Source organism: Oryza sativa, chromosome 8, assembly GCF_034140825.1.
Source record: "Oryza sativa Japonica Group chromosome 8, ASM3414082v1".
Taxonomy (NCBI): Eukaryota; Viridiplantae; Streptophyta; class Magnoliopsida; order Poales; family Poaceae; genus Oryza; species Oryza sativa.
In genome coordinates, this window is record NC_089042.1 from 7,633,944 (window position 1) to 7,692,120 (window position 58,177).

Consider the following 58,177-nt stretch of genomic DNA (forward strand, 5'->3'; position numbering starts at 1 on the left):
GGGGAGTGTTGGGAACTTGCTCTTGCAAACACAGCCTAAGGCTTCATCCTTTCTTTTTCCTTTTCATATATATAGTTTTATACTAGTAACAGACCCACATTACAATTAGGGATGAGCTAGAGGGTGATTGAAGATAAAGCATTGGATCATCACGCGATGGGAGGAGGAGATGGAAGGAGGCGACTGAGCTTTTACCATAGTAGAGATATCATGCCAAACTCCTTTGTATGATTGTGTGATCTCTGCGGCTCTGCCACACGTTGCTCCACTGTGGATACAACTTCATCTCCTCTTAGAGCAAGTATAATAGTAGGCTATAAGCCGGCTAAATACTGAGGTGGAGGAGAGAAGAAAGGAGAGAGAGGAGAAGCCGGCTGTAAACTTACAGTCGGCTTGGACACAAGAACCAAGAAGCTCTGTGAGAGAGACAAGTGGACCATGTATTAATTGTAAAGAGCTAACTATTATATGGGTAGCCTAAGGGCACCCACAATGGTTATCTATAGGCTCTCTACAAGAGATCCATGTCAGCATATTTTCCTACTTGGAATGTATTAAATGAAGAGAGAGAGCAAAGCTATCTACTAACTTAGAGATAGTCTATAGAGAAAAACGAGGCAATGCATGAGAGAGCTATAGATACCAATGTAGACATACTATTAAGGTGGTTTACTATTAATCGAGTCTATTGCTGAGATGTACATGTTTTATAGATAGCACCTTACTTTACCATTGCGGGTGCTCTAAGAGAAGGCTACTAATAACCTTACCAACAGGTCGGTTGTATTATTAGCCTTGCTCTTAAGCTATCCATACTTCCATAGCCTTTTTTTTTTGTTTTGTTTCTCCTACACCTGGCAAGCCTCTCCTCCTGGAAATGCTGGTGATGAGTCAACTGTCCATTACTTATTGCTGTGATCTTCCTGTAGGTTACTACTACCTACTAACCTGGCACTCACCTGATCTCAACCTAGGGCATGTAAGTACACCCCTGCTGTTCATCTCTGCAATTTTTAATACTAGTAGTCACCTGGTTTCCCCCTTTTTTGAGGATTCTTGCTTGCAGCACAACCTCCACTTGTGGTGACCTATTAATGCCTCCTCCTCCTCCTGTCCCTGTCATGTCATGCTCTTGTTCCTGTGAGGCTGTGATCAGTGCAGACAGCTTCTTCTGCTACCCCCCACAAGCTTCCTCAAAGAAGAGATCGGCCACCATTTTGTGGTCTCATTTCTGAGCTCCCTTTTTGTTTCCTGATTGCTGGTGTTTGATTCCTGTTTTTTTTTGGCACAAGGAAATTTTCTCTGAATTTCAGTTAGTTTGAGGTCTCTGAATTTGCCTGCTGATTGCTGTGTATTTTCCTCACTTCTCTTGTTCCATTTCAGCTGTTCTTGGTACACTTGGCACTTGGCTGTGTACCAAGAACAAATCAGATTCCACATATATATAAGTTCTTTCTTGATCGATCAATCTTTCCTCTAACCTTTTGGTGTGTCACAAGGTTTGAGGCTGTTGATGATCATCTCCAAGAATCAAACATACCCACTCTCCCAGCCTTTTCTGACCGATTCCTGATCCAAGATTAACACCACACACAATCCACAAAATCCCCAAAAGTATCCCAAGAAACACCTCATTTCTTGATCAGAACTACACTCTGCAGAAGCAAAATGGCGCCGGCGCCGCTCGCCGGCGGCAGGCTGGTGCTGGTGGTGGTGGTGGCGGCGGCGTGCATGGCGCGGTGGTCGGAGGGGATCGGCGTGAACTGGGGCACGCAGCTGAGCCACCCGCTGCCGGCGAGCACGGTGGTGCAGCTGCTCAAGGACAACGGGTTCGACAGGGTGAAGCTGTTCGACGCCGAGGACGGCATCCTGGCGGCGCTCAAGGGGTCGGGCATACAGGTGATGGTCGGCATCCCCAACGACATGCTCGCCGACCTCGCCGCCGGCGCCAAGGCCGCCGACGACTGGGTCGCCACGAACGTCTCCAACCACGTCAACAACGGCGTCGACATCAGGTCAGACACTCGATCAGTACCCCAGCTCGCCAAAAAAATATATATATATATATATCTCGTTTTCGTGATGCCAATTGCAAGGTGTTTCGATGAAACGCTTGGCCGTTGGATTGGAAACGGACGCTCCAGATGGCTTCTACGAACAGTAAAGATAGGCTCTTAGGCTGTGTTCCTTCGGGTTGGGAACCCAACTCCTCCTCACGAAAAACGGAGCAGTTCATTAGCGTGTGATTAATTAAGTATTAATATTTTTTTTAAAAAATAGATTAATTTAATTTTTAAGCAACTTTTGTATAGAAAATTTTTGCAAAAAAACGGACCATTTAGCAGCTTGAAAAACGTGCGATGTGAGTTGGGAAAGTGGGGGAAATAACTCGGCCTAGTTTGTATCCGAAAATATAGCAACCTATAGCGTTCAAAATCTATCTCGAAATATAACAATTTCCCTATAAACTCACTTATCTGAACCAATAACACCATACATATTTTCTCATTTTAACCAATCATAACGAACTTTTATTTAGTTTAACCTATTTTTTTAATACCCAAGTAGAACTACATAAATCTTTGTATTTTTTTGGAAGGAGAGATTATCATTTTTTTAGACAACATATTTTCTAAGAGTATCATATATATTGTGGTGCAAACATATTTTTGGTGGAATCTTGGTGTTTGTTGTAGAAGTTAAAAAAACAAAGGTTAACTAATTTGAGAAACTGAACACTACAAATAAAAACTTTAACATCACATTTAGGCTAAGGCATTAGTACTTTACTTCACTCTCAAGACACTGCAAGCCTGCAATAGCAACTAGCAAAGTGTTACTGTCACACTGTAGAGTTCCTGAAACCAAAACCAAAATGAGCATGTCTTCTTTGACATCACTGGTGTAGAAGCTTCACAGGACATCTAGCAGTCACAAAAAGTTAAGGTTCCCTTCTCTTTATTGGCAAGACCATAGCCACAAGCAACTGAAAATTCTTTCTGTTGTTCCAACAGTTCAATTGCAATAATCCTGCATGGCATATCAAAATCAAAGTCAGGGATGCATGCCTTTTTTTGTTTTTTTTTTCCTTTTTGCTCTTTCTCTTTTGCTCAGTGCTACTGCACACACACATCACACATAGCTTTGAGAAAACCATTATCTCTGGTGTTCATGATTTGCCACTTCTGTGATTGGGACATGTATGGGCAGTGATGAAATCAGATTCAGGGGAAAAAGGCTAAAGCTCAAGAAACCGAAGGACACAGCAACTATTTTGAGAGGTTTTGACACGTTTTGGTTTAGGAATAGTCTCTCACAAATCACAATCTCTCTTGTGCCTTTCTAGACCATCTTGTCCAGCCATCCAGAAAGATCATGCAGCTGCTGCCAGTAGCCACATCTGCATTAATCTTGTCTTGAAATTTCATCCACACTGTTTCTTATTACTGAAAGTAATCTCTTTTCACCTTATCTTTAAAAAAATATATTTTATAGCCCTGAAATTTTGGGTTGCTTGGAACCTAGAAGCCTCTAAATTCTGACCAATTCCAACAAAAGAATTTCATAGGTTATTAAAACCTGATATGTTTCAATCATTCAACTTTATTACTAGAGCCAATTTGTTTGAAGATTTAACAAAATTATTGTGGGGCTATAATTAATTGTGATGGTCACAAGAACTTGGGACCATGCCACAATTTTTCTCGTTCTAGCGTCATGAATTTCAGTGGAAAATGCCTGGCACAGAGGCATTCATATGGTATATGGAGATTTTCAGTTCTTCGCAGCATGGTCATGCTTCCCTGTCTGATGCAGATGTCTAACCGTGCTGAAGTGATCCTTGCCTCAAATAATCTTCCACCTCTTCATCTTAAAATCTCTTTTAGTTCTCTGAAAATTTAACTGTGTATATCCATGAATAGATATAGAAACCGGATTTCTATCAATTACCTTCAAAAAAAATTCTCTGAAAATATTCTGCTGTAATAATGTTTTTTTTGTTTGATGAAAATGAATACGATACTAGTAAAAAGCTTTACTAGAATCTTTAAAAAAATTGAACTTTTATAGCTACCAGCTAATTAAATTCAACGCTTGAGATCTTGTTCGTAAGAGTAGAATTTTAAGTACTTACGGTAGTGTTTGGATGTCCTAAAGATGAAGATGAAAATAAAGATTAAGTGTTTCACGCAAAACGAGGTTGTAATAACGTGTGATTAATTGAGTTTTAATTATTACAAATTTGAAAAATGGATTAATATGATATTTTAGAACAACTTTCATGTAGTTTTTGCACAAAACGCACCGTTTAGCAGTTTGAAAAGCGTTTCACGAGTATCCAAAATTTAATCTAAGTTTTGTTGGAGAAAAGAATAGGGCCATATATAGAGAGAATTTACTCGATGAAAAAATGATGCTTTTTTTTTAATTTTCCTGACGGATTGTGGTTGGCAGGTACGTAGCCGTCGGGAACGAGCCGTTCCTGGAGACGTTCAACGGGACGTACCTGAACACGACGTTCCCGGCGATGCAGAGCGTGCAGGCAGCGCTGAAGAAGGCCGGGCTCGCCGACAAGGTGAAGGTGACGGTGCCGCTCAACGCCGACGTGTACCAGTCGCCGACGGGGAAGCCCTCCGACGGCGACTTCCGCGCCGACATCCACGGCCTGATGCTCACCATCGTCCAGTTCCTCGCCGACACCGGCGCGCCGTTCGTCGCCAACGTGTACCCGTTCATCAGCCTCTACAAGGACCCCAACTTCCCGCTCGACTACGCCTTCTTTCAGGTAGGGGTGAAAATAGTATGAAAATTTTTCGATCGTACTAACGTTAGCATTCTTAAAATATAGTTTTTTCAGTATCGATTTGACGTTGATACACTAAATAGTTAAATTCATAAATATAGTAATTATTCTTATCATTTTCAAGAAAAAACTAATAGAAATTTGATATAGTTCTTTTAAGAACTAATAGAAAAATGGTACCGTTTCCGACCATTTCTGAACCGTTTTCATCCCTACTTTGATTCAGGGCTCGTCGGCGCCGGTGGTGGATGGTGGCGTGACGTACCAGAACACGTTCGACGCCAACCACGACACGCTGGTGGCGGCGCTGCGGCGGAACGGGTACCCGAACGTGTCCATCATCGTCGGCGAGGTCGGGTGGCCGACCGACGGCGACGCCAACGCGAACCCGCAGTACGCACGACAGTTCAACCAGGGGTTCCTCACCCACATCGCCTCCGGCCAGGGCACGCCACTCCGGCCTGGCCCCGTCGACGCCTACCTCTTCAGCCTCATCGACGAGGACCAGAAGAGCATCGAGCCGGGCAACTTCGAGCGCCACTGGGGCGTCTTCTACTACGACGGCCAGCCCAAGTACCCTCTCAGCCTTCGCGGCGGCGGCAACGGCAATGGCAATGGCAGCACGCTGATGCCGGCGAAGGGTGTGACCTACCTGCAGCGGCGGTGGTGCGTGATGAAGCCGTCGGCGAGCCTCGTCGACCAGAAGGTCGGCGACGGCGTGAGCTACGCGTGCGGGCTCGCCGACTGCACAAGCCTCGGGTACAAGACGTCGTGCGGCGGCCTCGACGCCAAGGGGAACGTGTCGTACGCGTTCAACAGCTACTACCAGGTGAACGACCAGGACGACCGTGCCTGCGACTTCAAGGGCATCGCCACCACCACCACTGTCGACCCCTCTGCCGGGTCATGCCGCTTCATCATCGAGATTGCGCCCACCGCCAACGGCGTCGCCATGGCGGCAACAGTTAGGGTCGCCGGCGTCATGGCTGCCATCCTCGCCGTGTTCATACACTTGGTGGTGCCCGTGTTCTGAATGGCTCCAACATCCTTAGCTTATCCTCTTAATCATCATGTATTTATCTCTTGTTTAATTTAATTTAAACACGAAAAATAGTTGTTTTTGTTTATCTTGTTTATCGCCTCGCATCCTGCATTCAAATATTATCGGACGTGCTCCCCGCGTACCAATCACAGTAGTTAGATTTGTTTTAAAATTTTTACAAGTGAGGAAGAAAAAAAATCACAGCACATGTACATGAGAGAGGATTCGGTCCTATGACTTTTTTTTTTACCTGGAGTCCCATGATCTCTTTTTATGAAAATAGCATGTTGCATTGAGATTTTTGAAAAGTTACAACAAGTTGTAGTTACGTGCAAGTTATAAAATAATTATATTATGATTGTATTATAATTATATTTGTTAAATTTCCGAAGGTAAATTTATCAACAAGGGACTAGATAACAGCCGGCTGAAAAAAAAATTATCTCAGCCAAATTTTCTGGTCGTCCGATGAACCACACGTTGCCATCTCATGCCTGGACTCCGTGCGCGCCTCCCACGCATGTTGCACGCACAAATAACGAAATGAGGATTTTTAATTAAAATGCCATTATCATGACAAATGAAATTGGCTCTGCCCTTTCCTCTAATTATCATGATAGGTTATCGTTTTTCCCATTCAAATCATTCATGATAATTAATTTTATAACTAAGTGGGAGAAGAAATAGAAAGCAATTAATTCATATACTTCTAGTATGCACTCAATTCCTAATTTACATATACTAGTATACAATCGTGTGGCCAATACCCCCTAATAGTGTCCTCCTGGTACTTCGAAAGACCACTCCGGGTTGCCGAGTTCTTTACAACAACCTGTTATGGTCGTCCAACCGGGGCTGAAAACGGAGTACTCTTGACGGTCCTTAAATCATAATATTTGACCGTCAATACCTGCATATAATGAAATAAAACATGATATCCATTATTTAATTACTTAGTCTGAGTAAGATAGATTTCCATCTTTGTGGGTTCATTATTTAGTATTTCGTACTAAGTGCTATAGGACTAGGACTCTGAATAAAGAAGGAAGTTCCTGCGCAAGTATTAGAGTAATAATTAATAACTTAGACGTGGTGCCTAGGTTAGAGACTACATTTGTTTGTTGTGTATCCCATAGATTTGTCAAATGTAGGCGGCAGGTGGTGATAGCCCTGAATCCCGTCCTAGTAATCCTCCACGTTGGCTTTAGACTTTTCGACTTATAAATTGGCTTATAAGTCTAAACAAAGAGCGCCTAAAGGAATAAGTTCACTTTGACTCCCTTAAAAGTGACCCAAATCTAATTCATGACCCTGAACTGCAAAACCAGATATCTTGACCCCTAAACTGTTAAAACCGGTGCAATTTGACTCCCTCAACGGTTTTGCTGACGTGGCGCCTACGTGGCGATATTGACCGAGTCTTCGTTCCATGTGGCGTTGACGTGGCACTTACGTGGCATTAGAATTAAAAATTATGCGTGGGATCCATTAGTCATTCACACAAAAAGAAATGTGGGCCCACTGCCATGTGGGGCTCACATGTTAGTCCTCCCTGTCTCATTCCTTCTTCCTCCATGTCTCCCTTCTCTCTCTCTCTTTCCCCTTCTTCTTTCTCTTCGGCCGGTGGCGGCGGTGGTAGAGGAAGCGGCGGCATCAAGCAGCGAGTGGGGAAGGAGGTGGGTGGCGCGGCTCACCGCGAGGAGCAGGGTGGGCGACATCAGGGTGGTGCCGGCAGAGCGATGTGGTTGTGGCGGGGGGATCCTGGCGAACCGCAACAACCTTGCGCGCATTGCGGGGATCTGACCGATAAGTGCTTCGAGTTTTTCCCCTCGCCGGAGTTCATTTCTCGCCGCCGCGGCCGCATCCCGAAGCCTCCGTCGGTTTCACGGCCGCGAAGGCGAAGCCGCGGAGGGCGGGAGGAGAGCGGGAGGAGGAAGAACAGTCGGCCTGGCTTGCGGTTCCGCTTCCGCTGGGAGTCACCAATCCAATCCCTAATCCCGCGCTTCTTACTCTCCGCCATCTCCATGCTACGCTCGCTATGTTCCAAGTGATTGTCGATGGGGCTATCTATGATTTTTGGGTGGTTGGGAACAGAAGCCTCAAGTATAGTTCCCTATGTATTTCAGTTGGATTCATGTTGCAAGTTACAGATAAATTTTTGGCCTGTACTAGTTTTACTTGTTTGTTAATCTGTATGTTACTTGTTCGGCTGTGATATCCATCTCTTTTGCAAATTATACCGCTATATCATGTAACGCTTAATCACATTCGTGAGCTAACTTACACCTCACGGTGGTAATATGGATTGTGCATCTCCTCATATAAATTGTTCTTCTACTCATTGAGCTTGCTTCTTCCACTTCAGGTGTGTAGAGAAGGGGCAAGCAACATCTGCACAAAATCTGCTGGAGGCATCGTCTATGATTGCTGATTCCTCATCCTCTTCTCAGCCAAAGGCAGTAGCGGTAGCTCACGATACCATTGAGTTCTCCGAACCATCAGGGCACTGCGCCACTGCCTTTCTTTGTCTCCTGTCTCACGCATTTGGTCCCGACTGATGCGTCAATGGGGATGGCGGCGGGCAGGAGCAGGCCGACGTCGGCATCAAGTAGCGAGCGGGGGAGGAGGTGGTCGGCGCGGCTCACTGCGAGGAGCAGGGTGGGCGACATCAGGGCGGCGCCGGCAGAACGATGTGGTCGCGGCGGCAAGGATCCTGGTGAGCCGCCACGCCCTTGCGCATGTCCGGCTTGGAAGGGGAGAGAGAGAAGGGAGAGAAGGAGGAGGAAGGAAGGAGACACGGAGGACTGACATGTGGGCCCGCATGTCAGTGGGCCCACATTTCTTTGTGTGAATGACTAATGGGTCCCACGCATATTTTTTAATTCTAATGCCACGTCAACACCACGTGAAACGAATACTCGGTCAATGTCGCCACTTAGGCGCCACAGCAGCAAAATCGTCCTCCAAAACCGTTGAGGGAGTCAAATTGCACCGGTTTTAACAGTTTAGGGGGTTAAGATATCTGGTTTTGGGGTTCAGGGCCATGAATTAGATTCGGGTCACTTTTGAGGGAGTCAAAGTGAACTTATTCTGCGCCTAAATGCACGGGTGAAAACGGTAGGGCATTGGGCCTTTGGTTTTGCTCTGGACAATGGGCCGAGGCCTGAGTACGAACAGTACTCCACCAAATACGGAGTGCATCGTATCCGTATACGTATCCGGGTGCCAATTCAATCATTGGTTTTCCCGATCCAAAAAAAAATCGGAGAAATACGCCCTACTCGGATTTCACCATTGAGCCCCTCCAAAACCTGCTATATTTACATCTCCGCCCCTCCCATCGAAGGCGAGAGCTCTTCTTCTTCCCCTCCTCCAAGCAAAAGGCAAAAAAAGCCGAAGCAGCGCCGACGAGACGAGCATCCAAATCGTCGAATCCAGCGGCGGCGGAGGCGGGAGATGGCGGCGGCGGCGGTGATGGTGAGCTCGGCGAGCGGGCTGCTGGCGATGCTGCAGGAGCCGGCGGCGGAGCTCAAGCTGCACGCGCTCGCCAACCTCAACTCCCTCGTCCACGTCTTCTGGCCCGAGATCTCCACCAGCGTCCCCGCCATGTGAGTTGCTCCACCCCCACCCACCTTCAGCTGTAGTTTTCCCTCCCCGCCGGCCCGCTGCGCCCGATGCGGCGTTTCGCGCGATTCGGTTCGATTCGTGGAGTGGGGGGTTGGGGTTTGGTGCTCTATGTATGTGATGATGATGATTTGGATGAGAGGTGGGGTTCGGCTAGGAAGGTGCCGTGTGGAGGGAGGATTCATGCGATTAGTGTCGTTTGGCCTGGTTAGATTCGATCTGGCGATTTTTTTGGATGAACCCTAGGTTGGTTTGATCTGTTAGGCTGGAGATTTCGGGAGGGGATTATAATGGGCGGTTAGTTTCACTGGTACTAGAAAACCTAGGCTTTGTGTATGGATTATAGATAACTCAAACTTCCCTAACTGTTGTGGTTCATTCATGTATTATTCTTCGAGGAGTTGCTGTGGTCGAGAAAAAATATTAATTTTTTAAAAATAATTTGCGTTTAGGCTCGGATTGCCAAGGCTTTTGTTTGAAGGGTTCTAATGAAGCATAATTTTAATCTGAAAACGAGCAGGTGGAGCCTAGGTTGAGACTTCTTTTTTTCTGTTTATTATGGTTGGTTTGAGGAATATGCATAATCCTTGACTTTGAAGTGTCTGAATTGCAAGACTATACGCAGGAACATTTTGTTTGATCTTTAGCGCTTGTCCTGTCAAGTAAAAACATTGAGCTAAGACATGTGTCGTCTCGTTTCTTGTTTATGATTTGTTCATGGGATTTAATGGGAGCTAGATACATTGGAAGAGGCATGTCCATTAAATGTTTTGGCAGTTGCAATTTGGTATTATAGTTTCTGGAAATTATGTTCTTTATTCATTGTCACTTAATAACTTGGTAGAACTTAATATTTTCAAGGACTTCTCTATTAAGCATGAAGTGTTTCTGGTTACTTATTTTATAATGTTATATACTTGTTACAGTGAGAGCTTATATGAAGATGAGGAATTCGACCAGAGGCAGTTGGCAGCATTGGTTGTTTCCAAGGTGTTTTACTACCTTGGTGAATTAGATGATTCTCTGTCTTACGCACTCGGTGCTGGACCACTATTTGATCCCTCCGAGGGTTCAGACTATGCTCAAACACTTTTAGGTGAGGAATTGACTAAATTCATTGCAATCTTCTTATTTTCATGTTCCAAAGAAACAATATTGACATAGTTTTAAAATTTGTTTGTTCCTTTCTTCAGCAAAAGCTTTAGATGAATATGCCAGCATCCGATCGAAGTCCTTGAAAGCAGCAGGTGAAGGGGATGAAAAAATGGACCCAAGATTGGAGGCAATTGTAGAGAGAATGCTGGATAAGTATGATAGAATCCTCTTATATCTTCTAGTAGCTCATCTGTAATTAAATGCAGTTCTCATCTCATTGATGCGGAAACTGTTTCAGGTGTATACTTGATGGAAAATATCAACAGGCCATGGGTATGTCTCTTGAATGCAAGAGACTTGATAAGCTAGAGGAAGCGATATCTCGATCCGATAATCTTAATGGATCTCTTTCTTATTCCATCATTCTATCTCATCAATATGTTAGTCACCGTGAATATCGCTGTGAGGTAAGATTACATCATGGCAGATTTCAATTGTAAAGTCTGTCTCTTAGATTTCTTATTGGTATATACAGCATTCTTCATAAATTTTGGAATGCCATAAAATGACCAAGAACTTATGTTTGATCTATTCAGATTCTCCGATGTCTTGTAAAAATATACCAGACACTGCCAAATCCGGATTACTTAAGCATTTGCCAGTGTCTTATGTTCTTGGGTGAGCCTGAAACTGTTGGAAACATCTTGGGCAAGCTGCTTTCTGGAAGCAAGGTATGCTGGAAATATCTTGTGTTTTTTTTTAGTTGTTTAACTGCTGCTTAGTGTGTTTATTTGTCCTAACATGTGCTTTTGCTCTACAGGATGATGCTCTCCTTGCATTCCAAATTGCTTTTGATCTTGTTGAAAATGAAAACCAGGCCTTCCTCCTGAATGTGAAAAATCACCTTGACACGCTGAGTTTGCAGACTTCTGCCCAGACTTTACCTAGCGATCAAACTGCTGCTACAGAACCATCTGGAGATGCCCAAATGACGGATGATGCTATCACACCAAATGGAAATGCGCACACTGTAGATCCAAATGAAGTAGCGCACGCTGATAGGCTGACCAAAATTAAGGGGATACTGTCAGGGGAGACGTCTATTCAGTTGACATTGCAGTTTTTATACAGTCATAATAGGTACTACCTCTGTCCCAAAATATAGCCATTTCTAGAATAGTACCTTGTCTCAAAATAAAGTTATTTCTCCAACTACCTCCTCTCAACCAATCACACATTTTCTCCATCATTCCCACCTACTTTCTTAATATCCGTGCCAACCTCAAAAATGCTTTACACTTTGGCACGGAGGAAGTAATGTGATAATATCTGACAAAATTATTGCAGCTGGTCATGCATTTAAGTTTTGAATCTTATGTTGATTTTGGTAATTGATTTGACAGGTCTGATCTTCTGATTTTGAAGACTATAAAACAAGCTCTGGAAATGAGGAATAGTGTTTGTCATAGTGCAACTATATGTTCCAATGCAATCATGCATGCAGGAACAACAGTTGATACCTTCCTAAGAGAAAACTTGGTACATTTCATAGTTTACCTATTTGTTAATGCAGTTCTATGCTCATGCATTTTTCTCCCTTTCTGATCTTCATTTGCATATAACCATCTGTTACAGGAATGGCTAAGTAGGGCAACCAACTGGGCTAAGTTCAGTGCAACTGCTGGATTAGGTGTCATTCATAGAGGCCATCTCACACAAGGCAGAGCTTTAATGGCCCCATACCTTCCTCAGAGTGGTGCTGCAAGTGGTGGTAGTCCATATTCTGAAGGTGGTGCCCTTTATGCTCTGGGTCTGATCCATGCAAACCATGGTGAAGGAATCAAACAATTTCTTCGTGAGAGCCTTCGCAACACTAGTTCTGAGGTATTTTTTCAGGGTCATGGTCTCTTATTTTGTTTAGACAGTCCCTATCACTGTCATGAAAAAATATTCTAAACTTTCAAATATTATTGTACAGGTCGTTCAGCATGGTGCTTGTCTGGGACTTGGACTTGCAGCTTTAGGCACAGCCGACGAGGAAATATTTGAGGATGTAAAGAATATTCTTTACACTGACAGTGCTGTGGCTGGTGAGGCTGCTGGCATTGGCATGGGCTTGCTTATGGCTGGAACAGCCAGTGAGAAGGCTGGAGAGATGCTTGCCTATGCACATGATACACAGCATGAGAAAATTATTCGGTAACTATTTTTTAAACTCTTGGCAAGCAAGTTCCCACTGTAATCTAGTACTAGGAATTTGTTTCTCAAGACGGTAAATATGTTCATGTTCTGATACACTGACTCCTCTTTTCTCCAGGGGCTTGTCACTTGGAATTGCATTGACAGTTTATGGCAGGGAAGAGGAAGCTGACACCTTGATTGAACAAATGACTAGAGATCAAGATCCCATACTCCGTTATGGTGGTATGTACGCATTGGCTCTAGCGTACAGGGGAACTGCAAATAACAAAGCTATCCACCAGCTTCTTCATTTTGCGGTGTCAGATGTGAGCGACGATGTCCGGAGGACTGCAGTATTGGCTCTTGGTTTTGTCCTGTACAATGAGCCTGAGCAGGTTAGCTTTACCTTATTGATTCTTTTTATTGTCAAGATTCTTGTTTGATTTGAGTCACTTAATTTGAGCCTGACTTGCCTAGAATTATTTTCAATGCAGACTCCAAGAATTGTGTCTCTGCTCTCTGAATCATATAATCCGCATGTCCGTTATGGTGCCGCTTTAGCTGTTGGAATATCCTGTGCAGGAACAGGATTAAGTGATGCCATCTCCTTGTTGGAGCCTCTTACATCTGATGTTGTTGACTTCGTGCGGCAAGGTGCTCTCATTGCAATGGCAATGGTCATGATCCAAACTAATGAATCATATGACTCTCGTGTTGGAACATTCAGGCGTCAGTTGGAAAAGATCATTCTCGACAAGCATGAGGACACCATGAGCAAAATGGGTGCCATAATGGCTACTGGTATCCTTGATGCTGGTGGTAGGAACGTTACCATCAGGCTTCAGTCCAGGTCAAAGCATGACAAGCTGACTGCTGTTGTTGGCCTTGCCGTCTTCACCCAGTTCTGGTATTGGTACCCGCTGACATATTTCATCAGCCTGGCCTTCTCTCCGACGGCTTTTATTGGCCTCAACTCTGACTTGAAAGTGCCGAAGTTTGAGTTCCTGTCAAACACTAAACCATCGCTCTTTGATTACCCAAAGCCGACAACCCAACAAACCACGACTGCTTCAGTTAAGCTGCCTACGGCCATCCTATCAACATATGCCAAGGCAAAATCTAGGGCAAAGAAGGAAGCCGAAAGCAAAGCTCAGGAGAAAGCAGAAGCACCACCAAGTGAAGATGCTTCTACTTCAATGCAGGTAAGAGCTACAGTGCTAACTACCTACCTTGTTCCTTTTTTGCCACCTTGTTCATGTCTTTGCTACACAATGACATGTTATAGTCTCCAAATTACTCATGCTGGTCTCAATCCATGAATTCAGGTCGATGGTGTGGCGGAGAAGAAAGCCCCTGAGCCCGAACCGACCTTCCAGATCCTGACTAACCCGGCCCGGGTTGTCCCGGCCCAGGAGAAGTTCATAAAATTCCTGGAGGGCGGCAGGTACGAGCCTGTGAAGCTGGCGCCCTCCGGATTTGTCCTCCTACGGGACCTCAAGCCCACCGAGACGGAGGAACTAGTCCTCACCGACGCCCCGGCAACTCAGGCGACGAACGCCGCAGCCGCCACCGCTGGCCAGCAAGGCTCAGGCGCCGCCGCCATGGCCGTCGACGAGGAGCCCCTGCCACCCCAGCCATTTGAGTACACCTCGTGATCCCTTGATGATCCCAGGGCTAAACACTTGTACTGTTTGTTTCTAACTTGGTAGCCATGATGGAATCAAATGTTTCTTTCACAAAGCTTATGAATTGATTCTTTCCATTGATTTACTGGTTTAGTGTGTGGAAAAATTGTTGGTATTAGTCACCAGAGTAAAATATTTCACCTGCAAAAGAGGAGTTCGATCAAGATTTGTATTGGAGTCTGGAATTGGATGCGTGTCATCGCGAATTTTCGTTTCAATTTGGGGGGTCCTTGTCACGCCCAGAAATTTAACCCAAATTTCCAGACTATTTTACGTATTAAATCCCTGTCCAGGACCAGCTAGGGTACACAAAACGACAAGTAATATACAGTTCCAAACGTAAATAAAGCGTAAAATACTTACGGAAGAGGCACTTAGTCCTCACACCGAAACAGAACGACAGCAGCGGAAAAAGGCGATCCTAGCGGGGCTTCAGCTCCACTCCACAGGCAAAACTCAACTGGGGTCTGAGCCTTGGTCTTCCAACTTCGTCTTCAGCTCAGAAGCACTACACTTCTGAAAAGGGGGAATAATAGCAAGGCTGAGTACAACCACCGTACTCAGCAAGCCACACCAATGATGCAGACGTGCAAAGGGATACAAGGACGGTTTGTGGCTATTTGCATAAAGACGGTTGTAAAACATTTTATTTAGCAAACAGTAAAACTGTTGAATAATTAAGAAAAATTAGATCTCCACTGATCAACGCTACACCACGTTGAACAGGCCCAACCAACCCACCTGTACTACAGTGCATTGAGTCGATTTATTAAGGGTGAGACTAATCACGGTGAATCTGGTCGATCGCCCATAACCGCGGGCATGGCTATTCGAATAGTTTTACTCTGGCCAGAGGTGCACAACTGTACCCACAAGACACAACCCACCGACATGTCACCGCGTCATCATGTGCCCATGATGCACACGTCACCATGTCGAGTGATTGTGACAAGACCCTTCGCATAACCCTCCCCTAACCATCCACACCACGCTAAGGTTTCACCCCCACCCCTCAAAAGGCAGTGGGCGGTCCCCTCTTGCGCCGCGGTGAATCCGGCAGCTGGACAACCGGACACCCCGGCCGACCCAACTCCATCACGCCCACCCTCGCCACCGATGCCTAGGAAAGGGTCGAGCTATACTTCAGATCAAGCAGTTACCCACTCCCGCTTGTGGCAAGCGCTGTAAGTCTTCCAGGGTTTCTCGTGAACCGGTCCTTAATTGCCATAGGTGCGACTCACAAAACCATGCACCCACAGCCCACCATTCAGTCGCATTTTAGTTGGATAATTACGACTATGAAACATGGCCAGATGTCTCGAGCACGCAGCTCAACAAGATACTAGAATGTCTAATACTGTAATTATCCCATCGACTGAGCTAGTGGTAATTAAGCATGGCTAAGCATATAGTTCTAGCTAGGTCATCAAAGTAACACAAGCTAAGCGATTTATCACCCATGGTTGACAAAGGACAGATATCAAGTAAACATGGCACAAGCGAGCAGATAGGTAAACCCTGATCCCATGTAATTAGCAAAACATGCATATTTATTTGCAAACGGTAAAACATTTATAAATTGGGAACAACATGCTCAAGGGGAATGTGTGACTTGCCTTGCTTCTTCACTTGGATTTTCTGAACTCTTTTCCTCGCAACCGCGATCTTCCGAAACGACGGATTCTACACGCTGGCACGCAAAACGAGGAAAAACCCTAATAAAAACCAAGCAAACAGTACATAAAAAAGTAAACAAACATGTAGAACTCAATTTTAGATGAATTTTGCAATTTGAATGGCCCAATTCGGAGTTCGAATGAATTAGATATGAATTTTAGAAGTTTTGAGCCATTTAAATGGATTTCTATAATTATTAATGATTTATTGCGCAATTATCAATTATTTTCTCAAAGGAAAAGGCATTCGCTGACGTCAGCAAGGGGCGCCGGCGCCGACACGCAGGCCCCGCACGTCAGCGGCACAAGGGGGCGGGCGCACGGTGGACTCGGTCCACCGCGGCCTGGCGGCACCGTGGACCCGGACCACGGGAGTGGTCCACGGGCGGCGAACAGAGCGGCAAGGGGCGGGCTCGCCGGCCAGCCCGACAAGGCGGCGGCACACGCGCGGACGGCCGCCGGCGATGGCAGCACGACGCGGCGCCGGACAAGGGAGGCAGAAGGGAAAAGAGAGGAAGGAGGCCTCACCGTGCGCCGGGCGGCGAGGGGCGATGAGCGCGGCGGCGAGCTCCTCGGGACGACTGCGGGATGGCGCTCCCGCGGTGACTCCACGGGCGGGAAACGGCGGACGGAGGCCGGGATGACCTCGACGGGAAGGAGAGGACTCCGGCGGTGAATGGCGAGGGCGAAGGGGCGGCACCAGACGGAGAAGCCGATGGAGGCGACAACGCATATTAAGGTGGTCTGGGACGGCAGCAGGAGGCGGCCGGAGGCGGCAAATGCAGCGTCGGCCTCAGGTTAGCGGTGGGGGTGGTTTTTTGGTGGTGGAGGGGATAAACGGATCGGTGGCCGGGCTTGCCCGCGCGGCGGCGAAGCCGGCTGCGGTGGTGGCAGGGCGCGGGAGCGGCTCAGGCGGCGACGACATGCGGCTGGAGGCGGTTTAGGGTGGTGGCGACTCGGCTGCATGGTGGAAGGGGAGTTTCGGCGGAGGTTTGTGCAAATGGAGCGGTGGCCAGTGTGCGGCGAGGCATGGTGAAGCCGGCGGTGTAAGCGGCGCAGCGCGGCGGTGGCTACGGCGACGGCGGCGTGCAGCCGGAGCTCGTCGGAAAGCGGCGGAGCGCGGGCTCGCGCGGGAAACACGGGAGAGGTAACGAGGAGCTTGGGGAGGAGAGGGAAACGGAAGAGGAGAGCACGAGGGTGCTTTTTATAGGCTCGGGGAGGAGAAATCGTGGCCGGACGTGGCGAATTTGAAGCGGCAACGGCCGGCGACGTGGGCGACATCGTGGGCGAAGTGGGGCTCGATTTGGCGCCAAAAATTGGGGAAAAGTGGGGGATTTGGTGGAGGAGGTGGAGGGGAACCGATTTTATGCGGTTTGGGCGCGAGGGCGCGAGCGGGAGGAGTCGGAATCGGCGGCGACGTGGGTGGCAATGGCGGTTTCGGCTCTGGAGGCCGAAGGTAGAGGAAGGACCTGACAGGTGGGGTCGTCGGGCCCACCTGTCGGGGAGGGAGTGAGGGAGGAGAGCCAGGGGGTTATTTAGACTTTGCGCGAGGGGAAATTGATCGGGCCGAGAAGGGAGGGGTCGGCCCGAGAGGGAGAAGGGAAGGAGAGAGGGGCGAGCGGGCCAAGGAGGGGGAAAAGATCTTGGGCCGAAAGCGGCCCAAAGACAAAGAGGGGAAATTTTATTTGTTTTCTTTTTATTTTAATTGATTTAAATGAAATTTGTGCTATTAAAATTATTTCTTGAGCTCCGAAAATTCACGGGAAATTTCAGAGAGTATTTTAGGGCACAAAGAATATTGCAAAATATTCCCGGCCAATGATTTTTAAGGGAAAATTTTAATTCTCCCATTAATTCACTTGAATAAATTGATTTAACTTTTAATATAATTTCTTGAAATGCATTATTAATTGATTTTTAATCCCGAACGAAAATCGGAACGTTACAGTCCCATCATTGCTTTATTTATTCGCTAAGACGCTGCTAACTCGCAGTGTCTCGTGTGCAGCACGTGGGTATCCGTTTGTAATGTTTCGTGTCGCTCTCGAACGCGACCTGATGTGAATGGAATAACAGCAAATTACACGATTTTTGTCACAATTTATAGTTTGTGCCGTACAGTGTCGGGTATCCAAGCCGTCGCAAATAGCAATATTGGCTGATGAGCTGCCCTGATTTTAAATATAAATCCCAGATTAAAACTTTGAACTAGTTTGCGTTTTCTTTTTCACTTTTTATCATTTAACTTGCTTTTCAACCGCAATAAATAGAAGTATGAAAGTTTCACACTAGAACCTTTTTTTTTTCATTTTTGGTCATATGTTCTTTATTTTCATGATGCAGGGCCAAAAAAAAAAAGGCTTTAAAAGGGAGAGCCTAGATCTGTCTTTGCCTTCTCAAGTGCGTTTTATATAGATGTGGAATATAATAAATTTAAAACCGACAAATATATTAGAAAAGTCTATCCAGGCAACACTGATAAGAAAGATTTTATAAATGCTTGGCCCGAAAAATCCAGTTGATAATCCAGAATGGGGCTGGTTAGCGTGTGGTTTCATCACGCATGATTTGTTTTGGGTTGTCACAGCCACAAAATGATGCTAGTGCGTCACCTGGGAACCAACTTATATGTCAAAATAAACGAGTTTGTGGGTTAGTTTAGTCTATAAGTGGGTTTTCACGGATAGCCGCTTGAACCCTCAGCCACAAGCATGTAAATCCGGTCTTTACTTAAAGAAACTACAGCCAACATATTTATTTTATACTTTTACATATCTTCGATGTAATAATTATTTTAAAATAAACGATAAAAGAAAAAAATAAACATATTCTAAGATGGAGAGGACAGAACTGAACAACAAATAAGCACGCTAATAAACTAAACGAAAGCCTTTCGAAAAGGAAAGGGTGTTGGGGGAGTATTGGAAAAGATGATCATGCCATCTGCACCACCATGGTTTTGTTTTTTTGTTTTTCTTTTTTTTTTAAAAAAAAACACCATGGCTTTGGTTGGTAGCACTGTTCACTTCACCATCAAGTCATCTGTGAGAATCCTTGGACACTTTCTCCCACATGTGAGTGCGATTCCAAGCAAAATTTGGCTAATAAGGGCACGTACCGAGGCCTGGTTTTGATCAGATGAAGATATAAGATAATTAATCCATTCGGTTGGAAATATTTAGTACTCGTTCCATCCCAAAATATAATACTCCCTCCATCCACAAAAGTTACACATATTTCACATTTGAGTTTTTCTAAATAAGTTGTTCCTATTTGTAGTTTTTGTGTATTCAAGACTTAAATAAAGAGATAAATTAAATGTTTGATTAGAACCAAGAAGTCATCTAAATGCTCATTGGTTGCATGCTTACATTCACTTCTTGATTTTGTACCATCCAAGACGATTTAATTTCTCCTTGACCTTGATGAAAAAAGTAATATGTGTAACTTTTGTGGATGGAGGGAGTAACAACCTTACAGGTTTGTCCCAGAATATACAACTTCTTCACCAACATTCTCTTCTCAACTAATTATAACCTTCCATCATTCAATTTTCTCACATACCTCCACTTCTCAATCAATCACAACATTCTCTCATTTAATTCCACCTACTTTCTGTGAAAGGGCCTGTAGCCTAGTGGTTACGAGAGCCTCGTTAGCACATGAGGTTTTGGGTTCGACTCCCATTGGGAGCAAATTTTCCAGGATTTAACGGCGTTATGCTTTTAGTGGTAGGCGACGTACCCGTCGACAGCGAGGCGCCTGTGGTGTCTTCGTCAATCTCTCTAGAATTTGCCGGCCCAGTCTTCGAAGATGCTCATAGGGGTGAGTGCGCGTGCGTTGTGAGTGTCTGCGTTGTACTGTGTAATTTTCAAAAAAAAAATTCCACCTACTTTCTTAATATATGTGTCCAACACTAAAAATCATTATATTCTAGAATTTGCCGGCCCAGTCTTCGAAGATGCTCATAGGGGTGAGTGCGCGTGCGTTGTGAGTGTCTGCGTTGTACTGTGTAATTTTCAAAAAAAAAATTCCACCTACTTTCTTAATATATGTGTCCAACACTAAAAATCATTATATTCTATTCTGTCATGGAGGAAGTAATACTGACATTTAAGATATGATGATTCGATAAAATCTTTGACCGCATATAATTTCTTAAATTAGTTTTTTCTCGAAGAAAAAGTGTGCCAAATTTGTCTTCAAAAGTATTATCATAAACTTACCGGATTATATAAATTTGTTCTAAAAAAAGTTATATTACGTGTTAAATAAGTTCAGGAGAAGCATATCATTTTTTTTTGTTTTCAAGATAGTTATTACCCCTTTATCTTAAAATATAAAAATTTTGGTTGAATCAGATATATCATAATATTACGAATCTGGACATCGGATGTAGTGCATCGAACCAAAGGCCCCGTTCTTTTCTCCAACAAAAGTTGGAAGAAAATTTGGATATTCGTGGTATGCATTTCAAACTGCTTAACGATGTGTTTCATGCGAAAACTTTTTATATGGAAGTTGCTCTAAAATATTAGATAAATATATTTGCCAAGTTTGCAATAATTAAAAACCCAATTAATCATATGTTAATACCACTTTATTTTACGTAAAACACTTAATTTTTATCTTCAAACACTAGCAAAATATTGTGGATAGGGTATCTATCAACTGCCACTCTATGCGCTGCTAAAAATAATCTAAGGGTCTTATGTTGTCCAAATGCCATAACAGCTTACTAGTGAAAAAAATAGTTTACGTATACAACTTTTATTTATGTGTTCTTGGCAACTTATAAGCTAATAAAAATAAAAACACTGTTGAAAATAAAAAAAGTCAACTGTAAAAATTAAGTTTTTTTTTCTCTTTGACTTATTCTTTTAGTATTCCATCCACAAAAGTTATACATATTACTTTTGTTATCAAGATCAAGGAGAAATTAAATCGTCTTGGATGTTACAAAATCAAGGAGTGAATACAAGCATGCAACCAATGAGCATTTAGATGACTTCTTAGTTCTAATTAAACATTTAATTTATCTCTTTATTTAAGTTTTGAATGTATAAAGACTACGAATAAAAACAACTTATTTAGAAAAACTTAAATGTGAAATAGGTGTAACTTTTGTGGATGGAGTGAGTACAATCGATAAGGATCTAAGGTTCAATTCAGCTACTTCGTACCCACTAAAATCAACTAATTATTAAATTTTCACCAGTGTAAACAAATACAACAACCAGCTGTATCAGGCACGTTTTATTTTTTTCTACGAATTGAATTATACCGTTCCAGAATTCATGACAAATTGACAAGTATACTAGTATAAGTCACAGAACAGTCCTTCACGTACACGTATACTCGTCATCGTCTTCTTTCTTCCTTCGCTGCTAATTAATCTCTCTCATGTTTTCTCACTTTCCATCTCCGGAGAGGAGAGATTATTTATTTATATTTATTTATTTATCACGGTCAAAGCATCGGGGTTGTGGGGCCCACACGCCCTCGTGTCGGCCGCTGCAGCGGGGCCCACGCGGCAGTGGCATGAGGGCCAACGCGACGTGCAGACTGGCAGTGGGCCCTCGCATGCTACGCGCCCCTCGCAAATATCGCTTCGTCTCTCCTGTAAAATTTCGTCCCGTTGCGGATTTGTTTTTTCTTTTTTTTTTGCATCTAGACCCCTGTAATTTGTTGTTATCTCTAATAACTAGCCTACTCTAGTTTAAATACTACTGGCTCGTTTTGGTTGGAAGTCTTTTCTTTTGGTGTTGTGGTAGTAGAGTTCTACGAGACTTGTTAAATCGATATCAGTTATAGCTCAAATTTTTCCATAATTTTTGCTTCGTCTCAGAGACATTTATTCGTACGAAAGAATTAAACGTTTCCGAAAATATTTTGTTAGGACTAGATGTTTATAGAGAGGAAGCTTCACGATACGTAAACCACGAATCTCCACCATAAGCTTATAGGGCTTTAGTCCCCATTTGCTAAATATATTAGTAACTATTAAGGAAGGTATTAAAAAAGGAATCAAATAAAGACTTGATGATTCGAAAGTGTTGGTGTGTTTTGATTGGAATAAAGCGAACAATGTTCAAAGGCAAATTGTTCCATCCGAATTTCATGCAAGATTAATATTCATGACATCCCATCCCTATATAGTATTTTTCTCTTTCCTTGTGCTTTTAGTTCATTATCGAGCTAGAATCATATTGTTCTCCGTTAACCTCACATGTACATCTCAACTCCAAATATGTTGCTCAATCTTGCATTAATCTCATCTTCTATTGAGTTTATGTAGCTGGCTATATGTGAGCTCATACCAGTATTACCACTACAGTCACTCTAAAGTTGAATTCCACTGTCCTTCCAAGTCGATGAGTTAAAAGAGTCAAAGTATCGCGTAACACAAATAATGTGAATTGTAGCTTGGCCACTGACATTTCACTTTGAACCATACTTTTCCTAATCTGTTTTACTTTAGACTAGCTAACTTTACATTTATTGTAGTTTAGACCATCTTACCTTTCTTCTATAGCTATGTCTAGTTTCTATTTGGAAAACATATGGCATGCGCATAGATCGGGGAGTTCGCCCGATGTGCCGAAACCAACTTGCATGAGGTTATTGATTTGCTGAATAAACAATTTTATGGTGATCAAAACTACTACTAGCCCAAAGTAAAAAAAAAAATCAAACAATGATCCGAAGTAAAACATCGGTAATAAAAAGGTATCCTAAACTACAATTCACTTATAAAAATATTACCCCAAATCATTACAATCACTAAAACCAAGCACTTGAAGATGAATACGAAGTAAAACCATGGAAAACCAGAAAAAAAAGACATTAGCACATAACTAATTAAGTTTCAACTATTACAAACTCAAAAAACATATATACTTATATACTTTATATTTTAAAGTAACTTCCGCATACAGAACTTTCGCACGAAAACACATCGTTCAACACTGTTTGTAAGACGCACGTTAACGGAAACCGAGGTAGAATCAGTTTCTGGTATCCTTTCACAAGTTGAGGGACGGAATCGCAAAAAATACATCTCGTGTGTGGGACCCGGAGAAAGCGGTTGGTGGAGAAGTCCAGCCGAGCTCCCCCAAAACGAGGAGAGAGAGAGAGAGGAGAAGAGAAAACGAGGAGAGAGAAGAGAAGAGAAGAGAAGAGAGAAGCGCACGCACGCGCGCGCGGAGAGGAGAGGAGGAGAAGCGCGCGCCCGCCGCCGCCGCCGCCGCCGCCGACGGGAATCTCGCCGGGGCCGTCGTTCCGCCCCGATCTCGGTCCGTCTCTCCATCTTTACCTTCCGTCCTCGTGTGATGTATGTGCTTCGGTTTCGCCGGCGCTTTGCATTGCTCGAACGAGGGAGAATCCGTAATTTATTTATTTATTTATTTTTTTTGGGTTGGGGGAGCGGCGGCGCCTCTCATTGAATCTCGCGCCTTTTGTTCTTGGGAGCACGCGGAATTTGTGCTATTATGAATATATGCCTTTTTTTAAAGAAAAAATGATTTTGATTCTCTTTGATAGATAGTATAGGTTTGGTGGTTGGTTCGCGGGCGGATGGGACGGCGTTTGATGTCTCAATTGTTTGCGGGGATTCCGATGGGGGGAGGGATTTGAAACATGTCTCCCAAAATTTGTGCTTGTTTTGTTTGTTTGGATTGCCAGTTCACTCTTTTAGAATCTGTTTCGTTGTTAAGTTGGTTGCTCATAGTTGACTGGTGTGCAAAAAAAAAAAAAGTTGAGCTTTGGCGTGAGCAATCGGAACCGATTTCTTCTCTCGTTTTGTTAATTTTTTTTACTAGTAACTAGTACTTGTCTAAACTATGCTATGGCATGAAGAACGAAAGATAAATTCGTTTGTCAAGGCTAGTGTTGCCACCTTTGGAATGGTGGATCATGGTTCCGTTTGTCGTCAGATTTCCTTTATTTGGCTTAAAATAATACATGTTCCAGTGGCTATCCTGTTTGATTTGTGATGCCTGGTGATATAGAAGGAACATTTCGCATCGTGCTTTGTATTGTATATTGAAGTTGTTGTTATGAGATGACCTGATGGGGAAAGGTAGAACACGGTTCATGCAATCAGCGTGCATTGTTTGGCTAGCATTGGCTGTCGTTATGTGGCTTCCTGCAAACGCAACATGAGTCTGTTGTGTATTCCTAACATATTTTTCTTCTCGCGCTGTAGCTTGATGAAATATCTGGTGGTTAGGATTTGTCCAGCTTGACTTGGTAGCTAACCACATTAGTAAATGTTAGCTATTTCTTGTGCTTATGCGTCTAATATCTGTCAAACCTTTCGCAATAAATTATTTTTAAAAAAGGCACTTTCCTTCTATCCAATCACTTTCTTTTGTTTATAAAATAATAAAGAAATTAGGATGAATCTTCATTGGTTGGACAACGACACGATTTCCATCTCTGTGTATACCACTATCCTTTCGTGTCACAATTCTGTCAACTGTGGGATCTCATTTTGGTTGTTTATTCTCTGTTTTTTCAGATATAGTACCAAGATAATACACCTGCTTGTCAAATGATGATGGGTTTGCTAGCGTTTGAGAGCAACCAAGGGCTCTGGAATAGTGGATATTATTCCCAGCTGTTTGGGATTGGAGGAGTTATGGTCACTGTTGCCATTCTTTGGTTATCGACAGGCTACTTTGGAGGAATTGGTGCTCCTTTTGCCCCATATTTTTGGCCATATCTAGCACAACTTCCAAAGAAGAAGGAACGGAAAAGGCCTGTGAGAGTGTACATGGATGGATGCTTTGACCTCATGCATTATGGCCATGCAAATGCATTACGGCAGGCCAAGTTGTTGGGAGATCAACTTGTAGTGGGAGTTGTTAGTGATGAGGAGATTGTGGCGAACAAGGGTCCACCTGTGCTTTCAATGGAAGAGAGGTACTGCAGAAAATAGTTCTTGTTTTGTGCAATACGCTATCAATTTCTCCTTAAAATTATGCTGTTGACGTTAGCAATAGGATTGCAAAATTGACTGGGAAAGCTTGTAGAATCACCATCTTATCATTTGATATCCAAAACATTTAAAAGCTAGAGTTCTAGACCTCTTGGAATTGGCAATCATGGAATTACACAATCTTCAATTGTACATTAACTCTAAAATGTAGGTTTCCTTGGCTCTTTGCTAGTATTGTGAGGCATGCTATAAAATATTCTGAATTCATTTTGCTGAAGTACTCTACTATGTTATTGATGATCTTGCATGCCCTTAAACCTTCAGCTTCTATTTTTTAAGGGATCAACTTAAGATATTGTCCTCTCAAGAGATTATAAACTGCCTAGTCCTAGGTTATTTTAATATTTTAATATTAACACAATATTCTGGTTCCCCATTGACTTGCTATTTCTGTATAGGTTGACACTTGTTAGTGGATTGAAGTGGGTGGATGAGGTCATTCCCAACGCGCCCTATGAGATCACGGAAGAATTTATGAATACCCTCTTCAATAAATATAACATTGATTACATTATACATGGAGATGATCCTTGTCTTCTACCTGATGGAACGGATGCTTATGCGTTGGCAAAGAAGGTTGGACGCTACAAGCAAATCAAACGCACTGAAGGTGTCTCAAGCACTGATATAGTCGGTAAGATGACCACATGGTTCAGTATCGGCACTATTCTTTTGGGGATTGTATTCTCTTGGTGGCCATCAATGTCATATATTCCCAGTCTATTGTAATCTTAATGTGGGAACTGTGTTCTTTTTCCACCCAGGGAGGATACTACTGACATTCAAGCAGAAAGAAGCTGGCAGTATGGAAGCTACCACAGATGCAAATGTTGCTGTCAATCAGAACACTGGAGCTGATACATATGATAAAGTGAAAAGTCAGCTATCCAATTTTCTTCCAACATCTCGCCGGATAATGCAGTTTTCAAATGGACAGGTATGAAATTTTAAGGAACTCTGTTTTACTCACTTGTGTTGGGGCTAAGGTTACTCAACATTCTTATGGTTCCATGTGAGTGTTCTTTATTTAGCACGGTTATGGATAAAAAACTAACTCAGCTATTCTGACTGATCACGCACATTAATGATAATACACCCATTTGTATTGTTTCAATCTTGGTCATGAATGATAATGTTGACAGTATAAAGTTGATATTTTTTTTTTTACATATTTCTATGACATGTCACTCTATTGCTTTTATTGAACAATAGCTCATATGCACTCAGGCTCCTTTGCCAGGTGCTCGCGTTGTGTATATAGATGGTGCTTTTGACCTTTTTCATGCCGGCCATGTTGAGGTAATTTTTATGGTTCATTTTATCATATACCAATAATTTTACCATAATTCTCCCAGTGGTTCACACATGTTCCAGAGTCAAGTATATATTGTTTTTGTTTAATGCAGATCCTCAGAAGTGCTAGGCAACTTGGTGACTTCCTTCTTGTTGGTGTCCATGATGACCAGGCAATCAGGTACTTATTTGGTATCAGAAACTAGTTAATCATAAGCGAACGTAAAATACATTTGAGACCAATTCATGTTATGTGATTTCTCTTTTGAAAGTTCATATAAGATGCTTATGCAAATTAAATGTCCAGGGATAGAAGAGGGTATCGTCCTATCATGCACCTCCACGAGCGTACTCTTAGTGTACTTGCATGTCGCTATGTTGATGAAGTTATAATAGGCGCCCCATGGGAGGTTTCAAGGGATATGGTATGTTCACACATGTTTAGCTATGTTTGCATGAATAGGTTTAAAGAACTATTGTAGTGAACACAGTGCAGTGTCATGGCATCTTTTTGACAACCGAATAAGCCCTCACACTCTCTCTTATCAAATGATGCAGATCACTACATTTAACATTTCATTGGTTGTGCATGGGACAGTAACCGAGGGTAGTTCTGTGGTAAGCACTTAATCTGAATCTAATTACTGATTGAAATATTACCATAATGAGTTGCCCAATTTTCCTTGGAACTTAGCGAATCCATGCTGCAGGTCGGTATTGATCCATACGCCGTTCCAAAGAGCATGGGTATCTTCCAAACAATCACAAGCCCCAAACCTATAACAACAGTTTCAGTTGCTACCAGAATAATTGATAACCATGAAGCTTACAAGGTACATTTTCTGTCTCAGGGATTTATTACTTTATGAATAAAAATAATTTGTATTTTGGTCTGCTTGATCAGTAGTGTTTTCTCTACTTTACATTATTGCTGTATTCTTTCTGTAAACAGAAAAGGAACTTGAAAAAGAAGGCAAGCGAAGATAGATACTACACACAAAAGAAATTTGTCTCTGGAGATTAATGGCTAGAAATATTGTGGCACTTATTTTTGCACTAAAACAGAGAGGGGGGACGGCATGCCGCCACATATATTCAAGATAATTCTACAACAGAGATTGCAACAGTTACTCGGCTATAGAAAGGTCATAGTCAGTTATAATTGATGGCCATTCATCATGGGAACCAGCTCAAGGAACTAAATTAACAGCCAGAATTCAAATACATGATTCTTTTTCTTTTCTTTTCTTTTTTTACTTTTGTTGTCCCTGGAGGGGACAATATTCATCGCTGAACAGGTGCTCAGCAAACCACTGTTGTATACTTGTATGTTATTACTTAACAGTGTGTGGAGTGATTAGAGTTGCATACTCCCTAATTGTATCAATCGACACTTCTGAGACAATGAGCTGTGCGATGACCGTGGTCTATTTCATTTATTTCATTTGCCCTGTCCGAGAATTTTATGTTCACTTTGTTTAATCCATCAAATTTCTGATACTAAATCAGGGAATGCTGAAGATGAATTTGAGTTTTGAGATGAAATATCATTGGACACATGACGTTCTGGTTATAGGGCAGTAGACGACTAGGGCTCTCCAGGCTTCTGTCCGTTCAACAGCATCGTTACACTAAACATGGTTTTCTTTGGATATTTTATGTAATTTCTCACAAAATAATCTATACACGAAACTCATCTGGAAGAGAGAATCTGCAGATGAATTTCACATGGCATACTCTTAACCATCAAATCAGCATACATTGATCCGACATAGGCTAGTCTGGATCAGCACATTGTGGCATATGACAACATGGATTGGAATATTGGAAACACTCTATGCTAGTCACATGCTAACATCAACAAGTTTAGAGCAACTTGTAGGAGTTTGTCATTTTTACTCCCCCCAATTCCAGCAGCCTCTTACAGCTCAGAAGAAACCTGCATGGTAGGAACCAATCATTTCAATTAGCCAAAAAATAAAGGAAAATACTTACAAATTGATATTTCACTCGCCAAATATTTCCAATATCCAGCCCACATGTCTTCATCATTACTAACTGAAGAAATAAAAAATCAAAATCAAGAACACCATGGTCATTCAGCTTGATCTACTACTCTACTAAAAAGACGCGAATATTAGGAATGACCTAATATCAAATAATTAGAAGGGGTGAGTCTTCAAACCCAAATCATCTAGCCCACCACTTTGCGGAGCTAGCTGGAAGACCCCCGTGTGTTTCTCGATCTACTACTCTACTTATTACTACCAGAATCCTGATCCCTGAAGGCTATTTTTTTCAAAGGTAAAATCATCACCAACATGGCCTAGTTAGCATCGTCTGCTGTTCACTAACCTGACCAGAAATGAGCCTGCTGACACGGCGGCGCCTGAGGCTGCCGCTGCCGGAGCTGAACCTCGACGTCCATCGGCGCCGCGGCGGCGGCTTGGTCTGCTCTGAGTGGCGGCGTTTCTGAAGATGACATCTCATATGCAGTGTTCATAGTGTCATGGATAGTCTCTTGGCCCTGAGTTGGTAGCATCCATGATAAGGCCATGGTTGGCACAGTAGGATCAGGTTGAACACCTGCTGATGGTTTCTCTTCCTCCATCGTGTTTGGAATCTCACCATCCTGATGACAGCAAGAAGAGATGAAACATTAGAGCTCATGGATTAAATGTTTCAATTGCCCTCAAAACATGAACTGAATTGAATGCCTCAGTTTATGTTCTTGGTTGCCACTGTGAATTGATAATGGTTTTAGGTTTCTGAAAAATTCAAGCAGAATATAGACTGATGAGGTGAGTAAAGTGAATCAACCATGGAATCTTGCCATGTTGATGGTCTCATGCTTTTCTACGATTTAGCCCAAATTCTGCTGGCTTCTAACACGATCTCGTAAAAACAAAATCCTATGTATATGAATTAGTACAGAAGAGAGAGGAGTGGACAGCATTTGCCAATTGCCATTGCCATACCTGTAATTTGAGCCTCTTAGGATCAAGAAAGATGGACAATCCATTGTTGGCCACCTCATCATGTTCTTTCCTCTTCATGTTCATTGCCACAAGATTAGCCATGTTCTAAGCTATGATGACAGCCTCAAGACAACCCAGGACATCTAGTAATTTGGAGTCTATTAATTAACAGAATTCAGCCAACTTATCTCTTGTGAACAGAAGAGTTGACTAGGCAACCAAGATGACTTGGTTCCTCGAAGTTCAGTTGTAATTTAACTACAACCATGGATGTTATTATGGTGTATTTGTGTTGACTAATTCAAGTTGACTTTGCACGTTTACAATGAATAGAGAGTACTTTACCCTTAGCTTTTTTTCCCCCTTTCCTACGGTTGTTTGTAGGCAAAAGAAAGGCCTTTTGTAAAACAGAAAAGGTCAAAGAGGCTGCTGGGTACAAAAGAATAGGAAAAAGACCATCAGTGATGCATTTGACATTTCAACTCTTCATAGAACAAAAGATTGGGAAATTCATGGGAATACTATGAGAAGATTACATGAAAATATTTTGATATTTGCTTGCTGGTGTTTGAGTAGAACGAGTGTTAAATATCACCAGAAATTCAATATAAGCACAACCGAACAAGCACTGTTTATTTCATGAAATTCTTATGGAAGAGATTGTATCATGTATTACAAGTTTACAACAGCAACCACAGCCAGATAGGTAGAATTAAGCGCCTGAACGGAACATATGGCGCCTTGGACATTTGAACTCAATTCACCTAATAGGTAAAATGAAAAGATAGCCTCAAAGCCGTAAGTTCAGTTCAAAACTCAACTCTTCTCAAGCAATGAACCTCATCCCGTTCTAATCAATGATTCTACAAGAGAATCACACAATACTAGGTGCCCTTTGCACTATTCGGTTGCGCTAACCAGGAGGAACTCCCCCTCGCACACTAGGTCACCACCAACGTAAGCTTTTCCTTCCATCTTGGCAAGACCAAATCTTTTCTGATACTTGGTCAGAGTCATTCTCATGATCAAGGTATCCCCTGCAATTACTGGCTTACGGAACCTCACTTTATCAATTCCTGCAAAGAAGAAATTGTCCCGAGATCCGCCAATTTCAGGCTGCAACATCACCAGACCCCCAACCTGGGCCATAGCCTGTGCATAAAGGTAGCCTCACATGAGGGAAGTTCAGATGTTTGTCTACTTGATGATAGAACAATAAGCAATTAAAAAACATCCAGCCATGTCCTCATCTATTTATGGGTTCTAAGTTGCGCCATTGGTTCAGTTTGGATTATGAAAACATAGTTGTTGCAAAACCTTTACCATAAAACTTATTAGTTCTACAAGTCCCACATGAAATCATTGGTCATGGTACCAAATATCCATTACCCACCTAGTGCCTGAATACTTGGATATCAAAACTTTTCATCAGTTTGAAAAGGACAAGAAACTAAACAAATCGATTGACGCAAGTTCCTTATTACTTCATAGTACTTTTCGACAGAGATGAAAAATGCAGTAAAATGGCTTTGAGAAAGTACTACTACTTTTTTCATCAAATTCAACTTTTTTTTTATTTTGTTAAATGAGATTGGTACCCTGAAAATGGATGAATTGAGTATCAATATGCTCAGACTGCAAAAAAAAAAATGATAGAATGAGGTCATAGTAAAATTAAATGAAGAACTAAGTAGCGTAGCATGGACTGGCATTTCTATAGATAATGTACAGAGACCACAATGAGAGATGATCAAACCTCAGGAAACAACAGAGGCCATATATACTAAACAATTTGATCACAGCACATGGATGCCAATATAGTGGAATCATACCTCAACCATGAGAACACCAGGCATTATGGGTCGTTCGGGGAAATGCCCAGGGAAGAAGTTATCATTTATCGTGACATTCTTGATCCCAACTGCATATTCTCCTCCCTTGTACTCAATAACTCTATCAACCAGGAGGAATGGAAACCTAACATTCACATTCAAATGCACAAGTTAGAGAAAATACTAAACAATTACATATTCGTGAATCATCACCAATCATTTCTCTTGCTTGGGCTCATCAGGTGTATATCCACATAGGCGAGCATAAAAATATCCAAGATGCATGTTAGTACTTTCTAGTAAAAAAGACAATGCCTTTCTTCACCAAGTGAGCTCAAAGGAAATGAACATAAAGCTTCCATTAATTCAGAGGGCTATGAAGCATCTTTTTCTTTCATCTATCTATACTGCTTTAATGATGCTAGTGGTAGTGTCCGAGTCTGCCTCCAACGCCACAAGTTGACATGTAGAGCCATAAAATCCCCACACGTGATTGTTTTTGCTTTGGACATGGCATTATATGCCTAATCAACTAACTATGCTATGAAGTTGCAATTTTTACTTTTGTTTTTATCTTTTATAATATCCGTTGCAACGCACGGGCCTTTAGCTAGTACTGAAAATAATAATAAAAAAGAGTATGAGGTTAACTCTAATATCAGGATATTGTTTTTTTTTTGTTTTCAACAGATTGCACGCACAGTTCATATGCCTCTCATCGAACTTCAAAAGGGTATAATTTCGATTTGTATCGAGTAATTCGAATGGTTTCGCATTGCCAACATCTTACAAGCGAAATGAAACACACAAGGTAAGGCAAAGAGCTATCCTGCAGCAGCAGCAGCAGCGGAATGCGGTTAGAGCTCACCTGTGGGGCAGGATCTCGCGGATCTGGTTGATGTCCATGACGCTCGGGAAGGGAGGGAACCCTGCGAGAGGCAAAATAAACGAACATATCTCCCTCAGTTAATGGCGAACACAGGCAACCGATGCCATACGGAGCGAGAGAGAGAGAGAGAGAGAGGAGGGGAACCGGACTTTTCTCGATGGGGAGCGCCTCCTGAGCCTCCACCGCCTGGCCGTCGCCCGCGGCGCGGCGCGCGACGAGGCGCCTTCCCGGGGCGGCCGACAGCGCCGGCGCGCGTCCTGGGCGTGCTGCGGCGGCGACGCGGCTCCGGAAGGGGAGCGCGGATCTCGCGGGCGCTGCGGCGGCGGCGGCGGTGGCCTCCATTGGCGCGGCGAGGTGGGGATGCGAATCGAGGAGGAGGAGGAGGAGGCGATAGGAACGAGGCTGGTCCAAACTGCAAAGAGAGTCGATGGGGGGTTTTGTGGGTTTGGCTTCCGGCTTTGGAACCTCCGCTTCCACCCTGGGCCTTTTCAGCGATTTCAGCTATGCTCTCTTTCCGTCTCTCTCGGTTTTGGAATTTGGAAACCGGTGTTTGTCTGGTTTGGACCTTTGGAACGGCGATTGTTTACAAAATTACTACAAGGGAAAATTTAGTTTCATGCCATTCCAAGTTTTCGAGTTTAGCTTTATACATCAAAAGGAAGAAGTATAGTTTTACTACTACTTTCGTATGGAATATACAATGTTTTCGTGAGTTAAAAGAAAAGTTGTTAGGTTGTGTTCGGGACGGAAAAAGATGTTGCACATTAACGCGTAATTAATTAAGTTTTAGCTAAAAAATTTGAAAAATAGATTAATATGATTTTTAAAGTAACTTTCGTATAGAATTTTCTTTTTCAAATAATTAATGCACCGTTCAGTAAATTGAAAAATGTGTGCACGAAAGATGAGAGAGGTGAGTTGGGAAAGTGATAAAATTGAACTCACCCTTAGGTGGCTCCCAATATATATTTTTTCAATTTTATGTTAGTTTGGTCATAAACTCAACATCATATATACTGAGTTCTTCTATATACTATTCTTTCCAATAACGCAATCTCAAATAGCACTCTTTCAAAGAATTTTGATTATTTGCTACCTAGGTCTACTAAAAATTGTTTTCATTTTTACCATTTTAGCTTAACCAACTCATCAATCTGGATGAGAAACAACCTTCTTGCCCTCTTTTTCTTATCTCAATCTAGTGGAGGGGGTGGAGGACAAGAAGAAGCCATGGAGAATATTTAGAATCGCAGTGAATAAAAATCTGGCTCAACTATCTAGTTATTATCCTTCCTCCGCTGTTTAAATCTTTTATTTCCTAAACTAATTATTCGATCTACGATCCAACCACACTGTTATATTTGTTGTAATTAAATATTTACAACAAGCACAAGATTATATTCTAATAAAATAAAAATATGTGTTTCAAACCGTTTAAACTTAATGTTTTATACATGATAGATACATGTTTCAACGTATCTTTACCGTGTTTCACAACAGACATGCATTTAGTGACATTCAAAACGATTTTTCTCCTAAGCTACTTATCAAATTTACGATCTGATCACACAGTTATATTCATTGTAATTAATCTTTATAACAAGATATCACGTGATTATATTCTGATGAAAAAAAAACATGTTTCAATTCACTAGCACTTAATATTTCATACACGATAGCGACATCTTTCAATGTGTGTCTCCTGTGTTTCCAAAAAAAAATAAATGTTTCAATAGTGTTTCAATGAAATGTATAACTGAAACATTTGACCGTCTAATTTTTTTAAGAAACAATCGGACGTCCAGTTTGAAGTTTCTTCCGTGTTTTTTTGTCTATGTAACATGTGAATATAGAAGCTAAATTTCTATCCATTATCTTAAAAAAGGCAAAGCTTTGAGCCCCAGATATCACAAGTTAGACCTGGAGAATTGTGTTGCATTTTCGCTATTGAATATGCCACAATTTTTGACAATTTGATCCTTTGCAAAAACTATTTTTACAAATGAACCGCCACCAAAACTTATTTCAAAAATGACCCTTTTGTTCAGTACCAAATTGTGTGGTGCTGAATATGCGTTGGCACGCTGACTTAGCCTCCCATCCGCGGTGGCACGGCATTCAGCGCCGGTTGACGTGGCGCTGAGATGTCTAAGTTCAGCGCCAGGTGATTTGGCGCTGAAAAAAAGTGTCATTTCTGAAATAAGTTTTGGCGGCGGTTCATTTGTAATTTTTTTTTTCAAAGGGTCAAATTGTCAAAATTTGTGCGAATATGCATTAGGCTCTCGTGTACAGGAACGAGATCCGTGGGACAGGAAGGCAAAAGAACCACAAATGATATTTTTCTTTTCCACAAAGTTGCTAGCAACAGCATATGATATACAGAGGTGATGCTGCTGTTACAGGACACCATGAACAACTGCAATGCAGAGGTGAGCCGTGAAAGAAGCAACAGATGCTATACATACAGTTCAAGAAGCTATATATTGACCTGCAGAGTCGATCGTACACACAAACTAGCTGATGTACAGAATCATGTTGTATCCTGAGAGCCGCCAAGAGAATCTCTTCCTACGGGAACCCAAGAAGGGAGCTGATCGAAAAGATCAGTGCTTTGTGCAAACATGTAGAGGCAGAAGATGCAGAGCGCTGGTCACAACAAGTTGGGCAATAAATCATTTTAGACAGAGAGAAAGAGAGCACAGAGGTGTTAAGTGATAAATATAAAGTATGCAGGAATAAATCGGATCATAAGTAAGTTAATGAGGTATATTTACCGGCGTAAGCAACTGCGGCGCCTGACACCACCCTCCCCAAAGCTGCTAGAAAATACAGAGTAAAAACCACCTGCAAGGTTGTAGCTTACTGTAAGCTAAACAGTGTGTATATATGCACCTTTTATGTTATAGCTCAGGTATGACAGTTCACTGTAAGCTGAACAATATGTACATAAAGCTTGATGTAATTGGCCGAGTTCAATAAAGCTTCCATTATCTAAAAAAATGACAGTTCACTGTGAGCCGAGCAATATGTACATACACATCTTTTAACAAGTACTAGGAAAGTTCACCGAAAGCCAAGCAATTTCCTTTGTACGAGATGGTTAGATGGTTGTTGCAAATATAGCTATCATGTCAAACAGCTCAGGCTGCATTAAGATGAAACAAGAGAAGATAAAATCAATTTATCCCTTAACAAGGGGTAATTGATCTCTTTCATTCCTTCTGTTTTTTAGCATCCATGGTGATAGAATGATAGGTGCAATCATGTAAATGCACCTGACCCCACATGTCAGGTTGCAATTTCCACAAGAGACTTAAATTATATGTCAACAAGATAGCACTGATAGCTTGCAAACGTCTTAAGAAGATAAGCTTTTCTTTGCTTCAAAAGTTCCTCAAAGAACAAACCTACAGTTAAAGTTTGATAAATACCTTGAAAAAGAGCTTCTTATCATGTCCAGTCGCAGCCACCCTCAATACAGATTCAGCAGCTCCGATTGTGTTAGCCAAGGATGCAACTATACTATTCGCCATCTCTTGAGAAATCTGCCATTCAAGAGGATCCACGGGCACCCTACATGCAAAAAGAGAGAGAGAGAGAGAGAGAGAGAGAGAGAGAGAGAGAGAGAGAGAGAGAGAGAGAGAGAGAGAGCAAAATAAGGATAGTTTACATGAACATTCATATCAAATGATCAAACATAAGTGTATAGCTACTTCTAACACAAAATGAGAACTATGAAAGACGAAATGCACATCAGTAGTCATCATTAACTCATCAATCACATTAATAAGCTGTATAACATAGAAACTAACAAAAACATCCAAAGCAAAGTACCACAGACGCCATTTTTTCATTCAATATTGACAGCATACACCACTTTCTATTTCTCAAATATGGTTACCGTATCTCAGTTACTGCAATAGCAAAAATAATAACTGATACAGTTTCAATGGAATTTGGGGTAGTCTTGCAAGTAGTAGCAAAAGCATGGCGCTTGCAATCTATCAACAGATCCTTCTATAATTTGGTGATAGAGGGATGTCAGCTAGCAGAGCAAAAATGTGTAGAGGAAAAAGGTATGCAAAATATATTCAAAAGCAGATATACGATGATGTGAAAGAGTTTAGATTAGTGACTATTGCTGCTATAATTGTCAGGAATATAATGTTGCTAAGTATTAAGATTACAGTGGAAAGAAAAGAGAAAGGAGACAATACATTTGGGGTTGGAATATGTCAAGACAAAATCCATCGCTATTATTATGTGCTTTTATGGCAGGTTATACCAACAAAATATTAACATTCCTAAAAAATACTAAAAATCTGGGGATCTAAAATTGAATAACTCTTATTTACTTCCTATCTCCTTTGTACTTTTCCTTTTGAGATTAAAATTGAATTTGTTCCAATGTGAACCAGCTCTTAATCCTTATTCCATGGATGATTGATTGCAATCCCATGTTCCACATTCTTTACCAATGCAAGCATCAAGCAACTACTGCCAACATCATTTTCCACTACAAGTCTACCAGACTACCACTATTAGCCTACTACTGTAAAAAATGCATAGCAGCAATCGTAATTCAATCATGAAAATCATTGCCATCATCAATCAAAAAAATAAAATGTACAAGCTAAAAGAAACGCCGAACAAGAGTGCCAGAGACATTATCTTTATCATTCAACACCACCTTTTTTTTGTTCAAAACAAAATAATCGCTTAGATGTATTGCTTATGTGAACAAAATGCCAGGAACAGAAGTGTTTAATTGTTGATACATTTTATGTGTAACTTGTGATAATAAAAACAAAGCGCTTTACAAAGTAAAGAATCGATGAGTATGATAAGGAGGACGTCGAGCATGAATGTTGGAGGGAGAATATGCAAAAATGCAAAACCTATTTAAAACCAGAAATATGATGATGTGGAAGAGCTTACGGACAAGTGACTATTGCTGCTAAAATAAGTTTGAACCTAGCGTCAGTCAGTCACAGCTACCGAACTTACAATCGAAAAGGCCAGTGCAAGTTATGCATTTGGAGTTGGTCCCCAATATGAAGTGGAAAAAAAAAAACACCACCAGTTGTAGCGTTGTACTGTGTGTGTCCTAGCAATGATAACACTAACAATTTCTAAAAATCAGTTAAAACCATTCCATTATACTTCCCTGCATCCTTTCCCCTTTCATGCATGTGAGAGAAGGAACGCTTTATTTCCTAGTGTAATTCAGCAATTAATGCCTACCGCAACGATCAAGAAAGCACCAAATCACAATTTGAAGCCTCCCTCTTTAGCGATGAACGCATCAAACACAAATAAGCGACCGAAATTGATATCATCACAAGGTTGTAGGAATCAGCAACTACTGCTGAAATCCTATGCAGATACAATTAACACTAGCATACTGGAATCAGCAACTAGTGCTGAAATCCTATGCAGATACAACTAATACTAGCCTACTAAAGAGAGAACAAGAACTCTAGCTGTATCATCGAACCAGGAGCATCTGAATCGACACCACCAAGAAACAGCAAGAAACAAGCGCTTGATGGAAGGAGGGAGGGAGGGAGGGTTTACTGACGAGATGTGGAGGTGGCGGAAGAGGAGGCCGAGGATGGAGAGCGAGCAGAGGAGGACGAGGAGCACGTCGGCGGCGAGCGACACCGCGCTGGCCCGCCGCACCGCGCAGTGGTAGTACACCAGCCCGCCGCACACCGCGCCCACCGCCCACCGCGCGGCCCCTCCTCCCCCTTCCCCCCTCCTCCCTTCCGCCGCCGCATCGCCGCCGCCGGTGGCCTCCATCCCGTCGCCGCCGGCCGCGCCGCCGCCTTGGACCGCCTCCCCCTCTCTCTCTGTTTTTGTTCTCCTCTCCCACGTGGGTTCTTTCGAGTGGACCCCACCTGTGTCATTCTCTCTTGGATTAATTTCTTCACAGGAAGGTCCAAATGGGCCTAATGGGCCAATTCGTGTAGATCCGTATTTGGGCCTGGTCATCTAGCTCCGTGCTGTGGGCCTCACTGGCCTGTTCGTGTAGATCCTGGTATGGGCCTAATGGGCCCTGTGATATATCTCCCAGTTTTGGGCATAACGGGCCTTTAGGGCCTGTTTAAATTGATGTCATTTTAAAGGAATAAGTTCATTTGAGGTCCCTTAACTTTACATCGAATCCGATTTTTCGTCCTTGAACCAGATACAACCGCTCCCTGAACTGTCAAAACCGGTGCAAACGAGGTTCCTCGGTGGTTCGGAAGGCGGTTTTAGCTGATGTGGCGCTTATGTGGCTAGTTTTACTAGGTCTTTATCCCACGCGGCATTGACGTGGCGTTTCCCTGGCAATTCGATCCTAGGAAAAAATAATAAAAACTATGAGCCCACATGTCAGCTATACAAACAAAATTAAGAACGCTGGGGCCCATATCTACTAAAGGACCTCCTTGGTATGCTCCAATACGCAATAGCACATCAAATTAACCTATTCGCCTGTGCTCACATCCAACTCTCCTCGTGCAGGTATGGTTCTTTCTGTTCTTGAGCCGTATAGCTTCATATGCTTTTTTTTATTTAAAGCCTTCAGTCACAACTCACAAGATCTGTTTTCTACTTACTCTCAGAGTACTATCTATCTTATTGCGAATGTCATTTTGGTTCCCTCTATTCAGTCAGATACTGAAATCTATTCCAAGATCAAAAGGTATGTACCCAGATAATAAGCCACACCATTATTAGTTCAGTGATGAACTTGATTGAGGTGCATATTAGTTCCTCAGGCTGTCCATCTAATCCTTCTTTATTAAAAAAAATGCTCCTGTTGCACAATCAGGTTTACTTAATTCTTCAGATCTTTCTTTGGATTGGATTATAATGGATGCTCTTCTATCTCGATTGCAGAATAAAGCATTCTATCAAAAAAGGACAAACCATTGGGATATTTATAAGGTTAGTACAACTGTTTATCTTCAGTTGTAAAATGTTTCAGTCCACAATGTAATATTTTGGGATATTAAAAGTACTTTCTTTCTATTGACACACGCTTTAGACCCTAATAAACGACAATATTTCTTTTCAACCAGGGGGAAGAGTTATGAGAGTTATAAGGCCCGAGCTTTATGGAAAAACACACTTTAAGGTGCCTTGTACCTACATAAATTATGTATAGTGTGACATTGGATCTTTGCTTTCATCTATCCCATCTGTTCTGTATGCTTTCCTTTTTGTTACTAAAGCTTCAAGCTTCAAATATTGATATTTTTTTGTGGTTGTGATGGAAGAATCAGATTTGAAAAGATCAGTTTGTGTTTACTTGATTTTCAGTGTGCCTCAACTGGTGAGTGCATTGTCTACTTTGGCTCCATGAAGTTCATTCGCAATAACGTCCACATCAAAAATCAATTGAAGTAGGTGCTTTCCTTTTTATTTAAAGTAGAATATACAGTTTGACTATTACTTCATAGGCTCTGTTTTTTTCTCCAACAAAAGTTGGATGAAGATTAAAATTTTCGTGGCACGCTTTTCAAACTGCTAAACGGTACGTTTTGTGTGAAAACTTTCTATATGAAAGTTGCTCTAAAATATCATATTAATATATTTTTCAAGTTTGTAATAATTAAAACTCAATCAATCATACATTAATGCCATCTCGTTTTACGTAAAACCTTAATCTTCATCTTCATGTTCATTTTCAGGACAAAAGAACACCACCATATTGTCATCTAACTAATTCCATTTAGATTGTTCAAACTGTCGATTGTGCTTTGTGCTTTTAGCATTTCTCTGTTTTTCTCCTACTTAAAACCAGTTAACAACTTCAAATTTATTTAAGTTGTTTACTATAAATTCCCGTTGCAATCATCTAGTAGTAGACATGTCGATGCCGTGCTGTATCGCTAAGCGATTTTCATACGAGCACCATACTTTGTATCGGATACGATACAACTGACGAAAAGGTGAATGAATGAGGGTGAGTACTAAATCATTTTCAATTTTTATAATAGTTATAGGTAAAGATAAAGATAAAAGTTTGACTTGTTCCTGCCACGTCATCTGTTTCCTTTTTGCATTTGGACGCATGCGTTTCGCACTTCATTTCCAATTTTGTTCCATGGGCGACACGGTTCTCTTGCACAACAATGCTACCCCAGTGACCCCACGCTAGTGATCCCGCACAAAGGGCTGCAAGTGGGTTGACCCGTGAACTCGTTTATACGCAAAATTAGTGGGAAACCTGTGGATTGATCCGCAAGTTGCCTACTAATTTGACATATAAGTGGATTTACGGATCGACCCACTTGCATCTCTAGATGTGGCAAGCCGGACCACGATATTAGAACCCGCTGGTTATCACTTATTTGACCTACAAACAAGTTCGAGGGTCGGTCTGCTTGCATCCCTACGCACCACACCTGTCTAGGCGGCGTCTAGCTTGGGATGCAAGCGGGCCACCTGCTTATAGGCAAAATAAGTGGATAACCCGCGGGTTGGCTCGCGGGTTACCTACTAATTTGATATATAAATGGGTTTATAAGTTGATCCACTTACTTCTCTACAACGCGACAAGCCGACTCATTACGCGAAAACTCATGGATTACCCTTTATTTAACATATAAATAGGTTCACAGGTCGACCCGTTTGCATCGCTACGTCCAGACCACCACTCGGCCGAGTGTGCTTCTTAACTGATGGGCCGTTGCCCTACACGTACCGGGCCACATGATTCTTAATAATCCATTAATTACTTGTTGCATTCATTCTATTAAGTCCAGTTCGATTGTTTTCTTTTTCAAAGGAACTCAGTTCGGTGGTTTTATTGATTTAGAAAAGAACAATTACGGTGTTTACCTACTAAGAGCATGCTTTTCCAACTTCGTAATTTTTCACTGGTAACAGAAAAGCATCCATAATATCTCGTTACACATGATTTTTCATTTAAATCCATAATTTTCGTCCATCCATAGTCGACTCGTCGTCCGTCATGAGTCCACCTGCCGAGAACATAGGAGCCTGTGTTAGATTCGCTGTGTCAAACACTACTAGAAAAATATTTTTTGATGGCGTTGGTCTATTATTTTCGCTGGCGGAAAAATGTGAAAACCGCCAGCAAACTCGTAACGAGGGGGTGAGGGGCACCGTCCGCCAGCGAAAATGGCGGCTCGTCTAATGCGGCCGCCAGCGAAAATATGTCTATTTTTGCCCGCGGTCAATTAGGTGCGCCGCCAGCAAAAATTAGGTTGAATTTTTCCTGGCGACCAATAAACAGAACCGCCAGAGAAAACCCAACAAAAAAAATATCCTGTCACATTAAAACACCCACCTACCTCATCCTCATCCTCTTCTTCACATTAAAACACCACACATCTCCCCTTCTTATCCACTCCTCTTCCCTCCTCCCTCTCCTCCTCCCTCCCGGCCTCCCACCGGCGACGGCAGCGGCGGCTCTGGCAGCGACGACCGACGACGGCAGCTCCCCGTGCCGCCCCTGCCTTCCCATCCCCTCCTCTCCCCTCTCCCAAATCTGTCCGAGGGGAGGAGGCCGCCGCCGCCGGCGCAACAGAGGCGGCGGCGGGGAGGACGCGCGGATCTGCCTCGGCAGTGGCGCGGGGAGCACGCGGCGCGGGCGGGGGATGGCGACGACGGCGGTGGCTCGTCCCCGGCGGCGGAGCTGACAACGAGGACCGTGACCGTGGCGACGGTGACGACAATGATGCTGCCGGCTGGGCTCGGCGACCTTGAGCACGCACGACTCTTCTAGAGGAGGCCTACGGCGGGAAGGGGAGGCAACCGGCAGATGACGGCAGTGGCGGCTCGTCCCCGATGGCTTCGGCGGCTAGGGTTCTCTTTGTGTGTTTTTGTGTGTAAGGATGTTTGTTAGGTTAATCTGTGTGTCTGTTCTGTTAATGATGCCAATGTTGTATTTGGATTGATGCCAATATTATGTACGTATTTGTGATGCTCTGTGTTTGGATTATGCTTGAATGATGTTTATCTACATTTTTAAATATGGACTGTTTTGAATTTGGCCGGATGGGGAATTCTGAATTTGGGGTAGGGAATTTTTTACAGGGTGGGTTGATTTTCGCTGGCGGTTCTCTTTAGGCAACTGTCAGAGAAAATTGGTTTCGCAAGCAACCCTCAACAGCCAGCAAAAATCATTATTTTCGCAAGCGGACCGTAACCGCTAGCAAAAATAGATTTTCGCAAGCGGAACGAAACCGCCAGCGAAAACCTTAGATCTTGACTGGCCTTTTTCTCTGTGGAGGCTTCAAATTCTGCCAGCGAAAATCTAAAATAGCCGCCATGAAAGATGGTTTTTGTAGCAGTGAAATGCATGCATGTCACCCGCGACCACCGTCGACTGTTATTGGATGGACAGTTTTTACACATGACTTGCAAAACAAATCTTCTTTTCTGACTTGTGCTTATCTCTCTACAGTGTTTCCTGTCAACAATTCTCGATGCTAACTCATATCTATCTCAGGCCAGTACTTGATCCCATGGAAAAGCTAGCATACTGTGTTATAATGTGTATTTACTATTTCTTTTACCGATATGTTAACTACAATGTCTAATCAATTATATATAGAGGAGATGAATGTTGGAACGAAGCAGTAGGTTGCAAAGGGGACACCGAACACATGTGAGATAGACGTTGAAAGAGGTGAGTGGCAATTCTACGCAAACCATCTTCCCCTACCGTCAAAACTGCACTGGTAGAGAAACCATCTTTCGTCGGTCGGCCGATTTCCACAATAGTCCCGGATGCAATAAAAACCGGGGCTAAAGATGATCTTTAGTCCCGGTTCAAAAGGGTAACGGGCATATTTGATCTTTAGTCCCGGTTTGTGTTACCAACCGGGACTAAAGATCATCTTTAGTCCCGGTTCGAATGCTGTCAGGACCTGTCAGGCCCCCCCGGGATCTTTAGTCCCGGTTGGTAGCACCAACCGGGACTAAAGATCTTAACTTTAGTCCCGGTTGGTAATACCAACCGGGACTAAAGATCCCGGTGTCCCGGTTGGTAATACCAACCGGGACTAAAGATCCCGGTGATCTTTAGCCCCGGTTGGTGCTACCAACCGAGACTAAAGATCTTAACTTTAGTCCCGGTTGGTAATACCAACCGGGACTAATGATCCCGGTGATCTTTAGCCCCGGTTGGTGCTACCAACCGGGACTAAAGTCCCACCCCTATATATATGTCTTCTTCCTCCTCCAGCTGCCCGAGCAAGCTTCAAAATTTCTTCAAAAAAGAGGGGAGGTCATGCCAAAATTTCTATTGAATTTATTTTGGTGATTACATACAAATCGGAGGTGCCTAAAAGGTTTGCAACTTCATCCTCCAATGTTTTTTTTTGTCATACTACATTTGCACCTATGTTTTGCACACTTTTTTTGTCTCCAAAATTTAGTTGTAAGTTGATGAGAGAGAAAATGTGTGTGGGGAAGAAAGAATATATAGAAATTTAGTTCATTTGCTAAACAAGGTTTTATAAAATAGTTGAGAAGGAAAACTCTAGTGAAAGTTAATATTAAATAATAGAAAACAAACTAAAATAAAAATTAAAAGAAGTAAAACACATTAAAATTAGTTTAAAACTTTACAAATAGTTTTTAAGAATTATTTGGTGTAATATTTTATGATTTTTGTATGAATAAAGATATCTTATAATTATTGTATGACTGTCATTATTGTAAGAATAATTATTTGTGTGCGGTTTTTTTGACTCATGTAGATGGATCGGCAATGGATGTACGCTGATCGGCGGTCCAAAGAGTTTATTGACGGCGTGCACTATTTTTTTGAGAGTGGCCGAAGCTAACAGGCAAAGGGGTTTTATTTGTTGTCCATGCAATAAGTGTAAGAATCAGAAGGAGTATTCTGCATCCAGGACTATTCATTTCCACTTGTTTGAGTCGGGGTTCATGCCAAGCTATAATTGTTGGACATCCCACGGAGAGCAAGGTGTTGAAATAGAAGAAGATGAAGTGGAAGACGACAATATTCCGGACTTTGCTCAGTATGTTGGATTTGAAGGAAATCAAACGGGCGAGGAGGAAATAGCTGCTGATGGTAACGACGTTGCGGATGATCTTGGTCAGATGTTGCAGGACTCCAGGGAAGACTGCGAAAGTGAAAAGGAGGCCCATAAATTGGACAAGATGTTGGAGGACCACAGAACTTCGTTGTACCCAGGTTGCGAGCAGGGGCACAAAAAGTTGGATACCACTCTGGAGTTGTTGCAATGGAAGGCAAAAAATGGGGTTAGTGACAAGGCATTTGGCGATTTATTGAAACTCGTCAAGAACATTCTTCCGGGGGGAAACAAATTGCCCGAGACAACGTACGAGGCTAAGAAGATAGTCTGCCCGTTAGGACTGGAAGTTCATAAGATTCACGCATGTCCGAACGATTGTATCCTATATCGCGGTGAGGAGTATGAGAACCTAGAAGCATGCCCTGTTTGCAAAGCACTACGATACAAGATTAGACGGGACGATCTAGGAGAAGTTGACGGGCAGCTAACAAAGAAGAGAATTCCTGCTAAGGTGATGTGGTATTTTCCTATAATACCACGGCTAAGGCGTTTGTTCAGGAACAAGGGGAATGCTAGAATGTTGCGATGGCACGCTGAAGAGCGTCAACAGGACGGGATGCTGAGACACCCCGCCGATGGTTCGCAGTGGCGAAACATCGACAGAAAATTTAAAGAATTTGGAAAGGACGCACGAAACATACGGTTTGGTTTGAGTACGGATGGCATGAATCTTTTTGGAGAGATGAGCAGCGGCCATAGCACTTGGCCCGTTACGATGTGTATCTACAACCTCCCCCCCTGGCTATGCATGAAGAGGAAGTACATAATGATGCCGATTATTATTCAAGGCCCCAAGCAACCTGGTAACGACATCGACGTGTACCTAAGACCACTGGTCGAAGATCTTAAACAGTTGTGGAAGAAGGAAGGTGTCCCCGTGTGGGACGAGGACAAACAGGAGGAGTTTAACCTACGAGCGCTGCTGTTCGTAACCATCAACGATTGGCCTGCACTTAGCAACCTATCCGGACAGTCCAACAAGGGGTACAAGGCTTGCACTCACTGTATGGATGAAACAGAAAGTACGTATCTTAAGCACTGTAGGAAGGTTGTATACATGGGTCATCGTCGATTCCTTGCAGCAAACCACCCGGTACGGAAGAAAGGCAAGCACTTCGAACATAAGGCCGACCACCGTACGAAGCCTAAACATCGCAGCGGGAAAACAGTGTTTGCTATGGTTAAAGATCTTAAAGTAGTGTTCGGAAAGGGGCCTGGAAGCCAGCATATAGAGAGCGAAGATGGTCACGCGGCGATGTGGAAAAAGAACTCTATATTTTGGGAGTTACCATATTGGGAATTCTTGGACGTACGCCACGCAATCGACGTGATGCACCTCACTAAGAACCTTTGCGTAAACCTTCTTGGCTTCCTAGGTGTATACGGAAAGTCGAAAGATACACTGGAAGCACGTAATGATCTGAAGCATATGGAACAACGCGGCGACCTTCACCCGGAACCAAAGGAGAAAGGAAGCCATTATGACTATTCGAATTTTTAAAAGGTTTAAATCATGCATGTGGCATTTACATATGTTAATTAGAGTTTTTAGCATTTAATTTAATATAATTCCTACGCTAAGTACATATGATGATTACAATTTTTATTAATTTTAAATCATGCAGTATGTACATTAATATCTTAATTAGAGTTTTTACCAATATAATAATATCATTCATATATATGCTAAGAATATATATATATATTGGAATTTTTATTAATTATAAGTCATATATTTGCTTATTACGATTTATCCACTTAATTTATTACAGACAAAAATAATTTTTCGAAGTAATTGTCATCAATCTTTGTACTTTAAATAATGTTAATGCATTAACTTCTATTTTATAAACACATATGTAAGTGAAAATCATATGTAGTGCTATAATCTTTAGTCCCGGTTCTTAACCCTAACCGGGTTTAAAAAGAATTTCGAAATAGCGGGAAAAGATATTTACTCCCAGTTGTTGAGAACAACCGGGACTAAAGATCTTTTCTTTACTCCCGGTTGTTCTCAACAACCGGGACTAAAGATATCAAGATATCTTTAGTCCCGGTTGTTCTCAACAACCGGGAGTAAAGATCTTTTCTTTACTCCCGGTTGTTCTCAACAACCGGGACTAAAGATATCTTTAGTCCCGGTTGTTGAGAACAACCGGGAGTAAAGATCCAGGGGTATATATATTCCCGGTGCGCCCTCGTCTTCTTCACCAACACTTAAACGTTTTCGGCCGATCGATCTCTCTCGGCCTCTCTCCTTCGCCGCCACTGCCTAGGGCAAATCCCCGCGCCGACGCCGCCGTATCTCGCCGTCGTCTCGAGCTCGTCATCCTCGCCGCCGCCTCCGCCTCCTCCGCTGCCGCCGCATCTCTGGGGTGAGAGCCGCCGTATCTCCCTTCATGCATCTCGATCTCTCCGATCTCGATCTCTCTCCGTCGCCTTCGACGCCGCCGCCTTCGACGCCCCGCAACGCCGCCGCCGCATGCCAACGCCACGCCGCCGCCGCCGTCGCCACGCCGCCGCCGCCTTCGCCGCCGCGCGCGCAATGCCGCCGCCGCCACGCCACGCCGCCGCCGCCACGCCACGCCACGCCACCGCCGCCACGCCACGCAGCCGCCGCCACGGCCCCACAACGCCACGCCGCCGCCGCCGTCGCCACGCCGCCGCGCCAACCGCCGCCCCGATGCCGCCACACCGCCGTTAACGAACGAGAACGAGAACGATCGAACGAACGAGAGCGAGAACGAACACGTCAACGTACGTTGCCGCGACAACGTGAACGAGAACGAGAACGATCGAACGAACGTGAACGAGCTAGGGAACGTGAACGAGCGAACGAACGAGGACGAACGTTAACGTGAAATGCAATATATATATATATATATATATATATACATGTATATATATATACATGTATATATATACACATGTATATATATATACATGTATATATATATATATATATATATATATATATATATATATATACATGTATATATATATATATATACATGTATATATATATATATATACATGTATATATATATATATATACATGTATATATATATATATATACATGTATATATATATATATATATATATATATATATATATATATATATATATATATATGTTACTTCGCATTTATCCTAAGACATTTTTTTTATCTTGCAGAAAAGACGTGTTGTCGGAGTCGTCCGTCAAGCCTGAGTGGAAGAGCTAGCCCTAGAAGGAATTGGAGCAGGCAAGTGACGTAATAATATAAATGATTGTTATATTTGTAATGCAATTAATTAAGATTATTAGACCTGTAATTAGAGTTATCATATAAGATTGTGTAGTGTTCTAATATTATTTGAGTTTTAATATAAGATTATTTTATTGCAAATTAGACTTAGTATGACATTATTGACTACGGAATTGGTGCGACTCCTAGGAATTGACTATTGTAGTCTTAATTAGACTTAGCATATACGCACGAAACACTTAGCATACATTACTATTTTAGTCTTAGCATGTAATATTATTTGAGTTTTAATATAATATTACTTTATTTGTAATTAGACTTGGTATGTAATTATTGACTACGGAATTGGTGCGACAAGTAGCAATTGACTATTGTAGTCTTAATTAGACTTAGCATATATGCACGAAACACTTAGCATATACATGACTATTTTAGTATTAGCATGTAATATTATTTGAGTTTTAATATAAGATTATTTTATTTGTAATTAGACTTAGTATATAATTATTTACTAGCTAGGGTTGTATAATATACGTCACCTAGACTTAGCTTATATCACGATTTGTAATTAGACTTAGCACGTAAGGTTGTGTAGGGTTCTAATGTACGACATTTACACTTAGCATACATGACTTAGATTGTTAAAACATAAATGTCTCGTGACTTAGCAGATGTTTCTTGTATCAACAGATGGCTGACCGCGATGAGGAACAGATATTGTACGATACAATCGCGGAGGGAAGCAGCCAGTACTGGAATGAAGAAGAGGGGAACGAGGATCCAAACCAGTACTTGAACGAGGAAGGGAACGTGGAGAGGGATGCGGAGGGGAACCAGCAGGGGCACGTGGAAAGGGATGTGGAGGGGAACCAGGAGGAGGAGGCTAGTGGTAGTCAACCCTCCGTTGGACAGAAGAGGGCACGCGGGCAACGAGGTGCAGCGAAGAAGCTTGAGGGTCGGCACATCATAACGGAAGTGGAAGAAGATGGACGTCCTAGTGCCCCGGCCGAAGCCGCCAAGAACTATGTACGTCACAGCGGTTGGGTTGTGCGGGATAACGTGCCTGTCAGTACGGTGTACTGGCGAAGAACAAGGGCACGCGGAGATCATGAGAGCTTTGTCCCAGATTCGGAGAAAGAGATGCTGTGGACCACAATGCTCGAGACATTCACCCTTCCTGCGGGTACAGAGGACAAAGTGAAAAGGTGGACTCTGAAGAAAATGGCAGAACAGTTTCAGAGCTTCAAGGGAGATCTGTACCAGAAGTATATACTGAAGGGGCAGACACCGAACTTCGACACATTCCCAAAGCTAAGGGATCACTGGGACGAGTTCGTTGCATATAAGACAGGTGAACAAGGGAAGGCGATGATGGAAAGAAACAAAGAAAATGCCGCCAAGAAGAAGTACCATCACCACTTGGGGTCAGGAGGCTATAGCGTCGCGATGCCGAAGTGGGAGCAGATGGAGGCTAGCTTGATTGAGAGGGGTATCGAACCGGCAACAGCCAATTGGCCGGAACGATCGAAGTTCTGGTACTATGCTCACGGTGGAACGCTCAACCCAGCTGATGGCTCACTGGTCTTCGGCTATCAGATACAAGAGGCTGCGCGACGACTAACAGATGCAGTGGAGGCCTCCTCTCAGGGCACGTTCCGACCAGACAGAGATAGGGACGAGCTGACACTCGCCCTGCAGACTCCAGAGCATCCAGGACGAACTCGAGGGAAAGGGGTGATTCCTTGGAAGATTGGTTTCAAGGAGGACATCCACACGTACAGGAGTCGGATGAGGAGCAAGAGAGATACCGAGGCGAAGATTGCAGACCTAGAGTTCCGGGTATCGAGCTACGAACTCAACATGCAAGAGGAGGTGGCAAGGAAGGTTGATGAACGCATGGCCGCACATCGGTCCCATGATCCCCAGCCGACCATTCCTCCTGCAATGGTGAGCCCGTCAGGAAACCGTAGCAGCTGCGCCTCAACGGGGCAGGTAGGATCACAGAGCATGGACGCCATGCAAACACAGGACGAATCGACCTGTCCCGTTGATGACATCACTCAGCGGACACCATGTGAGCTGCATATTCCTTTCAAGAACTTATCAATAAAGGTAAGATTTAGCCATTCCGCTAGTTGCTACTTATATATGTTGATTACTAATAAATAATCTCTCACAACATGAAGGTGGCGTCGGGCATGGCCATCCCAACGGACCCTTCAGGTACTTACCACTGCAGGCCGATTCCAGCAGGATACTCCAAGGTCGAAGTTGAGATGGTCGAAGGCGCGTACGAGGACCTCGAGCTGGATTACCCTGGAGGAGACGGTGAGACGCATCTACGAGACACATGCCATGCCATTATTCTATGGCGCAGGCGGTACATCATCCTCCCTGGGCGACAAGCGGCGTCTCGTGCACCATCTCCTCCGGCTCCGCCATCTCCTCCTCAGGATCCTGCACCGTCTCCTCCTCATGCTCCGCCAGCACCGTCTCCACCTCAGGCTCCAGCATCGACTCCTCAGGATCCTGCACCGACTCCTCCTCGTGCTCCTACACCTACTGCCCCGCAAGCTCCTCTTCCGGCACCTTCAAAGTCAAGGGCCCCCCCAGCTCCACCGCTTGCCCACACAAGGGCAACAAAGAAGGCGAAAGTTGACGCCGCCAAGAACAAGGACCCGGGGTACGATTGCACGCAAGAGGAGCTTGACGCTTACGTTGCATCAGAAGTCAAGAGACAATTCAAGCCTCGAAGTCCAGAAAAGAAGATTCCTATAGACCCCAGTGTCAGGAACTTCTTCAGGGGTATGTCTGCATCTGTCAAGGAGGCCATCAAGCTATCGGACTATGAGCGAACGCTGAAGAAAGCATCTTCTGGAAAGTCCAAACCAGTCCCTCAGCTTGGAGAGCAACCAAACCAGGAGATCGAGCCGTTGGTGACCGGTAAAGAAATGACGATAGAACAATTTATTACTGACACCGGTCTAACTACGGATCAATTGCTAGGAGTCGCACCAATCGAAAAGGCGGAAGTGAAATACATGTACGAACTCGGTAAACCGCTTGTCAAGCCTGAGCTGCTGCAGTCCCTACCCACACAAATGTACAAGTTCCATCAGCTGTACATGGAGATGAGCGCCACCGGTAGAGAGATGATCGGAGCGAGGATCAGGGACACGGACTTCTTGCAAGGAGATGACATTCTCTGGATCAATTTCAGGGGAATCTACGAACTATACCAGCTGGACGCCCTCGACGTCTCTATTATGAGTTGCTGGATTTTGTAAGTATATCGTTCAGTTAGATTTCTTACTATACGTCTCCTTTAATTAATTAGGTCCTTGTATATAAGTAGACCATAGAAAATAATATACTCCCTTTTATCGTTGTAGAATGGAGATTCAAAGGGCCCGACGGCGGAGGGTTTTCGATACTGGATTCATCGACCCTCGGAAAGTAAACGTCGCAATGCTCGACCAATATCCACAAGAAACAGAGGACAATCTCGTCCATCTCCTGAAGGCGCAACATTACAAGACGTTCATACTGTTGCCATACAACACAGAGTTAGTTTAATTTTACTGTCTTCCTACATACCAAATTTCATTCCCGTACGAACTTGCTAAGTGTTTCATATGTAATGCATCCCACGCACATTGCAGATTCCACTGGGTGCTTTTACTCATCGACCTGGAGGCCTGCACCGTCAACGTATATGACTCAATGGATAAAAAAGAGTCTACGTTTGACAAGGTTTTCGAACTTATAGACAGGTACCGTCATAAGTTCCTTTGTTAATTAAGAAAATCTTGTTATGTTAATTGCTACTATGAATCATAGCTTTAAACTCCATGTAGGGCTTGGTATCGGTTCCGTCATTTGGTCCGCGGCAAATGGAGAGAAAGACTTAGGCGGAAGTTCAAATTTCCTGTGAGTACACATGCTCTACATTTATATTTCTCCGATTCAAATACATACAAGTGTATATTAATTAGATCTCTCGTTGTTTGTCATTTATTTGTAGTGCGCAAAGCAAAAGCAGGGAACTAACTTGTGCGGCTATTACGTGTGCGAGTATTGCCACTGCCTTGCAGACCAAATCATCACCACAAGAGAGCTCGATGTACGTACAAATAAATTCAAAATTTCATTACGTAGCGATTTCTTGTTTAATTACTAATCAATTTCATACATTCATATAGTTTATTCGCATGAGGGATAACCTGACCACACATAAGGAATTTATCGCGGCGGTTCAAGAACAACTCATGGGATTCATCAACGAAGAAATCCTTGATCCCAAGGGTGAATTCTACTATGACGGAAACACAATTCACCGGTCCTTAGCTTCTGAGCTAGCAGCGAGTACTACTACGTCGAAATCGTAGCTAGCTAGGACATATAATGGATTGTAATTAATACATGACTACATATGTTTCTATATGCATGTGTACACATTTTCTATAATGTAAATATATTTTGTTCATATATATATCTATATACATATGCATTTGCATAACATATATATGTATAAATACATATATATATATGTATGCATATATATATATGTATTGAAACATATATATGCATGGTTTATATATATATATATATATATATATATATATATAAACCATGCAGCAACAGGAGCATGCAAAAAAAAAGGTCAGCTCTATCTTTAGTCCCGGTTGGTGTTACCAACCGGGACTAAAGATCGATCTTTACTCCCGGTTATTTCACCCGGGACTAAAGATAGCGATCTTTAGTCCCGGATTGGTACTCCCGGTTTGGAAACCGGGACTAAAGGGGGTTACGAACCGGGACTACAAAGGGTTTCTCCACCAGTGCTGGTTTTTGCAAGTAGCCAAGCCAACGACCGTCTCGCTAAAACTCACCATGTGAGCGTCATAATTGTACACGGAAACCAATTTTCACGGACACCCTCCTAAGGAGGCTGCCCTGTGAAAACTAATTTTCACATACGACCATGTTAAGCCTCTTGACTGTGATTATTTGTTTTACGATAAATCACCTAGCTATGATTATTCTTTCTAGAAAACAGAAACCCTAGCTACCGACAGACAAGCCGTCACCGTCATCATTGTCGGGAAGGCGGACCCACTGGTCCCGTGGCTTTAGGCCCCGGATCCGCCACCGTTGCATGAAGCTCGTTGATGCTACTGGATCCAGCCTCCCCATCGCTAGATTATATTTGACCTCCTCGCCACTGGATTTGGGGCCATGATGGCCGCTCCGCTCGTTGTAATGTGCCCTTGCTTCGGCTGGTGAGGGGGAGGGTGGTGTGCAATGGTGATGGGAGGCTGCACAACTGGGGAGGAGGTGGCAGCACCCTTAGTCAACGAGGCAGGGCAGCTGGGAGGAGGAGCACGTGCGGTGGTTGGAGGAGACAAGGATGGGTGAGAGACTGAGAGAAGGTTACTAGAGATTGGACTTTAGTGCGTGCATTATTTTTAATGTGGTGGTTGTACTTTAACATATATCTTATTTCCACGTGAGGATATTTAAAAGACCGCTTGCAGAAATAATGATTTATACGCCTAATTGTGAAAATTTATTTTCACACATGGGCCTTGACCAGGGACTCCCTTCGTATTTTTTCAAGCGGGCCCCTTTTTTCTGCCCAAAAAAATGCAAAATGATTTTTTTATAATGTGGCTAACCTCCTGATGGAATGCATGAGTATTTTTTGCTAGTCTAGAAAAACTCCAACAATAAAGAAAAAGAGAATTTAGTGTATGCTACAGTTCAACCATTTATCTCCGATATTGTTACTTTCATAATATAGCAGAATGTTTATCAATAATTTCTATAATATGCCATTTGACATGATACTTTTTAAAGAAAAAAAAACAAAATGCCCTTATAGACATAGACGTTTGGCAATTGATTTGTCCCATTATAAGTTTCAACAAATTATGATTTTTCATGTAGCCTCGTTATAAATATTTGTGTATATATTTCAAGATTAATTTATATTACTAATTTTTTTATAAACTAATTTATATAAACTAATTTATCTGTTTTACTCTACACAAACTCTTGTTGATTTCTTAAATAATCTTTCATATGCTACGCAAAATATTTTTGTCGTATTATTTTTTGTAAGTGATTTCTCTCTCATATACATTTTATATCATCATGCATTGCACATTGCTTCCTTTTCAGAGAGAATAATTAAAAGGTTGCTGCTGGAGCTGGACCTTTTAGTTTTGTCCTGTTCCCATTTACCTTTTTGTACTCCATAACAAATAAACGAAAGAATATTGTGCAATCAACAAGATTCAAAGACTGGTTTAAGTTTTTATATTCCTAAAAAATAATCTACCTAAAAAATTCTGGATATCATATCTTCCCATATACTCTAAATTGGCAAGTTTGCACGGACTGAACAAAAAAAGGAAACTATTCACATTCGAAGATGAGATGCTGATTTGTGGTATCAAATATGCAAAAGCAGAGTTGAACATATAATTGCGAACAAAAATATAAACATCAACTTTTCGTTGTCAAAAGGTTTGCATGTAATATTATACCTTGCTTTAATTTGGTTGTGCCTATATTCTAGAACAATTATCCACTAGGATTTTGTCCACGTCATTGTGTTATTCTGATCATATAAATCCCTTAATGAAATCCAATTTCATGAATCATCTTATCCAAGATTTATGTACATACTAATTAGTACATGACCTTCATGGCTTCTGTGAAAGACAAGCACTACATTCTGATCCAATACCAACCAGGTCTCATGAAGCATCAAATCAAATCGATGATTGAAAAGAATCTATTGCAGAAAAAAGGAACTACTATTACGATAGCGAACCAACCGTTGAAGTTGCACATGATTAATATCAAACTTAAATTTGAAGTTCATATCTTTTCATCTATAGGGGATTGAGCTAAAATTACTGAACTAACTAAATTCATCAAATCTAACCAAGCTAGCCGAAATATCGATATATGTGCACCTGGAGACACTGTTTTAAGCATATTTTTCTTGTCTCTTTGAGAAGGTTCCCTTCAAAGGGTCAAATGATACCAAGAGTAGTAAGAAATCAAGCGATACTAAGATGATGTCGGACTTTAGAAGTGCCACCACAAATATGTTTACCATAAATCTAACTTGTCAATTAGTACATTTTGATATTTTAATCACATTATATTCTTTTTTTATCTTCAGTTGAAACTCCAATTCTACAATAAATATTCCATTATTAAGAAGTTTATTAATTTCATCTTAATTACATTTCACTTGAACACATTCAAGATGTTTTTGAGCTAATCAATATATATTTTACAGTATCAAATCTGTTTCAGTTATATCAATGTATAATATATAGTAGTAAATATGCAGGATGCTAAATTTACGTCCCAATTGATAAATATGTCCTAGTTTGGCATAATGATTTGCAGAACCTGTTCCTTCCTATCTAGCTTTTTTTTTTGTTTGGTTCCTTTTCTTCGCGAGGACGTTTGGAGAGAATCTTCTTGTCTGGTATGGTATTCCTGCAAGTTATCAATTAATCCTATCTTGTGTTGAACAACAAGAAACATATATATGCTCAAATCAAAGCTGAATAAGTAGCGAGTAAGACGAAACCAGCTTAAATTTAAGGATCGAGTATTACCAGGCAAGTGAAAGAACCATGCCTGAGCTCAAACTGAGGGAAAACAAGTAACTGAACAAAGTCAAAGTCCAAGAAAACACAAGAAACACATGCAATAATAATCAATTTAATCTAGAGCACTAACATGCATATGCATATATATATATATATATATATATATATATATATATATATATATATATATATATATATATATATATATATATATATATATATATATATATATATATATATATATATATATATATATATATATATATATATATATATATATATATATATATATATATATATATATATATAATAACTTTGTTTGGTGCTCCATGGTGCCCGGGCACCATTGTTGAAATTGAGTATATACCCAATTCAAATGAGTATGAAACTTTTTCAATTACTTAGGTATTAACATTAACTACTTTACTAACTAGTTTAAAGCAAGTTTGAACTGAATTTGAACTTGTTTTTGTTAGATTTTGATTCTAGGTATATAGCATCCATACATATAATTAGTTAGGTATGTAATCATGGATTATGAAATAAAGTTAAATTTGAGTTGTTTTGTTGATAAGTATAGGTATGAATCAAATTATTATAACTAGGTATATACTCACAATTTGAAAATTTTAAAAAATTTGAGTAATTTTGTGCATTAGATACCATGGTGCCCCATATATATATAAAATGCTCACCTCGTATACACCCCACCCACCCATACCCTACCCCCCACAACCACCCCTCCCCCCAACGGATTCAGATTGGGTGACATAGGATAGTCATGTTACAAGGTGACATAGCATAGATCTCGGCCCTCCAAAACAAATCTAATGGCTGAGATTCGTCCACGTCATCACGAGTTAAAATTTAACTCCAGTAAAATTTTAACTCCTGCAATTTTACTCCCAGTAAAATTTTTACTCCTACGAGTTAAATTTTAACTTGTGATGACGTGAACGAATCTCAGCCGTTGGATTTGTTTTAAAGGGCTGAGATCTACGCTATATCACCTTGTGACATGCCTACCCTATGTCACCCAATCTGAATCCCCCAACCCCCACGGGCGCAGACAACCTCATCCTGCACAAACATCCCCTGTGTCACAGGTAATTGTATCAATAGTAACTGCATTATTATCAAAAGATATAGTGTCCGTGCTTAACTTAGTTACTTTTTTTTTTGACTCCGCACATTATAATTTGGTCCCGCACATTGTCCCGTGAAACTGTGGTTTGTTTCTTATAGTAACTGTTTTACTATCAGTATATATTGTCCATTCGTAACGTAGTTACTATTGATTAGATTGGCCCCGCACAAAAACTGTTGTGGGGGTCTTCAACGTGTCAAGTTAAAATGTTAGGAGTGGTTGAGTAACAAAGTTATTGAATAAATAAAATTATTTGTATATTCGATTAGTAACAAAGTTGCTTATGTCGCGATTGTTCTAAAAAAGCCTGATTATTCGTAATTACTTGACTGAATCTTCAAACTACCGGTTTGTTAATTTTTTACATAGTAATTTGGGTGCATAGTTTGGTTCTCTAACTTTCCCATGAGTAACTAGATTACTGAGGTTGTTAACACATAAGTGATTGAGTTAGTAATGTTTTTTCCTTTCCTCCCATACTCCTATCGCAATTGGCCCATTAGTACAAGGATTACTCAGTCTGTAGTAACTTGTAATAACTGGATTACTAAGGCTGTTAACCCATAATTAATTATGTTACTAACACTTTTTTTATTTCCTCGCGCAATCCTATCGCAATTTGCCCATTAGTAAAATGATTACTGAGTCAGTGAGCCCATGAGTAAGTGAGTTACTAACAAAGAAGATTATGATTTACTAAATTACTATTACATTCGAGGGTTCTCAACATATTGATCTTGCCACAAAACTCCTTTGCCTAAATAAATTAATCCTACCGATCACAAACACCACAATTCCGTTCTAGTCTTATGTTGTTAAATAAATTTCTCCAGGTTTACTTCTTTAATAAATACTTTATTAACCTTGGAACTGAGTAAAAAATTGGAAATTGCACACGACCACTGGAGTATTTAGTGACAAAACAAATCAAAGTAAAAAATTATGATTCATATTATTAACCTAACCACAATTTAATAATTTATTTTGAAACATTAACAATCTGATAATGCCCGCACTGATGCATCGGTAGAAAAACACAAAACAAATAAATAGAGAAAAATCACATTAATTAACACCACCCGCTTATACATATGCTGACACTGATCAATATTCCGATCAAGACTAATATAGAGATGCAGATCAGGGCCGACGATGCTGATCAACTACAAAAGATAGTAAATCTGAGTTCAGCTCACAAGTATAGTAAACTCTGATTTCAATTCCATCCCCTCTATCTAGGGAGCCTCATCCCATCGATCTTGTTGGCCTTGCCATGGCAGGCAGAAGCACGCCAAGAGAAAGCTGCATCCAGTCAACTGTACAAAATCAAGAGCATAAGCAGAAAGAATTCGATGGATCGACAGATTGTACACATTTTTAGAACAGAATCAATACCCTAATCAACATGACCATATGCAGTGAGCACCTCAGAAAAATGAATCCATCTGGTCTGTCAGAACACCAGATACATAATTGTATTGCAAAAAACATAACCTAAATTGCCCATGCATAACTTGAGACCACCTTTTTTTTTATTCAGATAATTATGGTAGTCTGAATAAAAAAAGGTTATGTTAATTTCGTCTAGCATATCAACTAGTAGCACATGAACCGTGTTAGGGTTATAAATACCACATACCTAATAGTAGTTGACTAAATCTTGGCAGGACCTACCACATACCATGTCTTATACGAGAACTGACTTCGGATATAGAGAGATTTCCGGATAAGGAAAGACGACCAGAGTTCTACATGGAAACGACAAGTACTACTCGGATTGTATCCATATTGGTTTCCCTAGTTCTACTTGGACAAGGGGACACCTATGGGTATAAATAGAAGACCCCCTAGGAGGAGAGGGGACACAATCAACACCCACCATAGAAGACAGAAAATCAACATACAAGCCAACATACGCCAAGACAAGACGCTGGATATCGACTTCAGGGATAA

The 58,177-nt window shown here is 42.0% G+C and overlaps 6 protein-coding genes across 9 annotated transcripts; 3 read left to right on the forward strand and 3 right to left on the reverse strand.

The window, feature by feature from the left end:
• The first annotated feature begins 836 nt into the window (after positions 1-836).
• LOC4344970 (glucan endo-1,3-beta-glucosidase 6) lies at positions 837-5,931 on the forward strand. 2 transcript variants are annotated; one of them, XM_015793155.3, is made up of 4 exons: positions 837-979; positions 1,067-2,015; positions 4,456-4,786; positions 5,031-5,931. In XM_015793155.3, exons 2-4 carry the CDS (start codon positions 1,669-1,671, stop codon positions 5,835-5,837), a joined length of 1,485 nt encoding a protein of 494 aa, XP_015648641.1. In that variant the 5' UTR covers positions 837-979; positions 1,067-1,668; the 3' UTR covers positions 5,838-5,931. The 2 variants fall into 2 exon arrangements, with proteins under 2 accessions (XP_015648641.1, XP_066159684.1); XM_066303587.1 differs by having other exon boundaries at positions 962-979; positions 1,662-2,015.
• Positions 5,932-9,194: 3,263 nt separating this feature from the next.
• Positions 9,195-14,595, forward strand: LOC4344971 (26S proteasome non-ATPase regulatory subunit 1 homolog A). The gene is made up of 12 exons (XM_015794885.3): positions 9,195-9,454; positions 10,397-10,566; positions 10,664-10,778; positions 10,864-11,032; positions 11,162-11,296; positions 11,386-11,705; positions 11,969-12,104; positions 12,201-12,449; positions 12,544-12,764; positions 12,883-13,141; positions 13,241-13,948; positions 14,072-14,595. The coding sequence occupies exons 1-12, from the start codon at positions 9,303-9,305 to the stop codon at positions 14,399-14,401; spliced, it is 2,964 nt and encodes a 987-aa protein (XP_015650371.1). The 5' UTR covers positions 9,195-9,302; the 3' UTR covers positions 14,402-14,595.
• Positions 14,596-23,192: 8,597 nt separating this feature from the next.
• LOC4344972 (ethanolamine-phosphate cytidylyltransferase) lies at positions 23,193-27,845 on the forward strand. 2 transcript variants are annotated; one of them, XM_066303374.1, is made up of 10 exons: positions 23,193-23,402; positions 24,629-25,032; positions 25,507-25,742; positions 25,873-26,045; positions 26,321-26,407; positions 26,515-26,582; positions 26,709-26,826; positions 26,960-27,019; positions 27,112-27,234; positions 27,354-27,845. In XM_066303374.1, the coding sequence occupies exons 2-10, from the start codon at positions 24,662-24,664 to the stop codon at positions 27,423-27,425; spliced, it is 1,308 nt and encodes a 435-aa protein (XP_066159471.1). In that variant the 5' UTR covers positions 23,193-23,402; positions 24,629-24,661; the 3' UTR covers positions 27,426-27,845. The 2 variants fall into 2 exon arrangements, with proteins under 2 accessions (XP_066159471.1, XP_015650484.1); XM_015794998.3 differs by having other exon boundaries at positions 26,336-26,407.
• Positions 27,846-28,042: 197 nt separating this feature from the next.
• Positions 28,043-29,612, reverse strand: LOC136351363 (uncharacterized). 2 transcript variants are annotated; one of them, XM_066303375.1, is made up of 3 exons: positions 29,380-29,612; positions 28,757-29,033; positions 28,043-28,459 (listed from the first exon to the last, which is right to left on the reverse strand). In XM_066303375.1, the coding sequence occupies exons 1-3, from the start codon at positions 29,479-29,481 to the stop codon at positions 28,368-28,370; spliced, it is 471 nt and encodes a 156-aa protein (XP_066159472.1). In that variant the 5' UTR covers positions 29,482-29,612; the 3' UTR covers positions 28,043-28,367. The 2 variants fall into 2 exon arrangements, with proteins under 2 accessions (XP_066159472.1, XP_066159473.1); XM_066303376.1 differs by having other exon boundaries at positions 28,043-28,340; positions 29,380-29,609.
• Positions 29,613-29,987: 375 nt separating this feature from the next.
• Positions 29,988-32,509, reverse strand: LOC4344973 (uncharacterized). The gene is made up of 4 exons (XM_015795001.3): positions 32,250-32,509; positions 32,080-32,140; positions 31,212-31,356; positions 29,988-30,531 (listed from the first exon to the last, which is right to left on the reverse strand). Exons 1-4 carry the CDS (start codon positions 32,440-32,442, stop codon positions 30,280-30,282), a joined length of 651 nt encoding a protein of 216 aa, XP_015650487.1. The 5' UTR covers positions 32,443-32,509; the 3' UTR covers positions 29,988-30,279.
• A 1,913-nt stretch (positions 32,510-34,422) lies between these two features.
• Positions 34,423-37,991, reverse strand: LOC4344975 (reticulon-like protein B23). The gene is made up of 4 exons (XM_015792797.3): positions 37,682-37,991; positions 35,532-35,673; positions 34,875-34,944; positions 34,423-34,746 (listed from the first exon to the last, which is right to left on the reverse strand). The coding sequence occupies exons 1-4, from the start codon at positions 37,900-37,902 to the stop codon at positions 34,631-34,633; spliced, it is 549 nt and encodes a 182-aa protein (XP_015648283.1). The 5' UTR covers positions 37,903-37,991; the 3' UTR covers positions 34,423-34,630.
• Between the last annotated feature and the right edge of the window lie 20,186 nt (positions 37,992-58,177).

Coding starts and splice junctions, on each gene's coding strand:
- LOC4344971 (XM_015794885.3), top strand. CDS start 9,303: ATGGCGGCGGCGGCGGTGATGGTGAGCTCGGCGAGCGGGCTGCTGGCG. Junction 9,455..10,396: donor TCCACCAGCGTCCCCGCCAT/GTGAGTTGCTCC, acceptor TACTTGTTACAG/TGAGAGCTTATATGAAGATG. Junction 11,033..11,161: donor ACCGTGAATATCGCTGTGAG/GTAAGATTACAT, acceptor TGATCTATTCAG/ATTCTCCGATGTCTTGTAAA.
- LOC4344970 (XM_015793155.3), top strand. CDS start 1,669: ATGGCGCCGGCGCCGCTCGCCGGCGGCAGGCTGGTGCTGGTGGTGGTG. Junction 2,016..4,455: donor AACAACGGCGTCGACATCAG/GTCAGACACTCG, acceptor TGTGGTTGGCAG/GTACGTAGCCGTCGGGAACG. Junction 4,787..5,030: donor TCGACTACGCCTTCTTTCAG/GTAGGGGTGAAA, acceptor ACTTTGATTCAG/GGCTCGTCGGCGCCGGTGGT.
- LOC4344975 (XM_015792797.3), bottom strand. CDS start 37,902: ATGGAGGCCACCGGCGGCGGCGATGCGGCGGCGGAAGGGAGGAGGGGG. Junction 34,945..35,531: donor ATAAGAAGCTCTTTTTCAAG/GTATTTATCAAA, acceptor ACAACCTTGCAG/GTGGTTTTTACTCTGTATTT. Junction 34,747..34,874: donor CGCCGCAGTTGCTTACGCCG/GTAAATATACCT, acceptor TGTTGTGACCAG/CGCTCTGCATCTTCTGCCTC.
- LOC4344973 (XM_015795001.3), bottom strand. CDS start 32,442: ATGGAGGCCACCGCCGCCGCCGCCGCAGCGCCCGCGAGATCCGCGCTC. Junction 32,141..32,249: donor GGCGCTCCCCATCGAGAAAA/GTCCGGTTCCCC, acceptor TGCCTCTCGCAG/GGTTCCCTCCCTTCCCGAGC. Junction 30,532..31,211: donor CTGGTGTTCTCATGGTTGAG/GTATGATTCCAC, acceptor CTTTATGCACAG/GCTATGGCCCAGGTTGGGGG.
- LOC4344972 (XM_066303374.1), top strand. CDS start 24,662: ATGATGATGGGTTTGCTAGCGTTTGAGAGCAACCAAGGGCTCTGGAAT. Junction 25,033..25,506: donor GTGCTTTCAATGGAAGAGAG/GTACTGCAGAAA, acceptor ATTTCTGTATAG/GTTGACACTTGTTAGTGGAT. Junction 26,408..26,514: donor TTCATGCCGGCCATGTTGAG/GTAATTTTTATG, acceptor TGTTTAATGCAG/ATCCTCAGAAGTGCTAGGCA.
- LOC136351363 (XM_066303375.1), bottom strand. CDS start 29,481: ATGGCTAATCTTGTGGCAATGAACATGAAGAGGAAAGAACATGATGAG. Junction 29,034..29,379: donor CTAAGAGGCTCAAATTACAG/GTATGGCAATGG, acceptor TGCTGTCATCAG/GATGGTGAGATTCCAAACAC. Junction 28,460..28,756: donor GCAGGCTCATTTCTGGTCAG/GTTAGTGAACAG, acceptor TTATTTCTTCAG/TTAGTAATGATGAAGACATG.